Genomic DNA, 72,089 nt, shown 5'->3' with positions numbered 1-72,089 from the left:
AATTGGAACAATGAATATAAAATATGGTACATGCTAGTCATTCACAAGTTTTTTCCTTAAAAGTAGACTGTTTCGTATTTATGTTTATATATCCCACAGTGCCTCAATCATAGTAGATGCTCAATAAATGTGACTCAATAAGCGTGGTGGCTCTTTTTATTATTATTATTATACTTTAAGTTCTAGAGTACATGTGCACAACGTGCAGGTTTGTTACTTATGTATACATGTGCCATGTTGGTGTGCTGCACCCATTAACTCTTCATTTACATTAGGTATATCTCCTAATGCTATCCCTCCCAGTCCCCCTACCCCACGACAGGCCTCAGTGTGTGATGTTCCCCACCCTGTGTCCAAGGCATGGTGGCTCTTGCCTGTAATCCCAGCTCTTTGGGAGGCCAAGGCAGGTGGATTACCTAAGGTCAGGAGTTCAAGAGCAGCCTGGCCAACATGGCGAAACCCCATCTCTACTAAAAATATAAAAATTAGCCAAGCATGGTGGTGGGTGCTGGTAATCCCAGATACTTGGGTGGCTGAGGCAGGAGAATTACTTGATCCCAAGAAGTGGATGTTGCAGTGAGCCAAGATCGCGCCACTGTACACCAGCCTGGGTGACAAAGTGAGACTCTGTCTCAAACAAACAAGTAAATAAATAAATAAATAAATAAATAAATGTTTGTTGAATGAAAGAATGACGGTGATTTCTGGTAAGCCCCATCTATGCAGTGATAGTCTTCCTTTCTTAGTTATGAGTAGATCATTGCTGTGGGGATCTGTTTGACTGTACCAAGGCTTCCACCCTTTCAGATTCCATGGACATCAAAATATTGCGCCCTAGTTTTTACTTAAGACTTTGATACACCTGGGGCCAGTGAAGTAAGACATGGAAGAAAAATGCTGTGCCCCTTGGGACTGGAAAACTCAGCCACAGCCATCAGAAATTTCTGAAAATGCCAAGTAAATGTTGGTAATGAAGAAAACCGAACACACTCACTCAACAGCACTCGGTACAGCATTGTCTAAAAAAGAAAGACGTGAGATGTGCTAGGATCAAATGTATTTACATGGGTCTACCTCTGGACTCATAATTCACCAATCCATACACTCCAAACCCTTTCTGGAGGAACAGTTCTTTAATAGCATTCAAGGAAATTGATGAGCATTTGGAGACTTCATACATTTGCTAAGACTGAGATAGTCTCACAGCTGGTGTCATGAAACAGGAAAAGTCCTTTAGGGGTTAGACAGGTTCACTCTCCAAACTCATGGGATCCAATGGAAGTAAATCTGCTAAAGGCATTTACAGAGCAACCAACATGTTTCCCCAAATTTTCACATGAAGCACGAAGATACAAGAATGGAGTCCTAACACTAGACCTGACTTTTTGAGTGAAAAGCGTGGGATAGGGAATGAGGTGGTGAAAGTTACATGCTAGCATGCATGCTAAGCTGTCCACTATTAGTCCACCAATTTCATGAAGCCTTCTCTGACCTTTGGCTTCTGTTTTTCTTTCTCCAAACAAAAGAACCATAAAATCTTGGGAATCCCTTGAATAGAGAGCCACAGTAGTTCTTAATAAAAATCACAGTAGAAGGATTATGGCAACGTATAGAGTCTGCTGATACTCATACTGTGGACATGAGTTTGATTTTTAAATTTGTAATTAAGGTAATTTAGAATGATGACGAACAGAAGAACTCCCGATAGATGACACAAAGGCCTACTGGCATTATCCTTCATGTAAGGAAGGAAAAGTCTGTTTGACATCGGTAGAACGTTTGATGCCAAACAGGATGTCTCAGCACTATGATTCAGTAATTACTCTCACCATCTTTAAATAGAACCAAAACTTATTCTCAGTTACTGGTTAAGAATCTTCGAAGAATTAAGAAGTTATATGACTAACATGGTTGTCTATGCAATTGCTTCCGGACTCATCTAGGAAAGAACAGAGCATCTAACATGCAAGTCAGAGAACCTACATGACAAGGTGCCCCAAATTTGGGGCCAAGACCTAACGGTTTCTACTCAGTCACTTTTTTTTTTGAGATAGAGTCTCGCTGTGTTGCCCATGCTGAATTGCCGAAGCCCCATCTCAGCTCACTGCTGCCTCTCTGCCTCCCAGGTTCTAGCTATTCTCCTGCCTCAATCGAGTAGCTGGGATTATAGGCACCTACCACCACGCCCAGCTAATGTTTTATATTTTTAGTAGAGACAGGTTTCGGCATGTTGGTCAGGCTGGTCTTGGACTCCTGGCCTCAGGTGATCCACCCACCTTGGCCTCCCCAAAGTGCTAGGATTGCAGGCGTGAGCCACCGCACCTGGCTTCAGTCATGTTTTAAAACTAGCTTAGCTGTGCAATGAATACTCCTATATGTGGTTGTTTTTTTTTTTTAATCAGAGCCTGTGTCTACTGTAGAATCTATTCAACTGAAGGGTCTAACCTCTAATAACAGCATCCTTGTTTGCCTACTCTAAGTTCTTTATAAAATTTCCTCCAGTTTCTCTCCCCAGCTATGACCCCATCTCTCAAAGAGAGACCTGCTGAAAGCCTCAGACTCTAGGGTGCTGCCCCATGTGTTCAGCATTCTAACTCTACCACCAGCTTGTCCCCTCCAGGCCCATCCACAGTCCTGCTGCAGTCTGTGTTCTTCCTGCTACATTTGGGACCATCTCGCTGTGGAAGTAGAGAAATGCACTTCTCGGTTTCAAAAAGCAAAAGCTAGTGTTTCTTCTGTCTCAGAAGCCTGGGCTTACTTTAAACCACAGTGATTAAAGATCCTAGGCAACCAGGGATACCTTGAGTCTAGACATGACATAGGTTCATTGACAAGATTTTCACAGTGGAGCAGAGACAGGAGAAATGATGGGAAATCATTGCAGCCGTATGTGACTCTATGAAGCTGTTTGGCATCCATAGGCTTATGTCTGGAAGTTACTCATCTTTTTGTTTCCTTTTTTTTTTTTTAAATTAGATGGAGTTTCGCTCTTGTTGCCCAGGCTGGAGTGTAGTGGTGCGATCTCAACTCACTGCAACCTCTGCCTCCCGGGTTCAAGTGATTCTTCTTCCTCAGGCTCCCAAGTAATTGGGATTACAGGCGTCTGCCACCACGCCTGGCTAATTTTTGTCTTTTTAGTAGAGATTGGGTTTCATCATGTTGGCCAGGCTGGTCTCGAACTCCTGACCTCAGGTGATCCACCCGCCTCAGCCTCCAAAGTCCTAGGATTACAGGTGTGAGCCACCGTGCCCGGCCCACTGTTTCCTTAAAATGATTATACAAAATATATTCTTTGTGATAGCTGAAATAACACAAAGACTGCTATGTATTTTAGTAATAATACTAAAATGTAAGCAAAATATATTTGACAATACAAAGAATAAATAACACATTTATTCTTAATATTAATTGTGAATGAACAATAGTGATCTTTATTACCAGCAGTACATTATTTAAGTCATAAAAGTCAACATTTACTATTCATGCCCTGCACTCTACCAAGAACATCACACATATTATCTCATTTAATGTTCATAATACGCTCATATGGCTATTATTATTATTACTACTACCCCTCATTTCCAGATGAAGAGATTAAAGTATTCAGAGTTTAAATTAAATGTCAAGGTCTGGCTCCTTTAAAATGCATGAGCCAGGGATCAGACAGAAGCATTATGGTAGCAGAGCCTTTACTCTGAATCTCTGGGCCATTGATAGCCAGGCGGAGCATTTTCAGAGTGATTTCTGTGCTTAAGGATTTTTTGATGCACAAAATACAAAGAGACATGACAAATGAAGTCTGTGTCTTTGTGACTTGTCCTCCTGTAACTTTAACTGAACTGTACCAATACAAGACTTTTAAAATTCTGGGCTTGAGATATAAAAAGCCAGCATTATTATTATTGATTTATTTGTTCTTTGAGATGGAGTCTCGCCCTGTCATCCAGGCTGGAGTGCAGTGGCGAGATCTCAGCTCACTGCAAGCTCTGCCTCCCGGGTTCACGCCATTCTCCTGCCTCAGCCTCCTGAGTAGCTGGGACTACAGGTGCCCGCCACCACGCCTGGATAATTTTCTGTATTTTTAGTAGAGACGGGGTTTCACCATGTTAACCAGGATGGTCTCGATTTCCTGACCTCGTGATCAGCTCACCTCGGCCTCCCAAAGTGCTGGGATTACAGGCGTGAGCCACCGTGCCCGGCCAAAAGCCAGTATTTTTAAGGGGATGATGATTCATTACAAATCTGTACCTCATCAAATCAGGATATTTAAGCATAATGTAACTTGAGTGAGTTTCCATGTGATGCCTCTGCTCCACATGGGGGTCCTCTACCAAATCTGGCTTGTAGGGGCTACAGTGCTCTGAGAAGCAGTATCATTAATTGCATAAAGGAAGGCAGGGAGTCCAAATCTGGACAGAAATGCATTGAAATGATCAAGCCAACGGTAAGTAGTGGCAAAGAAGAAGAACCTGGGCAGTCAGGAACTGTTGGAGACATTGGAGATGTTTATGGAACCTTGATTACGTTCCACCTATGAGGATAAAGGGATTGTTCTGAAGGACAGAAAACTGGTTTTCTATCTTAATTCTGCATATACAAAGACACTTCCTGCAGTGTTTGTTTATTCCTTTGGCTTTGTCCTCAAACTACAGACCAAGATGATTTTTTTCCTTGATATATAATTTTGAATTAATACCACCTGTTGCCATCCTATAACACCACCTGTCCCCATCCTAAATTGGCTCCTATTTCTCCCTATAGTCTCCAGACACCCCCGCCAATCTCCATGTTGCCATGTGGAATGACACAGTAAAGTTGTTTGGAATAGCATGATGTTTAAAACTATAAACCAATGTATCTGGTTTTATTGTTACCAAATCTCACTCTCCTTTTGTGCTACAGTTAGATGTTGGAGGGGAGAAGAGCTGTGCCATCAGGGGAAAGGTGGCTGCTGGGCTGGTTCACATGGCTGCAGCCCCCCCACCCCCCAACGCCCCCAGCTCAAATCAGACACTGAGACTGAAAAGCAGAGATGTTTTGGTTAGAAACAGGACAGGATAGGAAACAAAATAGCCAAAAGGCCCAAGTGGTGGAAATAAGTATTTCCAGTCTATCCTACGTGCCTTCGCATGGCTTCAATTGTTGAAGGCTATGTTCCCATTGGTTGGAAATTCAGGTTGGAAGAGGTCTACACCTCAGTAGAGTAGGCCACTGAAGAGATCATTTAAACAAACTTCTCTCCTTCAAAGTTCCCAGTGTGGGAGACTGCCACTTACTCATTATGCACATAATATTATCTAATATATACGTATTGTATATTATGTAGTATATATACCATGTTTATAATATACACTAATATATCATCTTAATATATGAACAATAACACGGCCCGATCTCAGCTCACTGCTGCCTCTGCATTTAATGTGTTATATATTAAATGTGTTATAAATAACACATTTATAATCAATAATTATATAATTATTAATATAAAATTGTAATTAGCATACATATTACTCGTATGTAAAATATATTCTATTTATGTATATATTAGTATTTATTTATATGTGATAATATATACATAATAATATTTATGTATATATTGTATTAATATGTATCCTTCCATACAGCTATTACATATATACCATCTATCAACATGTGCACACACATAGAGATGGCAACATATGCACACACATAGAGATGGCATAGGAAATATGTCTTTGGACTGAATTTCTGCCCTGTGCCTTGATTTAGTCTCTCTTTCCCTAATCCTGGACTAGTGGAGAATTTTTTTGAGAACGAAAAATAAACTCTTTGTACTTCCTTTAAATTCCAGCAAGAGTTTGATTTATTATGAAGCAGAAAAACCATTTACTTTTTTATTTGAATTTGATACTCCAATGTCTCCAACAGTTCCTGACTGCCCAGGTTCTTCTTCTTTGCCACTACTTACCGTTGGCTTGATCATTTCAATGCATTTCTGTCCAGATTTGGACTCCCTGCCTTCCTTTATGCAATTAATGATACTGCTTCTCAGAGCACTGTAGCCCCTACAAGCCAGATTTGGTAGAGGACCCCCATGTGGAGCAGAGGCATCACATGGAAACTCACTCAAGTTACATTATGCTTCAAATTTTTATTTGAAACAACTGTTTAGCAAAGGCGAAAATCACAACTACATCTATTTTGTACATTTGTTTATGGTTTTGGATGTAAATCAACGTTAATTTTTGGGTAGAATTTGAGCACTGGCTAAATGACGTGCTATATATTTTCCTGCTTATCTGTTTGTGCACATCAGTAAAAGCTTGTCACTTTCCACAATACATAGGGTACTGATATTTTGTTATGTGGATTATACTTACAGTAGCTGTTTGGAAACCTTCTTAGTTAGCATTTGAAAGTATGAGTCCATATTTTTAAAAATTGAATGACTTTTTACCTTAATCACTGATAACTTTTGTATTCTTCTGATATTCAAAAAAATTCACAAAAAGCATCCAAGTAAAAACAAAACAAAACAAGAAATCATTGCATAAGGAGAAAACGTATGCTGAGCACTTTTTACAAAAGTAATAAGCGGTCTCTTTTAAGAGTTTCATTACAGTAAAATACATTTTTTTTTCCCCTGTACCTGCTGAGACACTAGCAGTTTGGGACTCCTGAATTATATTATGTTTGGTAATTTCCTGTTGTATTAGTGAGTTTCCATTTGGTTATACAAATTTCCTGATAAAGCACCATTATTCCTATGGCTATGAGGAAAGTATAATCTGATTATGTAGCCACTTTTATTATAACTGTAGCTAATGTGATAATATACACCATGTTATTATAGAAATGTTTTGTGGTGTTTTCACTTTTGAAAAAAGGCTGACAGGCTCAGAGAAAGAACAGGAGAGACGAGGAAGATTGGAACAGATCAACAAAGTAGGCCCTTGAAAAAGCATGTCGACCCCACAGTTGTGTAATGCAATTTATTCTCCTGGGAAGAATGAAGAAACGGGGGGCTGTTCCTCTTGTCACAAATCAGGAAGACACACTGTGTCTGAAGGCAGAAATCACCTGTCTCTTGTGTCTAGGAGGAAACCTGTCAACAGGGTAGGCAATGAAGATTAGCTCATTAGACCAGATGGGTTCTCTCACTGAGACAGAGTACACCACTAAGTCATTCAAGTCCAACACATCTGACACCAACCAAGTATGATGCTTTACGGTGTAAGTGCAACAGTGAGAAAAACATGCTCCCTGTTTTTTAAGCAGCTTATGTCATTTAATAATGACAAAACAATGTCGTGGGAGGTGTGCAAACTAATAATTATAATGCATTGTAATGAATGCTATAAAAGAAGTTTTGACCAGATGTCTGGAAGGAGGAGTAGGAGCTCCAGATGGGAGAGATGGCCAGGGGTGTGTCGATCAGGGGGAGTGGGCGTTGTGGTAGGAGCATGTGCAGAGACATTGGGGCTGGCAGGCTAAGGCGAGATGTGGGGACATGACGTGCCCTGACAAATACTCTGGATGTTATTCCATGGTGGGGATGGGGAAGGTGGTCCACAAAGGTTTTCAGGAAGAGCAATAACAGTTCAAATTTGTGTTCTGGAGTTTTGGAAAGATGAGCCTGGAAACAATGTGCAGGATGGGAAAGGAGGAGCAACTTCCCATTGAACAACTGGAAAGAGGAAAACCAGAGGAAAAGGGTGACCATCTAAATGAACGCCACATACCAAATTTGAGGAAAAGTGTATTTTTACAAATATATAAATGTATAAAAACATAAATATAAATTTGCAGATTGTTACAAGTACTTAAGGTAAAATCAGTTGAGTGTAGGAGTTGAAGGGAAAGTAGGATTCAAAGGAACTATGAGATTTCTGGCTTGGGTGACTAGGTAACCGGTTGTTTCCAATAATTCATAAGGAAACAGCTTGGCTATAGGTTTGATTTGAGATGCTCAGAGGCTACTAAACATATGCACTTGGAGCTCAGGAAACTTCTGAGTTCAGGGTATTGGTGGTAATTAGGGCTTGGGAAAAGGATGAATTAACCCACAGAGAGTAGAAGAAGGGGAGGAGAGGCCTGAGGATCAAACTCTGGGAAGACAGATCTTTAGGTAGCACACAGGGAAGAACTAGTGCGGGAGACCAAGAAGTGGGCAGAGGGGAAGGAGGAGAAAAAAAAAGGAAAAGATTGGCCACGCGCAGTGGCTCAGGCCTGTAATCCCAGCACTTTGGGAGACTGAGGCAGGCAGATCATGAGATCAAGAGATCGAAACCATCCTAGCCAACATGGTGAAACCCCATTTCTACTAAAAATGCAAAAAATTAGCCGGGAGGGGTGGCAGGCGCCTGCAGTCCCTGCTACTCGGGAGGCTGAGGCAAGAGAATCGCTTGAATCTGGGAGGTAAAGGTTGCAATGAGCCAAGATCATGCCACTGCTCTCCAGCCTGGTGACAGAGCAAGACTCTGTCTGAAAAAAAAAAAAAGAGAGAGAGGAAAAGGTAAAATGGTAGTTTAGAGAAGAGAGTCAGTTTCCAGATGAAAGATTCAACTATGTCAGAGGCCCCCGGGAAATTAAGAAAAATAAAGACTGAGAAGGGTCTCTACATGGAAAATTAGGAGGAATCAGAGATAGTGGAGGCAAAGTACTTTTTTCCAGAAGTGTGGTAGCAAAAGGAAGATATGAGGTAAGGAAGGGGTAAGGAAAGTTTATAGCTGGTGAGACTTGAGCTAGTGTGTACTGTGAGAAAACAAATAAGGTATGATATAAGGATCAGCCTTGGACTAGGGAAGGATAGGTACTGATGTGGAGCTAGAGTGGAAAAAATGTGTGTGGTCAAGTTCACATATGGTATCGTTCTGTGATACAAGTTATTCATCCCAATCCACTTGTATGTGAAATCACGCCTCTTTGTGGCCACAGAATGACTCAACTCAGCCTAGTCGTCTTGTGAAGATGTATTACTGTTCATAACAATTTCTAAGTGAAGGATGTGGAAAAATCACCACAAACATCAGCAATATAACAACAGCAACAACAAAATGGCAAACCCAAACCCCTTAACATATGTTGTATTTTTGATGAGTTAGCAGTATTGTGTCATCTTAGTGTTCAAGAGATAGAAAAAAGGTGATAAGACTTGAATTAACAGGTAACCTCCTTACCTGACACTGTATTCTACCTCACCTTTTTGAGAAAAAAAAGCAAATAAGTATGCTATTATACTATGAAGTGTACAGAAATAAACAATGTAAAATATCCCTCCTTATATTCACTATATATCTACATGTAAAGTGCTAGATATACAGTGAGATTTTATTGAACCTGATGCTCTGAGGCACTGAAAAATATTGAATCATTAAAAATATCAAATTATGTTCAATTTCCTACATGGTAAGGAAAGAAAAGCAAGACATTTAAAGATTTTCAATAGGATTGGGATTTAAAAAAATGTTTTTTGACCTCAGGATAAGCAGAAAACTAAATTTACTACATCTAACATGGGAATTATCCAGACTATAAAAGGAACTCAAAGAATGCAACAGCCAAAAAATCAAATAATTCAATTAGAAAATGGGCAAATGACTTGAGGAGACATCTCTCAAAAGAAGACATACAAATGGCCAAAAGGACCGGGCACGGGGGCTCTGGCTCATGCCTATAATCCCAGCACTTTGGGAGGCCGAGGCAGGTGGATCACCTGAGGTTAGGAGTTTGAGACCAGCCTGACTAACATGGTGAAACCTCGTCTCTACTAAAAATATCAAAATTAGCCAGGTGTGGTGGCATGCGCCTGTTGTCCCAGCTACTCAGAAGGCTGAACTGCTTAAACTCAGGAGGTGGAAGTTGCAGTGAGCCGAGATTGCGCCACTGCACTCCAGCCTGGGTGACAGAGGGAGACTCTGCCTCAAGAAAACAAAAAACAAAGAAACAAAAAACCAAATGGCCAACAGGTATATGAAAAGGTCCTCATCATTGCTAATCATTATGAAAATGCAAATCAGAACCACAATGAAATATCATCTCATCCTACTTAGAATGGCTATTACCAAAAATAAAAAAATTAACGAAGAATGCAGAGAAGGGAAAACTCTCATACACTGTTGGTGGGGATGTAAATTAATACAATCATTATGGAAAACAGTATGAAGTTTCCTCAAAAACTTCAGATAGAACTATCATATGATCCAGCATTCCAACTACTGAGTATATATCCAAAGTAAAGGAAATCAGTATATCAAAGAGATATATACACTTCCATGTTTATTGTAGCACTATACACAATAGCCAAAACATGAAATCAACCTGTGTGCATGAATGGATGAATGGATAAAGAAAATGTGGGATGTAAATGTACACAATGGAATACTATTCAGTCATAAATAAGAACAAAATCCTGTCATTCAATGCAACGTGGATGAGCTTCGAGGACATTACATTAAGTGAAATAAACCAGGCACAGAACAACAAATATTGCATGTTCTTAATCTTACACAGAAGCTAAAAAAGTTTATGTTATAGAAGAAGAGAGTAGAATAGTGCTTACTAGAGGCTGGGAAGTAAGGGATAGCCAGGTGTTGGTTGCTAAATACAAAATTACAGCTGGATAAAAGGAGTAAGTTCTAGTGTTCTATAGTACTATAGCGTGACAGTAATTAACAATTTCTTGTATATTTAAAAATAGCTAGAAGAGCAGATTTTGAATGTTTCCAACACAAAGAAATGATAAATGTTTGAAGTGGTATATGTGCTAATTAGTCTGATTTGATTATTACACATTGTATACATGTATTGAAATAACACTCTGTATCCCATAAAGGTGTACAGTTATTATGTATCAATTAAAAATAATTGACTGGGCACGGTGATTCATTTCTGTAATCCCAGCACTTTGGGAGGCCAAGGCAGGTGGACTGCTTGAGGCCAGGAGTTCGACACCAGCCTGGCCAACATAGTGAAACCCCATCTCTACTAAAGATACAAAAATTAGCTGAACATGGGGACGTGTGCCTGTAATCCCACCTACTTGGGAGGCTGAGGCAGGAGAATTGCTTGAACCCAGGAGGCAGAGATTGCAGTGAGCCGAGATTGCACCACTGCACTTAATGTTAGCTCTTAATGAACCACTAGAAATCATGGAAATATCCTGCTTTATGAGGCAAAAGAGTTTGGGTCAAATATATTAGAATTTGAAAATGTCTCTGCAGAAATGAACTCAACTCAAGCAAGTGCACGTTTGTAGATGGTGTTTCTGATTCTGGTTTCAGCTGTGATGTATGACATTGACCATTGACCTGTATGGACCTCAGAATTCTTAGTTGTAATGCAAAATGTTTGTCGAAGATGATCTTCAAGGGCCTGTTCAGATTTAAAGTGCTGTGTTTCTATATTATATGTAGTTAGCCAAGATTTTCCAATTCGGGGTTATCTCTCCTGGATCATTTCCTTCAGTTGTCAAATATTCTTTAAAAATATCTCCCATTAATTTTTTTCTCTGTTTACCTCCAGCAACCACAACTTTTCTCATAACAAAAAATTTTTGATTGGGTTGTGTATGCTGGTTGTCTTTACTTCCTCACTTTTCATACTAACTTCAAATCCTCTCCAATCGGGCTCCCATCCACACAACTTCACTGAAACCACTCTTGCTAAGACTAAGAGTAACCTTCATTTTGGCAGATCCCTTGGTCAGTTCTCCATCTTTATTTCATTCATTCAATCCGGTTAGCTGTTCTCTCCTATATGAAACAATTATTTCTGTAATCTTTCATGCACCACGCTTGCCTCCTGTTTTCTCCTATCTCACTGGATGGAATTCCCTGCTGGCTATTCTTCCCATTCTCTAAACCAGTGTGTCCAATAGAAATATGACATGAGCCACATATGTGATTTTTAATATCCTAGTATTTAATTTACATGTTAAAAATGTAAAAAGAAATCAATAAAATTGATTTTAATATTACATGTAATTAATTAAATATATACAAATACTATAATTTCAATAAGTGATATAATTGAGATACTTCGCATTCTTCTTTTAAAAATAAATACTTAAGTTTTCGAAATCCTGTGACTTAACCGTACATCTCAGTTGGGATGAGCATATTTCAAATTTCTAAAATAGTCACCATATTGGACTGCCATATTGGACAGTGAGGTTCTGAATGTTGGATGGCCCAGGGTTCAATCCTGGAGCCTCTCCTATTTTCTGTGTATAGCCTTTCTCTCTGGGTAACTTGGCTGAGTATCTATTACCTATATGCTGCTTCAGTCATTCAATAAGTGTTTATTGAGTGCCTAATATGTATCAGGGTACTGTGTTTTGGGTACCAGAGGATACAATAGTAAACAAAATAGCCATAAATCCTCACCCTAAAGGGGACCATTTTCTAGTAAGAGAGAGACAGACAATAAATAAAATAACTGAGTCAATTATACAATACAACAGAAGGTGAAAAGTGCTATGGTAGGAACAGAAAAGTGGGAAGCAATGTCAGAGAGGCAAAGAGGGGGTCTTTTTGTGGACTATTGAAAGGAGTTTGGGTTTTACTGTGTCAAGATGGGGAGTCATTAGATGGCTTTAAGTAGAGGAAATACCTGGTATGATTTTCATGATAAATGAACATCAAGTTGTAAAGATTGTTTTGGCTGCTGTTTTGAGAATATACAATAGAAGTGGTGAGGGTGGGCGGAGGACATTGTAAACAGTAGGAGGTTGTTGCAATACTCCAGGCTGGAGATGATAGGGGCTTTGACCTGTTACTAGGGGAAGTGGTGAGAAGTTGTCAGATTCTGAAAGAAGTAGTTCAGGCCAAATCTATAAATATGGGAATCATCAATACATACCTAATGTGTCAAATAGGATAGCCACCTGCCACATATGGCTATTTAAACTTAAACCAATCAAAATAAAATAACATTAAAATTCAGTTCCTCAGCCACACCAGCCTAACCTGATTTCAAGTGCTCAATATGCACACGTGGCTGGCGGCTGCTGCATTGGACAGTGAAGATTTAGAGTATTTCCATCGTCAGAGAGGAAAGTTCTATTTGGCAGTGCTCATACACATGACATTTAGTGTTCTGGCTTCCTCGCAAGTCAACTGCCTGCTGGATTTGTCCACTTAAAAATTAGGTTAATGTTATATTAATATATGTCCAATAAGCATCTCATATGTAACATGGTCAGTATTTTTGTCCCAGTCTTCAGCTCTATGGTTTCCATTCCCCAGCCTGTGTTCCCTTCATTTTCTCCATCCTGGTAAATGGAATCACCATCTGTGCTGTTGTCCCAAATTAGGGGGTTCCTGATTCCTCTTTGTCTTCCCACCCATCCTCATCACTTTCAATCCATTAGCAGGTTGGTTTGCTTGTAATATATATCCTGACTATGACCATCTCTGAGCATCTCCACTTCTATCACTCTGATAAAAGCTACCAGCATCTCTCACTCGGATATTGGGAGACAGCTTCTAAGTTAGTGGCTTTTAGTCCTGATTGTACATTAGAATCACCTGGGAGTTGAAAACGACACCATGAAAAAGAATGCCTGGGTGCTGTTCCATGAAAACAGGTGGGGCTTGTCTTTGTAAAAGCTCTCCAGGTGATTCAAATGTGCAACCAGGGCTGAGGACCCCTATCCTTCCCTCCACCTTCACACCTTCATTGGCTGCTCTCCACAAAGGAGCTGTGTATCTCCAGCAGCTAGAAAAGAATTTGGCAACAAATAAATATGTCTGGATGCCTTCTTCATTTGCTTCATTTAACTTATAAGAGATCCTTTTAAAGTCTTCAGAGAAAAGATAGTGACCACAACGATGATGAAGACGATTTATGGAGTGCTTACTATGTACTAGGCATTGTGCTTATTGAATCCTGAAAATAGTCCCTTGAGATGGGCACAAAACACCCATTTTACAGATGAGATTTAGCAAGGCAAAGTAACTGGTTTGGGGCCTCTAAGGCAGTTAAGTGTGAGAACCCAGGTCTGCCTAAGGCCAAGTTCTGACTCCCAAAAACCACACAAACAAAACTTGTAGCCCTTAATAAATACGTATGAAGCAAATAGAATAAATAGCAACTGGTGCATTTTAGAGACTTGTCAAACACTGATATTTAGTTTACGGCTAAGAAAAACAAAAAACTCTCATTTTTTAAATCCCAATATTGTCTGCAGGGTCACTCCTGCATCTTTTCTGCTCCTGTGGAGGACTCAAGTGCTGCCCTGCATTCCTCTTTTTGCCAGTTATTTGTGCAACATGCAGTTTTAGCCTGAAGAATTCCATCTCCTAGCAGCTACCAGGGTTACTTGCAGCCTCAATGATCTTCCTTTGAGGAGAGGGAAAAAATCCCCTAACTTTGTAATACAGTCCAGCGATGCATGAGAAGCCTTTGTCAAATCATGGGGGGGGGGGGGGGAAGGAAAATAAAAATGCCGTTCTCCTCTGGAATGTCTCCTAGGACTAGTGAAAAAATGCTAATTCTGACAACAGAAAAATCATTTTAAAATCAAAGCACCTTTGAGTTATATTAGAAATGAGATTAAAATGAGAAGTGGTGAAAGAAAATAATTACATTCTTTCAATCTAGCAGCATCTTATCCCCTCCAGCTCTGTTCTGGTTTATGATGCCCTAGATATTCTCCCAGGAATGATTTCTCCGTGATTCCCTATAGACTTGCTTTGTGTGCAGGTTGCATGAAAAGGTAGAGGGATGCATGGGCTCTCTGGATTCCCCCAGAATAGGCTGATGGGAGGTTGGAACCTTTTTTCTCCCCTCTTTAACAAAACCCATAGCTCACTATTTTTATTTTTAATTACTCCAAGATTAATGCGCGAAAGTGTGCTGATGCTATTAGCCTTCACTATACCGGCTGTATCTGAATACTCCAAGAGATCAAGTTAAAAGTGGGCCAGAGCGCTTATAAAAGATGGATTTTTCCTTAAGGGCGCGCGCGCGCGTACACACACAGACACACACACACACACACACCACACACACCGGAGCCCCTCACCCTGCAGCCTGGAACGCCCCTCTCCACCGCGAATGGGGCTCGTGGAGCCTGCAAAGGAGTCGGCCTTTGGAATGCGCTCTGGGAAAAGGGAGAGCCCTCGGGACGCGCTGTCACCAGGGACGCCTTGCTCCTGGTGCGCCGCTCCCACGTCCCCCGGCCTCCCCCGCCCTGAGTGTGGAAGTGGCGCTCATTCAGCCTTCGGGGGGCATTTCTGCATTCTTTTCCAACAAGATGACGGCCCTTCGCGGCGCCCCTTCCTCCGGCGCCTCTGCCAAGGAGCTGGGGGCGGGAGCCGCGCGCCCAGCCCGCGGCCCAGATGGCGGAGCAGCCCCGAGCGGGGACATTTTCTCAGGCTTTCAAAAAGAGCACTTTCTTTCCTGCCTAATATTTAGCTCCTTCAAATGCAAATGGAGAGGTTGAGCTCCAAGGTTAGCATAACAATTATGGGAAAGCTTTAAATCTGATGCGTTTGTTTACATGATGAAAGGCGAGCAGGATCCGAAAGCTCCAAGGCCCCGGCTTTTCAGCAACTATTTTCTAACTAGTGAACGGCGAGTCAATTTTAGATCACAAAGAAAACCAATTTATATCACGGTGTAGGCTAATTTTGGAGGGAGTTCCACATTATCGATTTTTTTTTTTTTTTCTTAAATGACCGCTGCTGGAAGAGTGATTTTTCCTTTTCCTTGGCGTCCTGAAGTTTGGTGTGAGCTAATTGGTGTTAGTGATAGGCAGTGAGGTCTTCGTTACTGAGGACAATGCGAATCAGGGGATGAGGTGAACGCAGGTAGAGAGTTTTTAAAGATACTTGGTAGGGTTTTAGCATAAAATGCATGAAAGCATCTTAGTTCGCCTGTTAAAGGTTTTATTTTCTATTCGGCTTATCTGTTTTGTTATTTCAAAAAGGGATGTGTGGTTTTAAGTACTGCTGATGGATATCAGACACAGACTTCAGAGGAATGGCATTATCCCACTATAAAACCATTAATTTCCAGGTATCGACAGTGAGAACTGGGCGAAGCACATGAGATGTCTAAGACTTGCCAGGAAAAAGACCATGAAGGACCTGCCTGTGGTCAAGAAAGACATCTCACTTCCTCTTTCCCTCTCTCCCTCCCTTCCTCCCTTCCACTTCCTGTCTAGGAGACTTTTTCCAAACTTTCTTCCCGGGGCCATCCTCTCACCTGTCATACAACGAAAAGTGAATTCTTGTTACCGGAAAGGGGCTCAATCCAGATCCCAAGAGAAGGTTCTTGGATCTCACACAAGAAAGTATTCCAGGCAAGTTTATTAAGAAAGCAAGTTTGTTGAAAGCAAATTTATTAAGAAAGCAAAGGAATAAAGAATGACAACTCCATAGACAGAGCAGCAGCTTCAGCTGCTCCATGGATAATACTTAACGGTTATTTCTTGATTATATGTTAAACAAGGGCTGTATTCTTCATGAATCTTCTCAGAAAGGGGTGGACAATTCCCGGAACTGAGGGTTCCTCCCCCTTTTAGACCATACAGGATAGCTTCCTGACGTTGCCATGGCATCTGTAAACTGTCATGATGTTGTTGGGTGTGTCTTTTAGCGTGTGAATGCATTATAATGAGCGTATAATGAGCAGTGAGGACAACCAGAGGTCACTTTCTTTGCCATCTTGGTTTTGGTGGGATTTGGTAGCTTCTTTACCAGGTGCTGTTTTATCAGCAAGGTCTTTATGACCTGTATCTTGTGCTGACCACCTATCTCATCCTGTGTGGACCTCCCATCTCATTCTGTGTCTAATACCACCTGGGAATACAGCCCAGTAGGATCTCAGTCTTATTTTACCCAGTCCCTATTCAAGATGGAGTTGCTTTGGTTCAAGCACCTCTGACACCCTTACTGAAATTCTGTGAGATCTCAGCCTCACAGAGGAGTCATCACTGGGAGACACAGGAGGGGAACGAAGACCCTTGGAAGCTTATTGTCTATTGGCTTCATTGACAATGTATTGGAAAATAGTTTATAAAACGCTACTATTTACAATGCTGACTACTTTGAAAGTTTACAAGTGCATAGAATTTAACAATGTTTTCCCATTTGAGAGAGTATTTATGACCAACAGAAATATGCCATTTTCAATGTTAATATTCAGCTACAAAACCATTTTTTTTTCTTGCAGTATGGGTACAGTTGAGCTGAAATGCCTGTTCTAACAAAGAGAGCCTGGGTAAGTGTACATGCTCCATTGCCTGACAGCTATAAAGTAGTCATTTTCAACTTCAGTGTGCAGCAGAATCACTTGAAGAACTTCCAGCCTAAAAGAATCAAAGAACTGGATAATTTCGAGAGAACACAAGATGCCAAAATATTCCTAGTGTGGATGGCTCAATCAACACTCAATCAGTGTGAAATTGAGGGACTATTCTTAAATGTAAATATTTTTCTAATACAGGTTTTTAGAGATCGCTGACTTGACCTATTTAGGAACTCAAAGCAAATAGAGTCTTCTGGAGTAACAGATAAGCATTAGAAAACACTAGGTCTACCTGGCCGAATGAATGGATTCACAAAGAGGGGTGGTATATAAATGAAATCTATTTAACTGATCTTGAACTACATCGAGATCCACTGCACTGAAGATTCCCCTTGGCTCTCTTAGTAATCATGCCCCTTTTATCAGTTACTCTATGTTTTGGTCTCTTCTGGAGTGTTCTTTTTCTCTGAAACCCTTGACAAGCTCCTTCTGATTCACGATTAAGGCAACTCTTCAAACCCAACTCCTCAAATAAGCCTTCAGGACAGAGAGGTTGAGATTTTCATGTGAGATCCTAGCCATCCTGAAGTGAAATCTTACAACTCCTTTTCATTCATCTAACCATTTAATATAATAAAACATACTAATCTTCTGCTTCTGCTTGGTGTCTATATGAGTATGCTGATTTTTCCCATTTTATTTTAAATTGTATATCCTGAAAGGGCTAGACATCTTCATTCTGACTTTTCATAATGCCTAGTATAGAGCCACACAGAAATAGATACATGAAAACAAATGATTTTGATGATGATGCCTCATGAAGTAGCCTGGCATTAAGTTACTGTCTGTTTACATGCTACTAAGTTAAATGGATGAAATATATCTTCTGTAAAAGCCTAGCTTACAACAGGGCCCGGTGGCTCATGCCTGTAATCCCAGCACTTTGGGAGGCCCAGGCGGGTGGATTGCCTGAGGTCAGGAGTTCAAGACCGGCCTGACCAACATGGAGAAACCCGTCTCTACTAAAAATACAAAAAATTAGCCGGGCATAGTGGCACATGCTTGTAGTCCCAGCTACTCAGGAGGCGGAGGCAGGAGAATCGCTTGAATCTGGGAAGCGGAGGTTGCGGTGAGCCTAGATCGCACCATTGCACGCCAACCTGGGCAACAAGAGCAAAACTCCATCTCAAAAACAAAACAAAAATACCCCAAAACAACAACAACAACAAAACAAAACAACCAAACAAAAAACCTACCTTAGGCTAGCAACTTGGCCATGTACACATGTCAGGCTAGTTGAGAGACAAGTAGTAAAATTGTACGAGATGTTTTACTCAAGTCATATTTTTATGTGCACTAAGGAAATATACAGCATCAGAAGTCATATGTAAATCATTGTAAAATAAACAAACACCTATAATTTATCTTTCATTTAATGGGTATCATAACATGCTGGAGAATAGTGATCTAGAAGACAAGGGATCCTCACCAATGACAATCTTTGTGATTTTTGTGTTGAGGATGGGAGGCAATGCTGTTGAAATATACAGTGTTCAGCAAGTCCTTTATTTCACCCTTTTCTCATTGACAGCAAGAGGAGTAGACGATCTTTGCATTTCTTTCTGAATTATATATATTGCGTCTGCTTTGGTTTACTTAAACCACATTATACATGCACATACAGTAGGGTCAGCATTGGTTTAAACAGGCAACTCTATTATGATAATATTGTCAACACCCATTAAAATTATTGTGATCTCCTCTCTATGTGTTACCATCTCCTTGGATTTGTGGGAAACGCTCTGTTGATTGTTTTTCAGTGTAAAGGAGTCATTTTCTTTGAGCAACTGCTATTTCTACCTGAACATTTGAGTCATTGAGGAGACATTTAATTTAGGGACGAAGCAGATCTTCTTTACCCTTGCCGTTATCCTGTGTCACAGCTGACTGCTTTAGTGCCAATAAAATGCTAAGGGCTCTGGTTTTACTGGGCAAAGCACTGAGTGTCAAAGTCATTCCTATTAAATATTAACATCATTTACTAAGAATATAATTAGAAATAAAATAAACTAGCATATAAAATTTGTATCTTAATCATCCTCTGCTCTTGTTCAGGTATTGAAAATTGTTTTCTTGGTCCTAAAGGCAGAGCTAAGAGTGAGGGTTTTAAGGGCATTAAACTACCACTGCGGAGAGACAGTGATAGTATTTTTTTCCACAGGTATTTTGAGAGACCTGAGGTTTTTGGAGGTCAAATTACGAGTATGTCAAGGTATGTGTGTGTGAGTATGTGTGTGTATTTTGAGATGAGGGAGGAAATGGAGGGGGGAAATTAGATGGAAGAAACGGGAAAGCGATAGAATAAATAAGGATCTTGGGTGTTTTCTAGTTCTTAAAACCATGGATTGAATTCAATAGGTCAATTTTATGTAAATACAGTGTAGAGGGCAGATATCCAGAAATAACAGATTTTTATTCTCCAGAGGAAAAGGGAGAATTAACAAGAGCAGAAACTTCTGAAACAGGGTATTCCATATCCTTACTGATAAGAACCGTAAGGCTTGAATTTATTTATTTTGTGTAACTGTTTTGTTTACCAATTCTCCTGCCGGTGGACATTGGGGCTGTTTCCGTTTATTCTGCTATTATAAAAAATGCTGCTACAATCATTATTATACTTGTTTCTTGGCACACAGGTGCCACATCATCCCTAGGGCATCTTGCCTTTGTGATGCATTATTAATTTCTATTCTGTCTAGTCTATAATTTTTATTAACAGAATAGTAACCCCTAAACTGATTTCATGTGTTTGCACAGTAGAATTAAATTGGCATGCACTTCTTCAGCTTTGCACGATAATGGCAGAATTATTTTCTAAAAAGAAAACAGTCCTGCCACAGTGTATACGAGTTCCAGTTACTCTATATTCTTCCTAACACATTGTGTTGTCAGAATTTTAAATTTTGTCAACCTGAGGGTGGTAAAATTTTACCTCATTTTGGTTTTTATTTTCCTCTCCTTGATTATCAATGAGGTTGATCATTTTTCATGTTTATTGCTCACTCATGTTTTGTCGTTTCCGTATAATTTGCTATTAGGAATAATCTCATGTTGATCCTCAGATGATTATATATATTACAAATAATCTTTATTACTCTGTGGCTGGGATTTTCATTCTTCTTAAGATATCTTTTGATAAACAGAAGTTCTTAGCTTTAAATGACATCACTTTTTTTTTTATTTTACTTTTTTTTTTTTTTTGGTCTTATTTAAGAAATCCTTCTACCAAAAAGACATCACATTCTTTTTTAAAAAGTGTTAAGCCCTCCATCAGTCTGAAACTGTTTTTTTGCCTATGATGTGAGGCAGAAGTCCAATTGCACTTTTTCTAAAGGGGTAACTGGACATCCATGTTTTATGAAGCATTATTTATTAACTGGCCCCTGCTTTCCTATTGGTGTATGATGTTATTTCAATCATATGTTAGATTTGCATATATACCTGGGTCTATCTTATGGCCCTCAGTTGTGTTCTGTTAGTGTATTTCACTATATATGTCCTGATTCTACACCATCTGAATTAAGAATGGTTTGTTTGTGTTCACATCGGGGAGAGGATGAACACTTACTTGACTCTTCTTCATGAGCGTCTTGACTATTCTTGATCCTTTGCTCTTTCACATACATTTTAGAATCAGCTTCATTGATTCCATGTAAAGTCCTTTCTGAGTTTTGGTTGAAATTGCCATGAATCTGCAGTTCAATTGGAGGAGTTGACATATTCTCTGATATCACAATATTGTATTTTCTAATCCATGAGTATGATATATCTCTCCATTTATTTATCCTTTCTTTAAACAAAAGTTGATAGTTTTCTCTTTGAAGATCTCACATGGGTTTTGTTCTGGATACATAATATTTTGGTGGCATTAGAAATGTGGTATTTTAAATCCATTAAATGCTCTATGTATTGCTCTTCTATGGTAATGCGATTGACTTTTATGTATCAACCGTATCTAGCAACTTTATTGCACTGTCTTACTAAGTTTGATAGTTTATCTACAGATTGACTTGGGTTATTTCTTACAAGATGAAGAGCATCTTGTAAGAAAAATAATATCATGTAAGAAAAATAATAATTTTATTATTTCCTTTACTTATGACTTTAACTTTTCTTTTCTTTTTCTTTTTTTCTGCTTCCCTGCCTCTTTTCTTCCCTATTTCCTTGTTTTCTTCTCCCCCTCTGATGCTTCCTGTTTGTCTCCTACATCCACTTTTTTTTTTTTTTTTTTTTGGTATTAATTAGGACCTTTAGAATAGTTAAGTGGAAATAGGCGGGGCGCGGTGGCTCAAGCCTGTAATCCCAGCACTTTAGGAGGCCGAGGCGGGCAGATCACGAGGTCAGGAAATCGAGACCATCCTAGCTAACACGGTGAAACCCCGTCTCTACTAAAAAATACAAAAAACTAGCCGGGCGTGGTGGCGGGCGCCTGTAGTCCCAGCTACTCGGGAGGCTGAGGCAGGAGAATGGCGGGAACCCGGAAGGCGGAGCTTGCAGTGAGCTGAGATCCGGCCACTGCACTCCAGCCTGGGCGACAGAGCGAGACTCCGTCTCCAAAAACAAAACAAAACAAAAAACAAACAAACAAAACAGTGGAAATCGCATGTCTTTCCAAGATTTTAAAATTAGTTCTTTGGGCCGGGCATGGTGGCTCACGCCTGTAATCCCAGCACTTTGGGAAGCCAAGGCAGACAGATCACCTGAGGTCAGGAGTTTGAGACCAACCTGGCCAATGTGGCAAAACCCCGTTTCTACTAAAAATACAAAAATCAGCCAGGTGTGGTGGCGGGTGCCTGTAATCGGGAGGCTTAGGCAGGAGAATCGCTTGAACCCTGAAGGCGGAGGTTGCAGTGAGCCGAGATTGCGCCACTGCACTTCAGTCTGGGCAGCGAGCAAGACTCCTTCTCAAAAAACAACCAAAAAAAGGAGTTCTTTTAATGTTTTACTATTACGTATGATGTTTTCTGTAAAGTATGTATGCGTGTGTAACTATATGAAGATAAGTTTTGATGAAGAGCTTAGGCTGGTTTTTTTTTTTTTTTTTTTTTTGAGACAGAATCTTGCTGTGCTGCCCAGGCTGGAGTGCAGTGGCATGGTCTTGGCTCACTGAAACTTCCGCCTCCCGGGTTCAAGCGATTCTTGCCTCAGCCTCTCAAGTAGCTGGGATTACAGGCGCGTGCCACCACGCCGGCTCATATTTGTATTATTAGTAGAGACAGGGTTTCACCATGTTGGCCAGGCTGGTCTCGAACTCAAACTTAGGCTGTTTTCAACTCAAGAATGAACACTGATTTTTATCAACGCTTTTTCTCCTATCTCTTTAATCATATTTTTCCTATAATTCGTTAATACGGTAAATTATATTAATAAATTTTCTAAAGTTGAAGGAAATTTACATTTTTCAAGAAATTAAAATTGGAATTTAAAATTTTGTATTGTAGCAGTAAAAAGAGCACACAATAAAATTTACCATCTTAACCATTTCTAAGTGTAGAGTCAGTAGTGTTAAATGTGTCCACTTTGTTGTGCAGCCGATCTCCAGAACGTTTTCATCTTGCAGAACTGAAATTCTATACCTATTAAACAACTCCCCATTTTTCCTGTTCCTTCAGTCCCTGGCAACCACCATTCTACTTTCTCTTTCTTCCTAAAATTAAAATAGGACTATCATATGATCTGGCAATCCCGCTGCAGGATATATTCCAAAGGAAATAAAATCAGTACATTGAAGAGATATTTGCATTCCCATGTTTGCTGCAGCATTATTCACAATCGCCAAGAGATGGAACCAATCTAAGGGCCCTTCAATGGGAGAATAAAGAAAATGTGGTACATACACACAATAGGACACTATTCAGCCTTACAAAAAAACCCCAAATTCTATCATTTGTGAAAACATGGGTGAAACTGGAGGATGTTATGTTACGTGAAATAATCTAGGCAAAGAAAGGCAAAATATCATGTGACCTCACTTATATGTGGAATCTAAAAAAATTAAACTCATAGAATTTGAGAGCAGAATACGGGTTGCCAGGGGCTGGGACTGGGAGTAGGCTGGGAAATGTTGGTCAAAGGGTATAAAGTTTCAGTTAAACAGGAGGAATAAGTTCAAAAGATCTATCATAAAACACGGTGACTACAGTTAGTAACAATGCATTATCAAAAATTGTACTCTTGAAAATTGCTGAGAGTAGAGTTTAAGTGTTCTCACCACAAAAAAACAAGTATATGAGATGATATGTTTATTAATTAGCTTGATTTAATCATTCCATAATGTATACAGATTTCAAAGCATCATGCTGTACACGATAAATATATACAATTTTGAGTTGTCAAAAAACAAACACGGGAAAAAAGAGAAAAGAGAAAATAAAAAGAATGAAATACAGTTATAATACTCTACCCCGTCTCATTCTACTAAAGGATGAAGAGACCAACATCTACCCAAAAGATCAGTAGTCTCCAGGTTCCTCCTATTTTCCAATCCATCCCAAAGCCCACAGATATAATAAAGGTTGCCTCCAATTTTACCTGCGTCTGAATTTGTGGAGGGGAAGTGAGGGGAGAATCATGTTTGTTACTTAATCTACCCCAATGCAGAGATCATGTTGCTACTAATGCCCATACAACTATAACTAGTACTACCAGTAACATTTCATAAAGTACTTTCTCCATAAATTATCTACATTTGAGCTAAAATGTACTTGTGAGTTACTTAATACCATCCCCGTTTATGTATAAAAGTTTATAACTAAACCAACATCACACAGCTGCCTAATAAAATCAGGCTTCAAACCTTAAAACCATTTTTTCTTTAATAGTTTTAAAACTATTCATGTGGTCTATTTCTTCTTGAGTCCATGTTGCAAGGTATGTATAATATATTTTTTAAAGAATTTACCTATAACTTTATTGGTATAATAAACTTGATATATTATTTTACTATTTTTTTAAATGGTTGGAGCACCTGTAGTTATATACCCATTTCATTACAATATTGTTTATTTGTATGATGTCTCTATTAATCAAAGTTGGCAGAGGTTTGTGAATTTAATAGTATTTTCTAAAGGGCCAACTTTGCATTTTTGATCCCCTATTGTACGTTTTAATTCTTTTTTATTGATTTCGGCTTTAATTTTTATTACTTCATTCCACTTACTTTATTTGGTACCTTTTTTTTTTAACTTCAAAGTTTTTGCCTTAGTTCAGTATTTTTCAGTTTTCTTACTCATATTGTAGACATTGAATGCATTAATTTTTTTCTCTAAATATTTTATTACCGTTACTGAGTTACTTACAAGCATATTTTTATTTTTCAAGTGTATGAGCATTTAGTAAGTTTTCTGTGACTATCAATTTTTGTAATTATTATATTTTCATAAAAGAACATTTTATAACTTGCAAATGATCTACATGTGGTTTAAGAAAATCTGTATTTTCCAATTATTAGAAATAATTTAATATAGTTTATAATATTGAGGATACAAATTGTGTTCTATGTTCCTATTTATTTCTTTTTCTTTTCTTTTCTCCTTCCTTCCTTCTATCTTTTCTTTCTTTCTCTCTCTTCTCTCTCTCTTCTCTCTCTCTTTCTTTCTTTCTTTCTTTCTTTCTTTCTTTCTTTCTTTCTTTCTTTCTTTCTTTCTTTCTTTCTTTCTTTCTTTCTTTCTTTCTTTCTTCCTTTCTTCCTTTCTTCCTTTCTTCCTTTCTTTCCTTTCTTTTTCTCTCTTTCTCTCTTTCTCTCTCTTTTTTTGAGATAGAGTCTTGCTCTGTCACCCGGCAGTTGATCTCAGTTCACTGCAACAACCTCTGCTTCCTGGGTTAAAGCAATTCTCATGCCTCAGCCTCCCAAGTAGCTGAGACCACAGGTGCACACCACCATGCCCGGCTAATTTTTGTATTTTCAGTAGAGACAGGGTTTCACCATGTTGGCCAGGCTGGTCTCGAACTCCTGGCCTCAAATGATCCTCCCACCTTGGCCTCCCAAAGTACTGGGACTAGAGGCATGAGTCACTGTGCCTCGCTATCTTTGCTTATTTCTTAACAAGAAAGGTGTTTTAAAATCTTACTATGAAAACAGATTTGTAAGTTTACCTTTGTAGTTCTCTCAAATTTCATCAAATTTCATGAATTTCATGAAATTCAACTTTCATATTGAAATTATATTTTGAGCTTTACAAACTTAAATTATTATATCTTTCTGGTGAATTTAACCTTTTACACTATTGTGTTCTCTTTATCTCTAGAATTATTTTTTGTCTTAAATTATATAATTTCTGACATTAGTTTTATATTTTATGTTGTTTAATGTAAACTGAATCAGAATTTTAATATATATATCTGAATTTTAATATACATATATATCTGAAATTTAACATACATATATTAATATACATATATTCAGATTTACTAAAATTAAAATACATATATTAAAATACATATATTCAGATATATTAAAATTTTTAAAAATTTTTAAAATTTTAAAAATTTAGCCTGAATTTTTAAAAATCTAGCCTGAAACACCTTGACTTTTAACATGTGTTGTCTGTTTAAGCTTATTGCGATTAATCATACATTTGGATTTATTTCAAATGTGTTACTGTAAATCCTCTATTCTATTTTTACTTTAGTATTTGTTTTGACTTTAATGTTGACTCTGAATTTAAAATTTTATAATCTTAAACTAATTCTTCACTTGCCCAACAATGTAGTGATTTTATAATAGTTGAATTCCCATTACTTTTCTCCTTTCCTATTTGACAAACATGGCTCACTGTAGCCTTGACCTCCTGGCCTCAAGCGATCCTCCCACCTCAGCCGGCCACCTGAGTAGCTGGGACTATAGGCGTGCACCACCACACTTGGCTAGAGATATTGTTTTATATATTCAGGGTTGTTTATTAAAGATTAACCCATGTTTACTAGTTTCTTTTCTTGAGTTTCTCACCATTCTTTCTTGTCTCTTAGACTTTACTTTTTTCCTAATTTTTATTTTTACTAAATTAAATCACCTATGCATGTCTTTATTGAGCCTCTGTTAATAGTACAGACTCAAAGTCTTGTTTGTTGCCTTTATTATGCCCATATTCCTACACTGTAATTTTACTGTTTATAAAATTGACATTTTTGCTTAGCACTTTTTGATATAATTTGGCTCTTTTATGGCTTCTGTTATTACTGTTGAAAAGTCAGCTGCCTAATTATTTTTTTAAAAAAATTGTTTTTAACCTCTGGCTTCTTTTAAGGTCTTTTTTTTGTTTTTGTTGCTCTGCAGGTTTTTCAGTGTGTCCAGAGAGATTTCTATTTATTTATTCTACTTAGGGTATATTGGGAATCTGAAAACTTGCATTTTTTCTTATTTCTAAAACAAACCTTAGCAAATTTATTTGAAGATTCTCTCCACCTTTCTTCCATTATTTCTTTTATGCATGTCCATTAATGAATATTAGATAACCTCTATTTATGGCCCACCTTTTTTTAACCCTTAATTTCATATGTATTTTTCTCTTTATCCTTCTGGACTTCATACTGTATAATTTCCCCAGATCTACTTTCCAGTGCATTGATTTTGTCTTCAGCTTTGTCTTTCCAGATGTTTAACTAGTTTATTAAAGTTTTGATTTCAGTTATTATATATTTCATTTCTATATAATCTATGTGGTTATATTTCAAATATACATCATTTAGTCTCCCCTTCTTCTGAAATAATTTAAATGCCCTCATATTTAAACATATTCAATATAATTAATTTACTTTTTATTCTTTATCTGATTATTCCAGTATCTGTAGGTTTATGGACCTGATTTGTTATTTGTTGTCTCTCCCAGCTCTAGTTAATAACAAATACACTATTTTCTTTTTAGTTGTGAGAATTTAACTCTTGATTGTATGGTTCTTGTAGGCCTGGGTTGAAAGTGTTTCCTTTAAATGGAGATTCACCTTTGGCTTTACTCAGTTCTAGGAGCCACTACCAATGAAGGACCATTTAAAAATAATTATCACCTTAGAGTTTTAGGATTAAATAGTATGAATTGTAGTCCCAATGCTCCATGTTTGAAATCTTAATGGAGACTTTCCCCCTCTATCCCAAGTCAAGGAAGAGATAGGCAAAGTTCTATATCTATGTCACATATACCCTCTGTGTGTATGTGAGTGTGTTTCCTTAATTCAGTCTACTTGTTCACAGGGGATGACTGCAGACTTGGTCTTCTGACCTCCATGAAAAAACAGGCCATTACAACTGAAGTTATCTGACATCATGGTTTGGCAGAAGGTCCTAAGGCCGCTGCTAATTCCATTGCTTGGTTAATTATAGACTCAAGATTTCTGGATGTTTTCAGCCTTTGAGAATATCCACCACACACACACACACACACACACACACACACACACACACAGCTCAGTTATATATTTAAATATTTAAAATATGTTAGTTCTATACCTGAAATATTTTCTTACTATATTTTGTTCTACCATACTCTCACACAAAGATTTTTCTTTTTTTTAAGAAAATAGTTACAAAGTTAAAAAATAGTTACAAAGTTAAAAAATGATATAAGGCTTATATTTAGTTATGCTATATGGGTTAGAAAAAGTAATGAGCTTTCAGGTACTGGTTTATATATAATCACACTTATAAAAACAAAAACGTTTTCTAATTTTGTAATCACACTTATAAAAACAAAAATATTTTCTAATTTTTTAAAGCATATTACTATTGTTTTCATTTAGGAGTATAAGAAAGTGCAACAAGTTTGTTTTCAAGTACTATATTAAAGAGACAACCCTTAGGAATGTCAAATGAACCTTTAAAAAAATTAAAGTTTTTCCAATTTGCTGACCACAGGGAGGACAATGCATTTAGCACTCTTACTTGACTAGAGAAAGCCAAGGTATGTTTTAATTCCAAGAATCAAATTTTTATCATGAGTGGTTTTTGACCTCACTTCAGTTACAATGGCTTAGGTTATATTTAATGTGTGGAACAGAGAGAAGGGATGAGAATGACTTTACCTGGTAAACTTAAATGTCTCGTTTCTTTAAAATTGACATTATTTACATGAAGACAGGGTACATTGCACTTGTTTGTAAGGATTTCCGAATGTTTGTGTTTATTTATTCATTGTGGGAAAGAAACATTTCTTTAAAAAAGAAAGCACTTTGGCAATAAAGGAAAAGAAATGAGCTTTCATCCTGGGGAACTGGTGTGTATATCTGATTTCCTTTTAAGCAATTTCAAATTGCTGGATATATTTATAATGGGTGGCAATTTTTAATCATTGGGGGTAATAACCTCATGTTTTTTATTAGTTATTTGGCTTTAATAGGCCATTCAAGTAATGCTTTAGCTAATAGTTTTTTTGTTTTTAGAGGGAAGGAAACAACATTTTCTTATTATTCAGGAAAACCATATTGCTTCTTAATGATGTGTTATCACTCAGTTTCTTGGTTCTCTTATTCTGCGTAGTGTCTGCCATTTGGTATTCAAAAGATTCATTATTATTTTTATAGAATTAATCATAAAGTTCTAGTTCAGATATACAGCAATCATTTGATGCTTTGGTCCTTATAGTCTTCTATTTAGAATGCCCACAGCTTTAGCCTGTACTACTTTAATAGAAAGCATGCCATTTTGGCTATTAGATAAGGTATCTATATTAATTATTTGAAAAAGAAAAATGCAAAAATTGTTGTGAATTACTTTATACTTGAATTTAGTGGCTTGTTTTTTCCTCATGGTTATAGCTTTAACATTGGAAATCTCCTTGTCCATCTTTGAGGGGGTAGGCCAGGGTTTGGGACGGGCAGGATTGAGGATCATTATTTTTGGTAGGGGTTGGAACCTTGCCAATGTGTGTCTGGGGAGTCACCGAGTCTCAGATGTTTTGAATAAAGTGTAACTTGGATTCCACTTTCACTTCATTTGGTAACAACACATATTATTCCAGTGAAATTCTGATAATTTGCAGGGCTGCTAAAATGCACAGGTTTTTATCTGGAGTTTTGATTGCTTCTTTTGTGAATTGTTCCATAGAGCAGTTTTAATAAAGCACATGGTAATACTTTTCTTCAAATAAAAAAGTAGACCAAAAATATTGTGGCTTTTAAAAAACTAACATTTGACCAATTTGGTTCTTTGATTCTTTCATATTTGAAAAAGTACAAATGGTTTGGATACAATGGCAATATGTGGAACAAAGTTATCATCAACCAGAACATAGTGGAATGTTGTTAGTGACCTCTCAGAAATAAAGTCTTACATATTGTGAAAAAACGCACGATGAACTTAGCTAAAGGTAGCCCTTGTGAAAAGAAATAGGGTGCAACTGACAAAGTCATTGTCAAATTTCTTTATTACCATGGGTGGGAGGGCGGCAAGGAGGAGGTAAAAGGAGCAGCCTGGGCATGCCACATCTTAAACTTGACACACTCACTAATGTTAATAATCTTTAAAAATGTCTGAAATCTAAGGATTCAGTCTTTGTTATTTGATTTTTTCCCAAATTTCTTCTTCTTTATTTCATTTGTTTTTAACACTGACTAGTCTTCAGAGCCACCAGGGGGTGGTGTGATGGGTCCCCCACCAAGGTACTTAAGGGTGTATGTCCGCTGCTTGGGTCTTGAAGGCTGGGTCATGAGCCAAGGTCATGGTGCCCAGCTCAGGAGCAGGTGTCCCTGAGAACCCAAACATCCCGGGGCATAGCTGGGAACATACCAAGGAAAACAAGGAAAATGGTCTCATCACACACACACACACAGAGTAGACAAAGGTTCAGAAAATGAACTTAAAAGCCACTTAGAGATGGGAGGCAGTGCAACTCTCTTCTTTTTTTTTTTTTTTTGAGACAGAGTCTCGTTCTGTCTCTCAGGCTGGAATGCAGTGGTGTGATCTTGGCTCACGGCAACCTTCACCTCCCAGGTTCAAGCAATTCTGCTGCCTCAGCCTCTGGAGTAACTAGGATTGCAGGCGTGTGCCACCACGCCCAGCTAATTTTGTATTTTTAGTAGAGGTGAGGTTTCACCATGTTGGCCAGGCTGCTCTCGAACTCCTGACCTCAGGTGATTCACCCACCTCGGCCTCCCAGTGTGCCGGGATTACAGGCATGAGCCACCGTGCCCGGCCACAGTGCAGCTCTCTAGAGGTGTCCCGTTGCCACCTGGCAGTGCCCTATACATAAGACCTAATGAACTCATCTACTCACCAAGGAGTATGTGAGTTTATTACAGTCCCAAGTTTTCTCTTTCTTAAAAATACATATGATACTCCAATACCATTGAATCAGAATTTTTAGGACATCTGCATTTTTAAAAGTTTCTTCAGATAAATATGATAATTGTGACCCACTGGTCCATCGTCTATTAAATATCTCCTAAAATCTCTTCCTTTTCTTTGTAAACAAGTTCATGTCAGAAGAGCGATCAATTCAAGATATTTTCTCTCCCAGTTAGCTATTGATCTAATCTATGCATTGTAGGATTTTGCCACAGATGAGATATGCAACAGTAAATAATCTCCAAAACAAATTAAATTTTTGATTCATTCTGCTGTCTAGGAAGACATAGGTAAGCAAAGACATAGTCCTGATTTTAAAAGCCTGTGAATCAAACACTTTGCCAAGGGTTATAGAGGCATCTATTGACTGTGTCCTTTCTATGCTTTCACATACAAATTTATATTTCCTGTCAATTTTCTAAATAGAAAACAAAAGAGTTGTTTAGTAAACATCCTTGGGGTGTTCATGTAGATCCCTGTTTAGCAGAAAACTTGTGAAGAAAATGCCCATTTTGTGTAAGGCTCTGTATGTAGGAACTCAGTCATGACAGAAATACGTTCTTGGAAAAATATAAACCCATATTCAAATGATTTTCAATTTTCTTTTTTTAGTGTGTTCAGCTGGAACTTGTCAGCATTTCAAGGGAAAGAAGTCACTCACTAATTAATGCTGGAGGTGGTGAGTGAATGTGTGTGTGTGAGTGTACGTGCATGTGTAGGAGGATATAGAAATTAAGGGAGAGTAGGTTTTTACTTTATTTAATTCCCATACTACTTTTCTCAGATTTATATTTCTTTGTGATTAATTTTTCTCAGACACAGTAATAAGATCTGAGTTTTTTCTCCAATCCCATGTTTATTTATTTGATTTACAGACAACACAGCAAGCCCTGCTTTGTTCTTCTGTCATCTTAGTTGTAGGTCTATTGGATCTTTGATCAATTTAGTCTTTTTTTCTTTTGAATTTTCTCCAGATACTATAAATTGTAGCAGGTCCTTTGGAATTTATATAGTTTATCACCTCGGTAGGTTCTAAATTAAGATTCTTTAATAATGCACAGGAAGTGTTTATGACCTTTAGAGTGGATCAATGATTACAGGTTTTAAGAGGTTCAGAAAGTCCAAGGAGACCTTCCCCTCAAACCATTCTGCTTAAAAAAGGAAGGGTCACCAGCCAGACCAGCAACAAAATTCCAAACAAAATAAAACAATCATACAAACAAACAAAAAAACCCTCTGCATTACTGGGAAGGTAAAACAATAAGAACCCTCGTGCATTGCTTGTGAGATGGAAATGTAGGAAAATTTTGGCTAGTGTCTAGTAAAGCTAAACATACATATACCCTATGAGTCAGTAATTTCACTCATCTGTATATGTTCACCATAAATTCCTGCTGAAGTATATCAGAAGATTTCTAATATTTTTCTTTCTTTCTTTCTTTTCTTTCTTTCTTTCTTTCTTTCTTTCTTTCTTTCTTTCTTTCTTTCTTTCTTTCTTCTCTTTCTTTCTTTCTTTCTTTCTCTTTCTTTCTTTCTTTTTTTTCTTTCTTTCTTTCTTTCTTTCTGTCTCTCTCTCTCTCTCTCTTTCTTTCTTTCTTTCTTTCTTTTTTCTTTCTTTTGAGATGGAGTCTTGCTCTGTCACCCAGGCTGGAGTGCAGTGGTGCGATCTCAGCTCACTGCAACCTCTGCCTCCAGGGTTCAAGCAAATCTCCTGCCTTGGCCTCCCGAGTAGCTGGGACTACAGGCATGTACCACCACGCTAGGTTAATTTTTGTATTTTTTGTAGAGACTGGGTTTCACCATGTTGTCCAGGCTGGCTTTGACCTCCTGACTGCAAGTGATCTGCCCACCTCAGCCTCCCAAAGTGTTGGGATTACAGGTGTGAGCCACCATGCCCAGCCTTGACATATTTCAAAGTAGCGTTGCAATGGACCAAAATATATGTGTGCATGCATATGTGTATATATTAAAATGAGCCAGAATGCCCATCAACAATCAAATACATGAGTTAATTATGACATACTCATACATTGGAGTAGTATGTAACTATAAAAATGAATAAATTACAAATACACAAGAAATGTGGATCCACCTTAAGGGCATAATATCGAACAAAAAAAGGCCAGACATGATATATCCTATGCAAATGGAATCACATCAATAAAACAGACATAATGTAATCATATTTTAGGCATGTATAATTGTATGTAAAATCTTAAAGTCAGGAAGCAAATAGGCATTTCAGGGATACTGGTTACAGCTGCAGGACGGGAGGCATTTATATTGAAGAAGTGGCAAGTCTGGGACTCTCTTATATTATGTCTTGCCATGAGTACCAGTTACGTTGCTGTGCATGTCAACAGTTCATTAAGGTGTACATTTGTTTTAGGCTTCTCTTTATGTATTATATTTGATAATTACAAATAAAGTACCTGAACTATGTTTAAAACGAAAATGAAGACACAATCACATGTGTTGATAAAGGAAGTTTCAGGGTTTCACCTAAACTTACAAAAGCAAGGACAGACCCTGCTAATTGAACTTTGCTCTTCACTCCTCCTGGTGCGCCTTGCTATTAGGGCACATGTGGCAAGCTGTGACATGCTGAGGAGCCCCCCTGCAATGGTGTCAGGGGGATGAAATAAGGTTGGAGAGGAAGCCTTACATCGGAATCTCATTACTTGGGTGAGGTTAAGTCAGACACTTCATGTTACTATAGCATAGTTGTGTGTGTGTTCATATGTTAATTCTATTCTAGTATAATGAGGGAAGTGCTGGAATTCAGCACCAGCCAAGTACCTAATGTGCCCTTCAACCCCTGACCATAATGAATATAAAATGCTGGTAGTAATAGATAGATTGAAATGAAAAACCCCTTCATCTTGGCATGTGAGAGATTTGCAATCACATTTGGATTCTCAAAGTGCTGTTTGATTGGAGATTAACATGTGGGTGGCTTGACCTTTCTTGCAAGAGCCGTTGTTTTTACACTAGATGTGTGAAAAACAAATTTCAAATAGCTGCCCTATTGTACTTCTTTTGTGATTCATATTATCACCCTTTTAGATTTCTCAGCAATAATGGCGCTTATTAAACTCACTGGGTCTTTTTTTCCCCCTTAACTCTACTTAAACACCTTTTTTTTTTTTTTTTTTTTTTTTTTTTTTGGTCTTCCATAGGGGTGGAATTTTCTACCAACGGAAAAGTTTTTTCACATTCTTACACTGTCAACATATGGTTTTTTGATTGGCTTGTGCTTTAGTCCCAAGAATGTCTGCTTTAGAAATTAAGGGAAGCCTTGGGATATTTTGTATAGAGATTTTTCACCAATTCCTAGGGGGGAAAACATCGTATATTATTTTTATCAGCTTTAAAATCATTTTCTTTCTTTCTTTGTTTTGAGACAGAGGCTCACTCTGTTGCCCAGGCTGGAATGCAGTGGTGCGATCCCTGCTTACTGCAGCCTCCACCTGCCAGTTAAGCAGGTGGCAAGATTCTCTTGCCTCAGCCTCCCAAGTAGCTGGGATCACAGGCCACACCCGGCTAATTTTTGTCTTTTTAGTAGACTTAGTTTCACCATGTTGGCCAGGCTGGTCTCGAACCCCAGGCCTTAAGTAATACACCCACCTTGGCCTCCCAAAGTGCTGTGATTACAGTAGTGATCCACTGTGCCAGGCCCATATTTTCTACATATAGATCTTTCTTTTGTCTTAGTTTTTTTCCCTTCATAAGTGTTTCCTACATGCTACCTTGTAAACCAATATGTCAATTTTTCTTGTTACAGCTATCAAATTGCAACAAAGTAGATTTAGGTTCTTGTCAAATTCTAAAATATTTTTAATTAAAAAAATTTAGAAGATGATCAAAATTGACCTACACTTTTAAATCTCTGAGTGAAGAAATTATCTGAAACTATAAATTTTGTACTCCCAGTGTGGATCAATTTATTTTAAGCTTTTTGGAGTTGAGGTTGGGGTGTGGTTTGGAGAAGCAAATAATAGTTCCCCAAATTGAGGGCAAGTAATCATACCACTGTTGAGATATCTGACATTCCTCCATATTTTATGTAGGCTGAGATGTAAATTATTTTCCATCATGTATGCTTTGTTTGGTTATAGATACAATCTTTATTTTATTATTATTATTATTATTATTATTATTTTTGAGATGGAGTCTCACTCTGTCACCCCGGCTGGAGTGCAGTGGTACAATCTCGGCTCACTGCAGCCTCTGCCTCCTGGGTTCAAGCGATTCTCCTGCCCCAGCCTTCCAAGTAACTGGGATGACAGTGAGTGCCACCACACCTGGTTAATTTTTGTATTTTTAATAGAGATGGTGTTTCATCATGTTGGCCAGGCTGGTCTCGAACTTCTGACCTCAAGTGATCCATCTACCTTGGCCTCCCAAAGTGCTGGGATTACAGGAGTGAGCCACAGTGCCTGGCCTTGGTTATAGATACAATCTTTATACCCGTAGCTCGTTTGAACTTATTTTAAATATTTGGAAGCTATTAAATAGTTCCTACTCAATGGAGTAATGAATGCCAGCTCAAAAATCAAATACACGTGAGGAATCTTTTACCCAATCAAATCAACTAATAAACAGTAATATATCCCCTCTAGAAAGTTTAGCTATTTTGGTGTTCAGTGGTATCTTGTTCTGTTTCATAGAACATCTTCTTTTGAAGAACGGCATGGGGCAAAAGGGAATGTAAAAAGGCATTAAAATATTTAAATTTAATTCTGGGGTCTAAGTTTCTTAAGTAGCATCTGTAAAGGAAGCCTTTCTGTTTTAATGTTTCCCCTGTATTACTCACATCATTTTAGGGGCACACCACAAAATATGTTATTTCAATAGCTACATATTGAGTTTGTTTGAGGAGAATAGCTTTGAAAATCAATTTATTTTGTCTTATTTTCCTTAAGGCTGACTTATAAAAGCAATATTCCCCTAGTTGATTTCCTTTCTTTTCATAAGCTACCCAGGAAGAGATTTTGTGAGTCATGTTGCACTAAAAAATGGCCCTTGTTCCTTAAGTGTCATATGGACTAGAGCAAATACTGACTTTAAGTGGTCTTAGGAGCAGATTGATGGGACATTTGTACGTTGAAAAGCTATCTCTGGGGATTTGTAGAAACTCTTATTCAGAAAATAGATAGAAGTATGCACGCTCTTCAGGGTCACTGGGGAGTCTAAGCAAAATGCCATCCAACCAGCAGTGACTGCCAAGACTTATCCACACTTCTGCCATCCGGTAGAATATGAAACAAAGCTGGAGTAAGCAACTTCCTGTGGCCCTTCTGCTGCTCTCACAAGTGGCTTTCTTAGATGATAGCCTTTGTCATCTGTAAACGTGACTTACTGTGGAGAGGAGACAAGTGATCCTCAAGTAGCGTCAGGCTGAAGTTCATCCTGGTTCCATCAAGATTTTTCAAAGTCAGAAGTTAAAATGTGGATTGACCTACTTGAAACTTTCTTAGCTGAAATATGGAGGATAAAATGTGGATGACACAAGCAGGCAAGATCTGGGAGGATTCTCATGCACCTCAACATCAATGGAACCACATTTGAAACCCGTATGAAAACCCAAGCCCTAGACTGAGTTACTCACAAACAATGGGAAAAGTGAAGTTTTACAGGGGGTAGGGAGAGTGGTGAGTTATAGGAATATAGATAGTGTAGGGAGAAGAGAAATAGACTCAGAAGAGCATCTATTAACCCTGCTAACATAAACTTTGCTGATAATGAGCTTAAAGATACTTGAGATGATGTCTTCCCTGCCATGATTCAGTCTGGCTTCTCTAGGCAGTGCACATACTTTGGTGTAGGTGACAGGGAGTGTTACACAAGAATACACGACCACTTTGTAGTGCTGGCCAGCCAGATGAAAATGAGCTCTAGGTAATGCAGTATTGCTGTTGGGAATATCCCTGTTTCTGTCCTTGTGTGTGTATCTACATATAGTTAGATATCAACACAGACACACACACACACACACAAATACACACACACAAACAACTTGGTGGCAATACACGGAGATTTTCATGATGCTTAAGAAAAGTGAAATTTCCTTTTCCTGGGGTGCATATATGTCAGTGGCAGGGTGCCTGAGGTGCTGGGCCAGCTCTGCCCCGTGGGTGAACTTGGGTGGTCTGTCTGAGGTGAGAGGCTTAGGTTGTGGGCTGGTGACCTATCTCAGCCTGTGCAGCTGACTAACAAGCAATTGTCTTCTAACCAAGTGTTGAACTGCATCCAGGTCTGTGGAAGGTTAGTCTACTTCCCCTCCAGGATTCAAGGCTCAAACAAGTTTCTCTTTGCTTTCCATGATGCATAAAAAGATTAAAAAAAATTGTGAAAGCTTGCTGGCACCTTCATCTGGAAGGAAGTACAGTAGGTCCTTAGAAAGATACTCACCTCTCTGTGCCCTCTGTGAGGGGTGAGAGCTCTGACTCTGCAGGGGAGCAATTTGTTAAACGAAGGAGGAATTTTGGCAGTGAGAGTGCCAATGACTGGATGGGGTATATATGTCTTGGTCCCTCTGCCAGCAATTCCAGAACTTCCTTCCTCTAGTTCTGTGGCTGCAAAAATGAGAGCTAGAATAACGGGGCAGGGGGTGGGTGTGGGGCTAAGGGATGGGACACTATTCGTCTCCCTGCTTTGAGTATTAGCAGAAGAAAGTTGGGCGCAACCACTAGGGCTCCTTGGATGCTGTTTTTCATTAGAGCTACAGAAGATGTTTTACTTTGCGTCCTCTTTTAACTTGCAATCTTGCATATTCTAGCTCTGAATGTGTAAAATAACTTGGGGTAAATCAGTCTTAAGCAAAATCTCCAAATGAATGACTTGTTTGTGGGACTTGCTGTTCTCTTTTATTTATTTTAATTTTTCAAATGCTCGTTACTGTTTGGTGCCACCCCAGTTTTTAGGATGACTAATGATTTCATGCAGCCAGGGATCCCTCCTCAGAGAGGTCGAAAAACGTCAGATTAAAAGCAACCACAGCTATTTATAGGATGTGAAGATAGCTGAGTTTCTTGATAAAATCCAGAAGCATTTGCATTTTAAAAATGGAGACCTCGTTGCTGAGAAATCCAGAGGAACAGACCTTTAAAGACAGATTGTTGGGTATTTTTATGTCTGGGCAAGGGAGATATTTTGGGGCAAGGAAAGCTTCTTAAATTACACCATTCTGGCGTGCTGCCTTTATCTACTTGTAAGGTTAGTCCTAGTCATGGATGGGATGTATCCAGATGAATGGCATTGTTCGCTAGCAAAATGAGGCCATCAAAAGTGCCTGTGATTTTCCCATGGTCAGATGAAAGTTACTCTTAATCATTTAATTTTGCTTCTCATTTTATCAGCAGCCTCTAGAATGCTTTCCAGGGTTATTAAAATGATGATTAATTAAAACACAGGTAAGAGTTAATGAGATTTGAAAAGTGCTTGGGCATCATTGAGGCAGATAGTTCTAGGTAAGGAGATTCTGAATGAAAGTCATCATCATTCCATCATCATCTTGATCACCACCATCACCATTGATAATAACCGTTAGCATTTAAGTGGTACCTATTTTCCAGAGATTTCAGCATCTGACAGAAAATTCCTTGCTCTCACAACATCCTATTAATGACAGAAGGTGGTTGTGGTTTAAGAAATCATGATGGTTATCACTCACTGGGTCCTGGCTATCTAGTCATGCTGATGCATCTGTTCTCTCTCCTTGACTTTTCTGTCCCTCTAGAGCTGTGTAGCAACAGTACAGTGAATGGGCAGAACCTTGTCACCTAGAGACTGTGAAGAGCAGAGCTCTCTGTTCTTGTCAGTTGCCATTCACACTCATCTTGGGGGAATATTACACCTAATTCGTCTCAGCTCATTCTGTTCATCTGTTGCCTCATTCCTTTTTCTCAGCAATTTGTCTTTTTCCCTTTCTTTCTCCTGTCTTTTCTAGCATTCTACTGCCTCCCCTATCTCCATTCTCTATTCTCTTTCTATTTTCAATGGCCAGTTCATGTCTCTATTGTTCCTTAGTTTGCCCTGTCTTGGAAGCTTATACAAGATAAACTAGAGATGTAGAGATACGTGCGGGGAAACAGCTCTCTTTGACTTTCTTTTCTTTTCTTTTCTTTTTTTTTTTTTTTGAGACGGAGTCTCACTCTGTTGCCCAGACTGCAGTGCAGAGTGGCATGGTCTTGGCTCACTGCAACCTCTGCCTCCTGGGTTCAGGCAATTCTCCTGCCTCAGCCTCCTGAGTAGCTGGGACCACCAGTGCACACTATTACGCCCGGCTAATTTTTGTATTTTTAGTAGAGACGGGATTTCGCCATATTGGTCAGGCTGGTCTTGAACTCCTGACCTCGTGATCCACCCGCCTTGGCCTCCCAAAGTGCAGGCATTATAGGCGTGAGCCACTGCGCCTGGCCTGTTTGACTTTCAAAACTGGGGAATTAAGTACTTTGCTCTGTTTCTAGTGTACATGGTTTTATGTGTTGATACTTCTCTGCCTTTGGTGACTGTTAGCATGTTTTTAGTAACTTGATTAGGTCAAAGTGACTGATTTCTTTTTTAGTTCAGCTCTCTTGTTCTCTATTAAAGTTTCATAGAAATTGGAGTGGGAGAGGAAATTTTGAGGGCTTCCAAGCAGAGTTTTGGCAACATGTACATTCAAGGGAGGAGTAAGAAGGATTGTGGACTCTGTACTGGTCAAGTGTGCATCCAAGTCTGCGGAGTAACAGACAACAGCTCACATGCATTGAGCACATGCTCTCTGCTAAGCATGGTTGTAAGCACTTAATAAATAATAACTAGGCATAGTCAACTCTGTATTATTAAATTACCTGTACTCTATGACTCCTTAGCTCCTGCCTTTTTGTATTTGCTTTTTTTCTTCAGTGTTCTTGGTAACAATTTCTTTTCCCTAATTTAAAATTCATCATGCCTGAAATATAAAGACAAAGACCCATCCATACCTTGGATGGGACTGAGAAGGTCACTCCCTATAATCTGTTACAGTGGGATTGTGTTTCTGTGAAGGGCAAATTGAATTGCAACATTAAAGAATTAAATTAGGCAGTAATAGTGAGTCTTTCTCTATTTGAAGTAGTCTTTCTAGTCTATGATTTTAGTGTTTCTGAAGATGTTACAAAAATAATTGTTCTTGCCTGGCACAGTAGCTGAGTCCCAGCTTCTCGGGAGTCTGAGAGGGGAAGATCACTTGAATTCAGGAGTTAGAGTCTAGTCTGGGCAACACAGTAAGACTGAGCCCTCCATCTCTCTCTCTCTCTCTCTCTCTCTCTCTCTCTCTATATATATATATATATATATGGCATTGTATATATATATACAATGGTGGGTTATAAATAAACAAATGACCCTGCTTTTGGCTAGAGTTTATTCTGGCCACTTTCAAAACAAATAATTTTTCTGTAGGCATATTTGTTACAGACATATTCATTTGTGAGGAAGAAAAACATTTTCTATAGATGGTCAGAAGTTGCAGCATCCTCCTGTTTTGAGAAATGGTAAATCTAAAAACGTAAAACAAAACAAACAGAAATCCACAGCACCTTTACAAATCTAAGATTTTTTTTTTTTTCACATGATAGAAACTTGGTTCTCTTGGCCTCCATTAGGGAGGTGTTTTGATGTTCTCCTTTTTATTTCTTTTTAAAATAACCTTTTATGTCCTAGTGCTTGTGAAAAATACCTTTGATTCTCACTTGACCTCTTCCACTGAATTGGAAAATTTGGTTCCATTCTCTTAGCAGGTAAATAGCCTTAAAACCATTCATGGTTTTGTCAGGGTAGAGAAGAGTTGAAAAGCATTACATATGTTCCAAGTTAAGAGAGGCCAATCTTGCTGTTTTCAAGTGGTTCCTTCCCCTCCCTTCTTCTATTACGGGCTCAACCACAATGGAGCTTTAATCAGCTTCATTGATTTAAAGCTAATTTGCACTTGGCTTCAAGGTTAAGGTCCACAGCATAAGCTGAAGACCTTTAAATCAGAAGTCAGACTGAAAAGCCTTAGGTATATCATATTGTCTGCTGTGCATAAGAATGACAGCTCTTGATGACTGCGAATTAACTATTGGGGAAAAAGGCACAAAGCCAGTTTTTCTTCTGTGTTAATATAACCTCTGCTAGCCGAGTTTCACAGCATTGCTATCAACATTTCTGCTTCATCATGTAAATGGATGGAATTGGCTCAAAATACTTTGGGACTATGATGTTTGTAGCCATCCATTTCTGCTTGGTTTCAGTTGGATTTCAACCTAATTGCCAAACTGATTCCATCTGTAATAACTTTTAACATTTATTTTTCCCAAAGGGAAAAAAATGTCTTGTCTGTATTCTGCAATTAAGAAGGTGATGAAATATTCAGTGTATGTCTCCACTCTGACTAAATTCTTTTGTTAACTTTATCAGATAAACTATAAAATATTAACCAGGCTCACTGTTTGAGCATGTGCAGATGGCATAATATTTACCAGACATATTTTTAATACACATTTAATTTTATAAATTGAATTAACTATTACATGGCTAATTTTTTTCCTCTCTTTTCCAAATTGATGCAACAAGCATCCCTGTTGTTGGCTGTATGTACTACACTAGAACATTTGTGGATAATTACATAAGCTTAGCTGTGGATATAATAAATAACATTTCCTCCAAACTTAACCACATGAAATCAAATCAAGCAGAAATAATGCTATTTTCTAAGCAAAATTATGCTGAGTCGCAATATGTGGGTTCTTTGCTTTTTTTTCTCTGACAGCTCAGTTTTTAAAATTTTCTGGAACGTTTAAATAGGTAAGTTAATTTTACCCACCTCTCTTATCCTCTATACGACTTGTTGTATATATCCATATCTTCTCTGCCATTCCCAAATGTACTAACATAATACCCACATAATGCTTCACCTAAATCAGATTTTCTTAGAATGTGATTTGGACTGAATCAAGGTCAAATTCTAAATCATGGCACAAAGAGCCATGAAAACCTTTTTTTTTTTTTTTTTTAATAATTAACAAAAAGGCTTGGTTATTGGTGAGCTGCTAAAATATCAAAATGGTTCTGAGCAAGGCAGCCGTGTGATAGAGGTTATACTAGAATTTCACGGTAGGGATTGGAGAAAGGAGGGCGGATGGCTAATTCTGAGAGTCAGGGATAGTGGTAAGGAGGACATAACAATTTGGCTAAGATTTAAATGTTTGCCTATTTGGACGAGGGGTGTGCAGTGTAGAAAGGACATTCTAAGCAGAGGGAATGGTGGGAAGGGCCTGTGGGAAGTGGTGAATGTGTGATTACCATGAGAGACCTGTGAAAATACCTGGAGTATGAAGGAGAGAGTGGTAAGAGAGGAAATTAGGAGGGTAGTTGCAGCCTAGAACCTAAAGGTAGAATTAGCAGGACGTGCTGATGTCATGGTTCAATGGACCGTGCAGCCGCAGGAGTATGATGTGCGGGGAACAATGTGATGGTTGACAAAAGGCAAGCAATAGAGGGAACAGAGTCAGGAATGGTGATTGAATTCCTGGAGGTCCCCAGGACTCATTTAGAGAGCTGCATTTTGGAAAAGAATTCAGCTATGAGCGAGATGAAGAGAGCATGAGTATTCAAAATAATTCATTTTGAATATGAAATCTTATTTTGTACCCCAAGTTGATGAACAGGGGACTCAACAGCTCCATGCACGAATCACATTCAAATGTACACAAATGTCGAAGTTGTGGAATCTGATTTAATCATGTTTCACTATGCACTCAAAAGTGGTTTTGAGAGTCCCTCATCCCCTGCCCTCACTAATTGATTATAAACATAATTACTTAAAGTATCATACAGTGCAAAATTATCAACCCTAAAAAGAGCAAGCACTCCCATCCATAATGAGTAATATGTAGTTAAGCCCGAAAAACTCAAGTATTTTCCTAAGTAAAGAGACTAGTGTTGGGTGCTGAGGGATAGAGGTGAATAAAGCCTCTAAGAGCTTTCACTGGCATTGAGGACACAAAGCATGAATACATCACATTTTAAATAACAAAAGCGTTAAATTATTCAAAAGAACACAATTTAGCATGAGAGGGGATAGCTGCAGATGCAAAGAGGGTGCTTACAACACTGAGGCAATATCATTGCATCTACTTATTTTAGAATATATCAGTCCATAGTAATGTTGACAACCCGCTTCAATTTGTACATGCAAGTTAAACATAAAACACATGTTTCATAGATAAGTGGAGACAATAATGATGGGTTATCTCAAGTGAAGGAAGGCAGACGAAGCCAAAGAGACATTTGTGTAATAGAAGTGAAATGCAGACTGAATTGAAGCTAAAATTTGCTCACACAAAGGAGCAGGGGCACGCACAATAACTGAATTCCCCCAAAAGCAAAAGGGTGCGTTTGGACAAACACTGTTTTAACATCTCTGTTTATTTTAACATTAGTTTTTAATTCTCCCCCGACCACATTTAGTTATTATTCAGAGTTTTATTGTCATGGTCAGCACTATCATCCTCAAAGGCAGCCTCAGGCAAAATTGCAGAAGAGAACCAACATTCAACACCCCTAGCCACCCCTTTTAATGTCCTTCTCTGCGTCAGTGATGGTTGCCACCCACTTAGGGCTCAGAGCTCTTACCACCTTCCTGACAATCCCTTATGGGCATCTGCTCTAGGAAAAACAAACAAGCAAGTGTATTCACACAGAGGTGCTAAAATGTGAGAAGTTTAATTTTAACTCTCTCTGTGGGGCATTTACACTATCACTATGGACAGAGACTTTTGCTACAGGGAAGGTGTCTGCTTGTATTTTGAGGATTCAGCTGGTTTAGGGAAGAAACAGTCTGAACAGATGTTGATCTTCTTCACCCTTGAGCATGCATCACAGAATCAGTCACCTACTGCACCTACCGCCTTCGCCACCTCTTATCTGTGTGATGACAGCAGCCTTCGGGTGGGTTTCTTCCATTTTTCAAGACTTTTTCTGTAACAGAACCTAGTAAGCTAAAAAAAAAAAAAAAAAAAGATATAAACATGTATTGGGGTTCAGGATATAGTATCCCTGAATATTTTAGGCTAAAGGAATTTGGGAAAGCCACAAAAGCAGGAAGGTCTGCCTGACCTTCCCCCCAAAGTAGGTCATAAAACCTAGGGAGGATTTTCTGACCTTCCTCTGACGCAGTTCATGAGAACTTCATGTGGGAGGTACCCTCCCTATACCCAGAGGAAAGGGCTATCCTTATTTCTGAAGACAAAGGGTCACAGAGAAGAATCGGAACAAACAGGTCCTGCTAAGTTTTCCCCAGTTTATTGCCATTAGATCATACTACTTTTGTCATATTATATTTCTTCACGACTATCCACCCTTCAAATTTAGCATTAAAACACACAGGTTTAACTATTTCTTTGGGTCTCATTTTCTTTTGAAGGCTCCTGCGTCATGAAAAACTTACATTAAATAAAATGGTATGCTTTCCCCTTGTTAATCTTTCTTTTGTTACAGGGACCTTAGCCATGAACTTGAGATGGGTGAGGAAAATATGTTTTTCCTCCCCTACAGATGTGCCAGAATGATAGTCAAACTACTGACTTTCTCTGCCTTACTCTGTTACTCCAGAATCCCTGAAAGTTTCTAATTGTTCATTAGGACAAATAGGAATGTTTCAACCTCATGACAGTATTTTTTTTACTATTTTTTTTACACTATTTTTAATAGAGCACCTCTTCCCACCTCATCTCTTTACAATAAATCAACGATTTCCCACTAAATCCCAGCAATCCCTATGGTCTCACATTTGCCATCATCTTTTTTTTTTTTTTTTTTTTTTTTTTTTTTTTTTTTTTTTTTTGAGGTGAAGTCTTTCTCTGTCATCCAGTCTGGAGTGCAGTGATGCAATCTCAGCTCACTGCAGCTTCTGCCTCCTGGGTTCAAGCAATTCTCTTGCCTTAGCCTCCCGAGTAGCTGGGACTACAGATACATGCCACCACACCCGGCTAAGTTTTGTATTTTTGTAGAGACGGGGTTTTGCCATGTTGGCCAGGCTGGTCTTGAAGTCCTGATGTCAGGTGATCCGCCCCTCTTGGCCTCCCAAAGTGCTGGGATTACAGGCATGAGCCACTGGGCCCGGCCTCTGTCCTCTTTCCTCTAACCTATGTGTGTTGTTTCAGAATACAGACTCACTTTATCCAATCATCTTTTCTTTCTAACCTTACTTATTCTGACCACTTACTTTACTGGTACCGTTTTGTCACTTTCTTCAAGTTTAATGGCCTGTTTCTTGGTATTTCCTGATGTATTGCCTCGGAGGTATCATTTTAAATATTGCTCTTGGCTTATAGCTCTTGGTGAACAAAGAATAACCACCATCATCACGATAGCTTCTGTTAATCTACAAAATAGATATTTTTTTCATGTGTTATTAATAATCCTACCAGGCAGTTGTTATCACCACTCTGTAAGTGAGAAAACTGAGGCAAGGAGAAACTGAATGAGAAAACTGAATCAAGGTCAAATTCTAAATCATGGCACAAAGAGCCATGAAAACCTTTTTTTTAAAAAAAAAAATTAATAAAAGCCTTGGTTATTGATGAGCTGCTAAAATATCTAAATGGTTCTGAGTAGGGGAGCACTGATTCTTACAAGACTGTCCTTCATTCAGCATCATCAAAGAGCTAAAGATGGAGCTGGTAGGGAGAGAGACACATAAGGACACATTACAATCCAGCGTGATACGGGTTGTACTAGAATTTCACCGTAGGGGTTGAAGAAAGAGGGTTTAAATCATTAGTCATCCTAATGACCAGATTTAGCTATGACAGGACTGGGATTTTAGCCCCACTCTCCTTGTTGAAGTAGTGCCTTTCTATCGTGTTCATAGTATTCAGACTTGGACTGGTCTGTGAGGTAAAAGCCTTGCTTCTGCTGTTAGGGCTTTCTTTGGAGTCCTGAAAGCCTGGTAAATATGACTTTCTTTGGACCTGCCCTTTAAAATTAAAAACAGAAGATTTAGATACTATTCATGTGACAGGCATTTGCAAGCACTGCTTAATTCACCTCCTTCCAGTCTCTGGTCACATGACAGTAATATAATTTCACCCGATTACAGCCACACAAGAAACTGACAAGCTGATGTCCTGGGAATGGAGTCCTACGGTTAAATTTTCTAACCCCCATTTTGTAGATTTATGCTATAATATCATGAAAATTTATCCCATATCACCAAAAATAAAGAAATCGTTTGTGGCAAATACTATACACTTCTACCTATTGATCATATATTGACATGTGTTTAAACTTGTCTGGGTTAAGCCAAGGATAGACTAGGAGATAAAATTAAAAGGAATAAAATACAACACTTTAATTGCATTTGTGGCCAAGGGACCTACATTATACAGCAACCAGCATGTAACAGTGTACTTCATGTTCCATGATTTACCTTGCTGATAATTGCTTTGCACTCCTAATAAATTAACCCACAGAAAATCCATTCATCTGCATCTTCTTTTTATGCAGAGCTAGAGGAAAAAGGACCAGTATAGCAATTTGAGTGGCAATCATGCACTGATTGTAGCAAAGAAAGTAGCATGGTGAGAGTCTTAAGCATTCTGAAAGCATTTCTTTGTAAGAAAAGAGGAAGGAAAAAAGAAGAGAGGGCTTTTGCTAATTAAGTTCTGTTTTTTGTCTTATTTGCTATGGAGAATATATTATGTTCTAGGTCAAAAATTCTTGCTGGATATACTATATTTCTGGCCAGATATTTTATTTTAATATCATTTTCTTTAAATATTTGTAGAAAATTCTCATTGTTATGTTTAAGATTCCTAGAAGGAAAGAATGTATAAATATGTTATTATATTCCTATGAGGTTCCTTCCATAAATATTTTTCCATAGTAAATCTCACATTTAAGCTGCCCAATTTTTGTTAGACTCTGTAATCAAAATCATTTGGAATACCTTAATTTTATTCTAATGCTTTATGTACTTTCAATGTTCTGCCTAGTGCCTTGATGTTACTTAGCTCATTTGATCCTCATGGTCAACATGGTAGAATGGAAAGAATGCTGAATGAGTGAGGAGGCAGGATTTCTGGTTTCCACCCTGACGCTAAATTGGGTATAATATTGGCCTTGGTGTTTTACTTGTCTGAGTCTCAGTTTTCTGTATTTTAACATAAGGAGATTATAAGAGATGATCTCTAAGGTCCTTTCCAAATTTCAGGATATGCAGTCAGAATACTGAGAGTGATTAAGGTTCACAGAGGCCAGTGACTTCCTCAGTTTCATAAGGTGGATAGGTGGTAAGAGAAAAGCAAAAATGAGTTCTGCTTCTAGCAGTATGCAAACTTGACTGACCTTCTTGCAGAAAACAACAAAAATGCTGTTTACGGTTTTTTTTTTTTTTTTTGAGATAGAGTCTCACTCTGTTGCCAGGCTGGAGTGCAGTGGTGCAATCTCAGCTCACTGCAACCTCCGCTTCCTGGGTTCAAGTGATTCTCCTGCCCCAGCCTCCTGAGTAGCTGGGACTGGGACTACAAGTGCGCGTGACCACACCCAGCTAATATTTGTATTTTTAGTGGAGATGGGGTTTCACCATGTTGGCCAGGATAGTCTTGATCTCTTGACCTCGTGATCTGTCCACCTCGGCCTCCCAAAGTGCTGGGATTACAGGCATGAGCCACCGCGTCCGGCAAAAAATGCTGTTTAAGTTTTAAAAGGCTCCCTAGATACATCAACGAACTGGCAAGAAAATAAGAATTTCTTCAGTGCAGTGTTGCCAGAAAACAAACTACAGGCAATCCAGTCGAATTTGAATTTTAGATAAGCAATAAATAATTTGATTATATGAGTATGTCTCAAATATTGCATGAAACATATGTATACAAAATTATTTATCTGAAATTCAAATGTAATTGAGCATCCTGCATTTTTATTTGCTAAATTTGACAACTTACTCAGAGGTTAAGAACTAAGTGAAAGCAGGGATCTGGAGAGGTAAATTACCATGGAAGCTGCTTTCAACCAAGAAGGTATTTGCTGAATCCAGATAACCTTGAGCTTTGGCTTTTGCATTCCCACAGAGGTGGGGAGAGGACAGGAATCTAGTAAGAGATCAGCAGAATAAAACTGAGACCCCAGTAGGCTACATCATCACTGTAAAAGTCGCTAGAATTAAATCTGGTCCCTGTCCTGGATTGTATGTGTGGAAGCAGGTAGCATTGACAGAAGGAGCAATTTCCTGTCTGGAACCTCGGTGTTGGCTGTGGATAAGGGAGAATGTTTACCCTGAGAACTCACATCTGAATTTTATACCTGCATAGTCTCAGGAACCTCAAGCCAATAATTTAATTTAAAGTGTACTTTTGTTACCAGTATGACCAGGCATCTGACAGAAGCGAAGACTGATGCTGAGAAAGATAAACTCATGTATGGGAGAAAAGATTCCTCACCCATTCATTACAAGGTTTGTGACCGAGACCCCTATAACAAAAGACAGATTAGAACAGGAAAGCATACAAATTTATTTATAACTTTTACATGAGGTGGGAGCCTTCAGAAGTGAAGACACAAAGAAACAGGGAAATCTGTTTTTATGAATGACTATTGCAGAAGTATGATTGGAGGACAAAAGGGTATGGTCTAATGGTAACAAACCTGGGGGGACATAGCACGATCTGTTTGTTCGGATGCTTCTTGGCAACTCTGTGTCTTTAATCCTTTCCTCAATATCTTGTGACCTACTCTGGAGGAAGTTTAGAAAATTCTTTTCTGGATGACCTAATGGCAGGAGAAGGTCGGTGAGACCTTCTTGCTTCTGCTGTTTTTTTCAAATGTCAAGGTGCCATGTTTTGAGGTAGCATGCCCTGAACCTCATCATTCAGGTACAAGTATAACAAAATATACAAGGAAATATGGCCCTGTGAATGAGGCTTGGTGTAAACAAAGGTTGGCACAATCTCAAAAACGTCAATTAGAGTTATCTGGCAGGGAGAATAAAATATATGTTATCAATATGCTTAAAGATTAAAAAGGGAATTGAAAATGAGCAAGAGACTTCATGATCAAGTAGATTTAAAAAACCAAATATAGTTTGTTTTTAGGAATAAGAAAAAGGGCAATATTTGAAAATAAACATTCAACAAATGGTACAAACGGATTATACACATTAGGATAGATAGGGATATATTTAGGAGTATTTGTAATACAGAATAAGGAAAAACAGGTGAAAAATGAGAAAGAGAGATTAAAATGAATTAGGGTCCTTAAAGAAAGGAGAGAGAAAATAGAGAAGAGGCAATCATTAAATAAATAATGACTGAAAATTTTTCCAGATATTAAGGTTACCAATCCTCAAAGCCAGAGACCATAATAAATGACACAGGATAGTCACAAAGAAATCTACACATAGAGATATTAGAGTATAGATTCAAGACACCAAAGACAAACAGAAGATCTTAAAAGCAGACAGAGAGAAAAAGATATATACCTATCTTTTTCGTACATATGTATATACACAAACATATACATATATGAAGAATATATATCTCTTTCACATGTACATACATATATACACATATATGTCTACACTTTTATATACTTCTTATATATTATCATATATATATATAAATATATATACATATTTAGAAGTAACTAGGTAAATACTAGTCAAAGGAATTTGAGATAGTTCTATTGATGTCAGAGGAAACACATTAAATCAAATGGCTAACTAGAGATAAGGAGTGATTATAAGATAAAAATTTCTAGCTAACAAGAAGTTGTCTGTGTGTTTGTGTGTGTGTGTGTATTGAACTTATATGTGCTTAGTAACCAAGCCTCAAAACATATAAAGCAAAAATTGACTGACCTGCAAAGAGAAGTTGATACCCAAGTCTATCGTTATAGTAATTGTGTCTTAGTGCTTGTTAGATTAAGACAAAAAAAATCAGTAAAGATAGAGAAGACCTAAAGAGCTTAATTAACCAGAGCTAATTGTGAACCCCATGTTTATCTCAAGTTATTTATGGAAAAAAAAGATCATATACTGGGCCACCACATAAGACTCAACAAACTCAAAGGATTTATCTCATTCAGAGTATTTTTTTTTGAGCCTTAAACAATTGAGTTAGAAACCAACAGCAAACTATCACCAACAAAACCATAGGCATTTGAAGATCAAGAAATATAAATTTAGGCCGGGCAAAGTGGTCCATGCCTGTAATCCCAGCACTTTGGGAGGCTGAGGCAGGTGAATCACTTGACATCAGGAGTTCGAGGCAAGCTGTGAAACCCCATCTCTACTAAAAATACAAAAATTAGCTGGACATGGTGGCACATGCCTGTAATCCCAGCTACCTGGGAGGCTGAGGCAGGAGAATTGCTTGAACCTGGGAGGCAGAGGCTGCAGTGAGCCAAGATTGTGCCACTGCACTCCAGTCTGGGTGACAGAGTGAAACTCCATCTCAAAAACAAACAAAAAAACAAACAACAACACCCCAAAACAAACAAACATAATTTTAAATAAAGTATGGGCCAAATAGGAAATTATAATAAAAATTAGAAAATTTTTAGAATAGAACAAAACCAAAAATACTATACATTAAAAGAGAAAAAAAGATAGAACATTAATGAGCTAAGACTTTTATTTATAACACTAAAAAAACCTAATGGAATGTAACCTAAAAATAGATTAAGTGGAATTTACAATAAAATAAAAAAGTACAATAGAACCCACAAAACCAAACTTTGTTCTTTACAAAGGCAATCCCAATCCACCAGCCAAATTGATCAAGAAAAGGGAGCACAAAAATAATAATTTTGAAATAAAAGAGGATATTACTGCAGAGTCTTCATAATCAAAGAATAATAAACAAAATTATGCTAACACTGAAGTCTTATTAGACCTGGAAACAGTCTTCAGAATATAATTTACCATAATTAATGCAGTAAAGAATAGATCATCACATAATCCTATAATCATTAAAGAAATTGATTCAGCAGTTAAAAACTTCCCCTTTTCACAAAGAAACAAACAAAACTGAAACAAAACATTATTTCCAGTTGAATTAGCCAATGTGGATTATGTAACATTCATGGAATAAATTATTCAAATTTCATACAAATGAATGTAAGGACTAGAAAGTCTGATCTTGCACATAGAGAGAGAAGAGCATTTCTTAAACAAAACATTAATAAAATGAATCACACACTATATAAAAAAGAATACTGGACTAAACTGGCATTATGCCAGAAATGCAAGGCTTGCTTTACATGGAAAGAAATTAAATTATAATTTATTATTAATAAAGGGCGAAAAGTACACCACTTCAGTAGACAAAGGAAAAAGCTTTTGATAAAATTCGTGATCTATAATCTATTCATTATAAAAACTTTTAGCAGACTAAAAGTAGATAATATTTATCTTCAAGTAACATGCAGCATTTTAGTGGAATAATTCACAGTTAATTTAAAATTAACTCAAGATCAAGAACATGAAAATTTTCGTACCATTACTACTTCTTATGTACATTACACTAGAGATTCTAACCAGCTTATTAAGACAAAAATAGGGCTGGGCGCAGTGGCTCAACCCTGTAATCCCAGCACTTTGGGAGGCCGAGATGGGCGGATCGTGAGGTCAGGAGATCGAGACCATCCTGGCTCACACAGTGAAACCCCGTCTCTACTAAAATATACAAAAGAAAAAAAAAAAAAACTAGCCGGGAGAGGTGGCCAGGCGAGGTGGCGGGCGCCTGTGGTCCCAGCTACTCGGGAGGCTGAGGCAAGAGAATGGCGTAAACCCGGGAGGCGGAGCTTGCAGTGAGCTGAGATCCGGCCACTGCACTCCAGCCTGGGTGACAGAGCGAGACTCCGTCTCAAACAAAAAAAAAAAAAAAAAAAAGAAGACAAAAATAAGTAAATAAGTAAATTGTGACGATATATGGATTGTAAAAAAAGAGATGGTTATTATTTGCATATAATTGTGCAGAAAACACAAAACAATATGCAGATTATTTATTGAATTAACAAGATAATTTAGCAAGGTGGCTAGATATAAAATCAATGTACGAAAATCAATACATTTCTATTAACTTAAAAATAAGTAGGCAAGAGAGTGTGATTTATAAAAGCAAAAGTATGTACAGCGTTTTCAGAACAAAATCTGTAAAAGATATGCATGACTTTTACATGGAAAATAATAAAGCTCTGTGAGAACACATTGGAAAAGCCCTATATAAATGGAGGACTCTATGGTATTCATGGACAAGAAAATTCAATATCCTAAAGATGCAAATTTTAATAAAAATTACCTAGATTAAAATTCCATTAAAACTCATAACATAATATTTTTGGTGATGCTTTAAAACTGATCCTAAAATTTATTTGAAAAAGTCAGAAGCCATGTAGAACTCAGACATGGGTCAAGAACCAAAAACTTAGGTAAAGAAATTTTCCTGCCAGATACCAAGACTTAATGTGAGTTTAGAGTAATTAAGACAATATGATATCACCAAATGGGCTAACAAAGACAATAATTAAATTGAACAGAGGGCCCCAAATAGATCCTCACATGACTGGAAATTTGATTTATGACCCAGATGGCATTGCAAGGCACTAAGAAAAATATAAATTTTTCAACAAATGACACTGGACCCACCCATATACTGTAACAGTTAAATTAGACCTCATATTTTATACAACACAGATACCTGTTCTAGGATGATTGAAGACTGAGGCGTGAAAGGCAAAACTGAAGCTTTTAGAAAATGATGTATGAGATGATCCATATAACCTTAATGTAAGGATAGATGTCTTTCAAAAGAACCACCAACTTGAAAAATTGACTTCAATAATGTTTAGAACTTTTGTTCATAAAAAGACCTCACAGAGAATGTGAAAATATATGCCTCTGACTGAGAGAAGGTATTTGTAGCACACATAGTGAAACATTGATTAGTATTCAGGACACGTAAGGAATGCACGCAAATCAGACTGAGAAAGAAAACCCAGTGCGGAAATGGACGATAAGACTAGAACAGGTACTTCACACAAGAAGAAACTTGAACGGTTTCTAAATAAATGAAAGGAAGCTCAATTTCAATAGTTTTCAAAGAAATCCAAGTTAAAACCATAATGAAACAGCATTTCATACTCATCAGCAGATAGGTGAAAATTAGGAGGTTGACTGAAACAATTGTTGGTAAGTTTATGGAGCAACCGTAACTTTTGCACACTGCAGGTGTATACATTGTACAAGCACTGTGGAATATCACTAGACATTATCTAGGAAAGTTGACCATATGCTTATCCTGTGAGCCAGCAAGTCTCCTTGCAGGGATATACTCTAGAGAAATTTTTGTATAAGAAAGATAGGAAACTCTTTAGGCTAAAATCTTTAGGCTGGTAACTTTTATAGTAGCAAAAAACTGGAAGCAATGAAAATGCCCATTAAAATGAGCATGGATAAAAAATATGGCATAGTCATACAAAAAATGATGTATCCACATACATGCAGAAATTCAAGGAAATGAACTGCAGCCACAAGTAACAACAAGCAAGTACATGCATGAATTTCAGAAATCTAATGTTAAGGAAAAAGCGAGTCACATAATACTACTGATGAATATAGGAATGTTTATGTGCTAAATTATAAGCGACTAAGCAATACATTGTTTCTGAATGCAAACTGTGTAGTAAAATTACAAAGAAACAAAGGGAATGAGAAACATGAGATTTAGGAAAGTAGTTCCTCATGGAAGGAGGGAAGCAGGGACTCCACTGATCACATTAATGCTCTATTTAACAGTATGGTCCAGAGATAAGCATTGATTTTGCTGCGGTTCTTAAACTACAGATATTTACAGATGTTTCTTTGCATCTATTCAATATTTAATAAATGCATGTTAAAAATGGACCAAAAATCAGGTTTTGGGTCCCTGATGCAATGCTCATTCTAGTGAACCACATACCTGGCCACTGGCTTTTCTCTATTTCGTGTGTTCTAGAGCAATTAATTACATGCACATATACCTGCATTATTTTCATTGTATGCTAATTGTCTTTCAGTTTTCTATCATCCAGCTATTTACCATGCCTTCTGCAGACAAATGTTTTATTGCTTTTTAAACGCACTTGTACTGTATTCTTTGAGAATGAAAAACATTAATTAAAACTGTAGGTATGAAAGAACAACCTGTACTCAAATGGAAAGAGAAACTTCTGATAATTCTGAAAGACCTGGCAGCTGGGACAGTACAGTGTAGTGGTTAGAGGTGTAGGTTTAAAAGTCAGCACATGTCACTTTTAATCCTGACTCCACTATTTATTCAATGACCTTGATTTTAGATTTCTGAGTCTTGGATTCTTCATAATCTTCCACTGTTGTGAGGATTTTGCGGGCTGGTATAGGGAAAACATTTATTTGTCTGCCTAGTAGAACTCAGTATCAGGTGACTGATATCTGTCAACATTATTATTAAGTATCATTAAAGAGTAAGAAAGATTAAAGTTAGCACCTAGAGCTACAGGAAGTAAAAATATACCTTGAAATTAGCTGTTAGTGCAAGTGTAAAACTTCCAGCTTTCCTTTGCTTTGGAGGTAATTTTGATATTTTCTGGGTTAAAAAATCCAGTGAATAGAACTCATTTCCCCTCGTTGCCATGTATTTCTCATTTGATCTGACTTTTCATAGTCTCATTTTTCTTATCTGAAATATGATGACGATGTTTATACTGGGTCTTTGTGAACTTCCAAAGGAGTGATATATAGAAAAAAACTTATTTAATAAATATATTACCATGAGTGTTATACCCTGAGAAACTAATTTGAGTATATTATTTGTAGTTTTCCAGAAACAAAAAGGCAAGTGCTCCAGTTTTTAGTGTGTGTGTGATTATGTTTTCATGACCCCTGGTCATTATTGTTGAAACTGCATAAAAGTGGTCGTGTAAAATGTCACATAGCAACATGTCCCATCTGCTTAGCAACAGAAAGAGGACAGGTAATAAAATATATATATCAAAACAGAGACTCTGTAAGAAACTAGAGTCAAAGAAGCATCAAACCCTAAACTTACTCATATTTTTTTCCTTAATAACAAAACACTAAAAACCACTCCCCAAATTGTTGTCTGAAATTCTACCAAGTTCTCTAACAATATTCAATTCAACTTATTTTTGTTATGAACCTCACAGTGTATTTCATTTAAATGGCACAAATTCAAATAGTCACAGTAATCTAGATGACTTTCTTAGACTCTACATGATCCACGTGAGGTAAGAGGAATAAAATACCCCACAGGAGAAAAATTCTCCTGTGTGGCAAATTAACTGCCTAGAACATCAATGTATAATTTAGTACTCTGTAAGAAGTGATTTTTTAAATGGTATCTGGAAGAGTTAATTTACCTCATAGCAGCAAGTAGTTTACTACAAAAGAATTGCTTACTCATCTTAGATACTTTGGAGTAAATTCATTATAGGATTACTCATTTTGGGGCTAAAGGAACATGTTTGCCATAATAATGGATAATTATACTGTACAATTTCTGCATTATTTATTCTGTTTACCAGCTGATGGACCACTGTTCTTGACAGGGTTTCCATCTGTTTTGAGGAATTAAGGAGTTCTGAAAGCATTTAAAGGTATTCTTCAGTTAGTGCTTTATTTCCTCAACTCCAAAACACCATTTATTATACCAAGGCAGAAAAAAATGCTAATTAAACTCTGACACAATGTATTCTTATTACTGAAGAATATTTATTTCATACTTGTTGGCAGAGTTCTTTAGACTGATTCAGATATAGAAGTTTTAATCACATATTACTCTTATACATTCAAAAAAGGGAAAACAGAGGTAAAGTATATTAAAGGTATTCCCAAACTGTCTTCAAATTCAGTTTGACTCTTCTGAATTATTTTTCGACTCAGAGTCACTTATATCCATGTTTTTCCACGAAGTGTCTTCTTCTGTGCATGAAGTGGACTAGTGAGTCAGGATATTTCCAGGACTATTGCACGATTGTCATTGGCATTAAATTCTAAGTAATTGACAACTTTTCGCTAGTTTTATGTCTACACAGTCTTCCCAGAAAATGTCAATGGAAGGATTTCAAGCAACGATTAGAGCTCATATTTTTTTTTTTCTAATGGTCCTTAAATGTTTTGTTGGCTGAAAACTAAGAAGTTGCAGTTTGCCGGGTAAGCCACCAAGAAAAGCAACCAACTTTGCTCATGAGTAAGAAGATAACTAAGTCAAGAGTGCTGCCTGGTTACGGTGACTTTAAGGTACCTTTGACTCTAAGATGCACTTCTATTTTGAAGACTTTAAGAATGAAAAAGGTGCGTATTTGTAGTGAGAAACATGGCATGGAGTTTTAAAACATTTTTACTTGAATTAATTACAGATATATCTGCTTATATGAATCTATCAATGTATTGCTCAAATTAGCATTATTTGCAATCTTGTTATTCTCTTTAGAGTAGGCAAGAGGATTAGCACTTGTGTATTTTTCTATTTTTTCCCTTTATATGTTGATATCACAGTTTGGGTTCTAATTTTGAACCTTCCAAGAAATATGATCTACAATTACAAATACCATTTACTGAATATTTTCCAGTTCTTTGTGGAGCTAGTTCACTACAAATTCATTTGGACTTTCCCCATCGGGGCCACTGATGCTGCTTGAGAACATCATTTTTTTCCTGTCATACATGGGGTTCATATCTTACTCTTTGCTTCTCTAAATCTTTTCTACACAAGGACCAATTGATTCCCCCACCTCTATCAAGTTTCCCACAAATAACGCAGCTCAAGGTGATCCTCATTTACCACTATCCTCTGTCATCCCAGATACTACTGTCTTTTAAACATTTTATGCGTGAGAAAATTGCAGCCTAGTTATAAAGTTGTAAAGAGCCTTGTGTGCCATGCTAAAGAACATATGACTCCTAAAATAACCGTGAACATTTTTTTTTTTTTGAGACATAGTCTCGCTCTTGTCACCCAGGCCACGTGCAGTGGCGTGATCTTGGCTCACTGCAACCTCCACCTCCTGGGTTCAAGTGATTCTCCTGCCTCAGCCTCCCAAACAGCTGGGATTATAAGCGTCTGCCACAATGCCAGGCTAATTTTTGTATTTTTAGTAGAGATGGGGTTTCACCACGTTGGCCAGGCTGGTCTCGAACTCCTGACCTCAGGTGATCCGCCCACCTCAGTCTCCCAAAGTGCTGGGATTACAGGCGTGAACCACTGTTCCTGGCCTAGGAGTTTTAATTCCTTAGACGCCATTTTCCTATCTATTAAGTGGGAAGAGTACATAGTTAGCAAGAGTTTTTGTAGATAAAGTTATATATGTAGAGCATCTAACTGAGGGCTTGACACATAATAGTTGCTTAATAAATCACACTAGTTATTATCATATAGGCAATGATAGGACATTAGATGATTTTTCTTCTGAAAACAATGCAAAGACACACACATCTAGATAAGGTCCACAGAGCATGCAGTATCCCCAAATTCCAAGTGCATGATGATAAATAAATCCAGGTCAAACTGGTAGGACCACTAACAAATTTTGAGGTTTTCTTCTTGAAGTTTGTCTTCTTGGGTGAAATAAACATCCATTTGCTTATTTGCCTTGTGAATCCTTTTTTAGTCTGGCTGGATAGGGTTGTGGCTCCATTAGTAATTCAGTAGGATACTCCTGTTTTTAAAAGTGATGAAATCACTTTTAATTGCTAGTGCTTCAGAAATACCAACCTTCTGTTAGATATGGGAAGGGTGAAGCCTTTACATACATCATCCCTAATCTTCATATGAGTCCTCTCTGGAGGGCAGTATCCTTATCCTACTGGTGAGGCAACTGAAGTTGAAAGATGAAAAGGGCTCCATTCTTGGAGGGTGACAGAGCAGGGCTCTGCCTAGAATCTGCTGACTGTGAGGCTGGCCCTCTCTCTGCACTTTACCAGGTCATACTGGGTCCTTTTTTCTAAGAGTTTACTTTAGGTCATCCTCCATAGTCTGTTTCACACTATCAGCTTGGCTATTTGTTTGGGGTTGATAAATCATGACTGGAGTATTTGAATAATATCCCTGCCCATATGTTTTTTAAATTCACATGAAATAAGCACTGGTGCATTGTCAAAAACTCTATTGTCTGGCGTATTTTTCAAGTAATAGGCATGGAGCTATTGATTTTACAGCAGAACTTTGAATCGAAACCAGAAATCTGCTGCCATCAAATTATTATTATCTTGGAACTGTCCTGCAAAATCAATAGAAATGTAGATACAAAATACAAAAATGTAACCTGCCATTTCATTTAGAAACTGATATAGTTTGGATTTGTGTCCCTACCCAAATCTCACGTCAAATTGTAATCCCCAGTGTTAGAGGAGGGGTCTGGTAGGAGGTGATTGGATTATGGCGGTGGATTTCCTCCTTGCTGTTCTCAAGATAGTCAGTGACTCTCACAAGACCTCATTGTGTAAAAGTGTGTGGCACCTTCCCCTTCACACTCTTTCTCCTTCTTTGGTCATGTAAAACGTGGCTTCTTCTGCTTCACTTTCTGCTATGATTGTAAGTTTCCTGAGGCCTCCTCAGCCATGCTTCCTGTACAGCCTGTGGAACTGTGAGTCAATTAATCCTCTTTTCTTCATAAATTACCCAGTCTCAGGTAGTTCTTTACAGCAGTGCAAGAACAAACTAATGCAGAAACTTATCGAAACATGTTATCTGTCATTTAATAGTTATTTTTTCTAAACATGATTTTTAATGGCTATGTAATATTTTATTTTATTAATATCCTTAAACAAGCCTCTATTTTATAGTTATGAATCCATTTATTAAATATTGTTATATGCTTTTTACATATCTGTAATGTTTCTTTAGGCTATATTTCTGAAAGTAGAATCTAGGTCAGAAACAGACCTTGTTTAAGGCCTTTAGTGTATTATATTGCCTTCAACAGAAATTTCAAACTATTTCCAGGAGAGAACTGCTTCCCAATATCCTTAACAATGGTAAATTTTATTATTTCTATGAATTGTCAATTATATAAATGAAAATGGAAGCTTATCATGTAACTTGCATTTCATTCATTATAAGTGAAGGTGATTTTTTTCATATATGATCTGTGTGTATTTCTTCTGCACATTTTGTATTTATTACTTTTGCCAGTTTTAAAATTTGACTGTTTATCATTTTATTATTGATTTGTGAAAGTGTTTCATAAATTAAGGATTTGCAATGTGTACTGTAAATACTTTTCTAGTTTATTTGTTTTTAAATTATATTTTTGTTGTTCTTGAAGTTGCTTTCTCTCCCTTCTTTAAGTTTCAATACAGAGAATTAAGACAAGATTTTAGACAATTTTCTCATAGAAATAACTGTCTTTGATTAGGTTCCATTAAGTAACATAGATTAAACATGCTACTGTAAACTTCAAAAACAGAATTGGGTCAATGTCACTAAACTAAGGCCTTCTAGCCAGAATACTTTTTTCTTTAATGCATCACTTATATGTATCATTATCAAAGTACTGTGAGAGCGGTTTTCTGAAATGACATTGTAATTCACTAAAGTAATCATGTTGAGGCATATACATTATGTTTCTAGGTTGTGACTGCTGAGGTTTTCTTATGGAATTTTATCTATTGATCATGCTCTTTCCTGCCTGCCTCTCTCATTCAGTTTAAAAAACTCAATCTGGGATTATACAGTTAATAGCTTGTGTTTAATCATATTCTACACTGCACCTAATATAGTATCTTACCATAATGAACTCTGAACTCTATTTGTGAATGCCTAATTCAAAGATAACTAGGTGGAAAAAGAGAGAAATCTTTTTTTTTTCAGTTTTGAATAAAAGCAAGAATAAAAACCTGGCAGTATGTCTAGAATGTATTAAAGGATTAGATATCTAAACAAGTCTCAAATTGGAATTATCATATAGATCAAGACAATGAAACATGAGGAAAGTAAGTGACTAGTTCAAACTGCATGTAATTCAGTCTGATTTCCTGAACAAGTGTATGGGCTGGGTGGAGACCAGAGTTGACCAATAACATGACTTAGACTGTGTGTGTTGGTTTGGGGAGGGGGTGTCAAAAGAAATGTGCTTTGCAGACTTTCGACTACAGCAAACAAGACTGATGAAGGGCCCTAGCTGCTAGGCTCTAAAATCCATTGCCATGTCTGGGCTGAGGCCACGCTTCCCACCTGTTTCCCCGAAAGTGAGTATGGCAGAGATAACCAAGGCATACCTGTTCTTGTGAGACATGAAACTCCACTGATGACCAACTTTCGTTCAGGAACTCTCCTATAACCTTCCATAGACCACATGATGGCCTGGGGGTGATTTCTTTCCTCTCTTCTCTCAGGGTCAGAACTGCATCTTGGTCTAATGGGTCTTTTTGTCTTTCCGATTCTTCCCCCATTTTCTTCTCACAGCCATTTTCTCTAATAAAGTCCTTGCATGTTTAATCTTGTCTTTGACATCTCCTTCTTAGGGGACCTAGATTAATCTACAGAGAAATTGTTGGCCAATTTTCTTATTCCTTAGAGACTCTGTTTTGTTTGTTTGTTTGTTTCAAAAAATTTCTAAATCTTCTTAAAGACTTCTTTCTTCAGTAAATGGGAACAATAAATGGCAAAACGTACATAAAAATTTGCATGCAATTTTAGTTGGTGCATGAGAATTTTGGAAATAACTCAAGGATCCTCTGAAAATCCACTGGACACCAGGTCAAGTATCCCCAGAATTCTTTCTGAAGACATTGATAGTTGGTATTGATGAAGACTAATTATATGCTTTAAGGACTTTTATCTTCCCCTGGTAATGCAGGCTACATACCCATTCATACTCTGTGGTGATATTCAAATTACTTAACAACCAATCAGAACAATCACTAGCCTCTACAACACAAACTAGTTCTCACCCTGTTCTTTTCCATTATCTGTCTTTCATGAAATCGACGATAATTCTTAATGTATATATTCTTCTTGATATTTATTATGAACTGCTCAATAACTTTTATTAAATGTCAACAAAGTATGTGGCCTCGGGCAGGGGGAGACATCAGGAAAACCGACACAAAAACTAAGAGACAGGAAAACTAGCAGTAAAGAGCCCCCCTTTTAGTTCAGAGTTAAATGCAAGCATGGCTTGCGTGGTTTACGTTTGAGCAATTGTTTGTACCCCACTATTCTTTAAATAGCCAACAAAAGGTTTTCGAGGCAGCCATTTTTAATTGGTCCAATCCTCATTCATATCTTTTGAAAAACCCTAACAATTTGTGTTGAACTGCATGTCTACCTTCTTGTGTTCCAACTCTTTGGTTCACTTTGTCTGTTGTCTTTCCCATATGGTTCAAAAAAGCACTGTGCATAATGCCTTTCTCTAGCATGCCCTTTTGATTCCTAACATTCTTCTGAGGGCCTTAACTCTATAACCATTACCTGAACATGGTGCTTTCATCTAGGATTAAGTTTTGCACTTCTATTGATCTTCCTCTATGGGGTTGAATGTAGTAAATGAACCTCCTAGCTCCCAACAAATTTGCATGTAATTGCCTGTCCAGTCCTGAACACTGAATACTGGGCTGGAAGAATACACTAGCATTAACAGAGCCAAAAATGTTTTTCTTTCAAAGCCTCTGCTCCTTTGTAAAAGTGGCATATATGGGAAGAATCAGAAGGCTTTCTCAAGGTTTGGGAAAATGGCGAGGTGGGGGGGATGTCCGGAAATTATTACCATGCTATCAAAATTATTATAACCTGAAATGGACCTTTTGAATAAGTCTAGAGCTGGTGTTAACCTCTTTTTGACCACTGAAATATACTGACCTACATTTACATACCCCCAAAGAGAATTGAAATACTTTAATCATGCCTTCTTTTCACTTGAATTTCTTTAGACAGATTTTACTAGGTAGTGATAAAAATTTTGTCCTGTACTGTGTCTTTGATGGATTTAATGATCAATCATATTTGAAGGGTTATTGTTGAATTCTTTTGAATAAAAAAGTAGTTTTACTTGAAGCTAGATAACTTTCATACTTAACGCATTATGTAAACCCTCAAACTTTTCCTCTGATCTGTCACAATGGACAAGGTATGAAATTTTTAAGGGAGATGTAAAATTTACCACAGAGAAATGTCTGATTGTTAGACTTTTATCACAGTTAATTACAAACATTCAGTACTGCACTGTCTCAAGTCTTGATTTTTAATTTTTAAAAAAGTGATGGCTCCATCAATATTTGTGTGGGACGTTCTTCATTTGCTGTCTCCCCAATGCAACCATATTATAAAGCACCCACTCCATTTACTTTAAAACATTAAGTGATGGATTTAATAAAAATTAAATGAAACAAAGTTTAATTTGCTCTGTAATAATTGGAGACCCAATACCGTGTCTCATATCAAGGGGCTTGGGAATTAGTTTTTTCTTTTTTTCTTTTTTCTTTTTTTTTTTTTTTTGAGACAGAGTTTTGCTCTTGTTGCCCAGGTTGGAGTGCAATGGCGTTATCTCGGCTCACCGCAACCTCTACCTCCCGGGTTCAAACGATTCTCCTGGCTCAGCCTCCCGAGTAGCTGGGATTACAGGCATGTGCCACCACGCCCGGCTAATTTTGTATTTTTAGTAGAGACGGGGTTTCTCTATGTTTGTCAGGCTGGTCTCGAACTCCTGACCTCAGGTGATCCACCCACCTCGGGCTCCCAAAGTGCTGGGATTACAGGCGTGAGCTACCACGCCCAGTTGGGAATTATTTCTTATAAGTAAATCCCTTGTTCCTCTTTGGAGAACGTAGAAGCTCTGCATTCTGATGATATGTGACTGGGAGAGGGGTCAAAGTTCCTCTCCTCATTTGTCCTATTCAGTCTGATGAGCTGATGAAGTCAGCAAGTTAAAGACATGCTTTGGAATGATCAAGAGGAATTATTTAGGAGGAGGTGTGGTTTGTGAGGAAATGTTGAAAGCATTTTTAAATTGCACTAATAACTGATGAAGTTCAAGCATTATTAGCACTGACAGGAATCCAGCTGAGTCTTTAGTAACATCATAACTTTTTATACCATCCCTGTGAAAGTGACAATGTTAATGTTAATTTGAGTTAAATTCTTAAGCATCCTGCTTTTGATTAGTTCAAAATGCCAAATACTAACGCTGTTTCATAAAATTCTGTGAGATATAAAAATAGATATATTTCAATATGTCCATTAGTGTTGGCATTGGCAGCACATATACTAAAATTGGATACAGAGAAGATTAGCATGGTCCCTGCACAGGAATGACATTCACAGTCATAAAAAGCATTCCATATTTTAAAAGAAATAAATATAGCAATTACATTTAAGAAAGATGAGAAGGAAGATTTCAGAAAATAGAACAAGTTCTATTGTTTTAGACCAGATAATTATGCCAAGAATTATTTCTGTCATTACCATTCTATTATTCATGTTAAGGGATATCATCTGACTAATAATAATATCCCCAGACACTGTGTAAAGCCCTATATGTGTTAACTCATTTGATTCAACACAAATAGTGAGAATATGAGATGTGGACAACTTTAAGATGAGGAACTGGGTTTTAGGGAGGATGGGGGACCTGTCCAGAGTCACTTTATTTGTAAAGGATATTTTCTGCCTTTGAACCCTGATTGTTGGATACAATCATTCTAACTCAAGAAATGCTCAAACTGGTGTTGTATGTGCATCATACTGCATTGAAAACCACTTAGGTGATAAGGTGAGAAGGGTCTCAGTTTAAGAATCAGAAGATCTGTGTTCTAATTCTGACACTAATCTCACTTTGTCCATGAGACAGTTTTTTTTTTTTTAAACTAACAAAATTCAATTAAACTTGTATCATACAGGCTAAAGGAAGTCAAGCATTTAAGCTATGGCCTATATCTCTCCACATCTTATGTGATATATACACTCCTTCCCTCTTCATAGTGCTTTTGTCTGAATTGCTCATTCTGCAGTAAATTTACATGAAGAAATGTAAAATAAAATATGAATAAAACAGTTAACACTAAAAAACATGTTTTAAATTAATATGAAGTCATATAAACATAAAATAATATTTGAAAGAATAACATTATTAAATTCTCTATCATTTTGAAAGCATAGGACAAACATAGCTAAGAGGAAGACAATGCCCAGTTCTTTGAAATGAGTTGCACACACTGGATTTAGATCCATCACACCCTAAGATACAGAAGTAACTTGTAGAATTACTGCCAGAAATATTTTGAGAATTTATGGAGAAACGAAATACTGTTGAATGGAAAATGTTGCCTCAATCATCATAAAGGAGACAAAATATATGTTTTAAAGCTGCAAAATTGCACAGTGATAACCCTGCAGCCCTCTTTAGTAGGTTATGAAAGGAACAGTTTGCCGAGGAATGGTCACGAGGAGCCAGCATGGGTTCACTGAGAATGAGCAATGCCAGGGTCGCTAATTTCACATTTTAATAAATTAGACTTACATGTTTGGGGAATTTTGTAGACATAGTATATAAATATATTTCTGGACTTGAGTCTAAATAGCAACATATTGCTTAAAAATCCCAGAAATTTTGTATTCACTTTAAAGAAATTTCCCTTTAACTTTTGGGATGCCGATTTACTAGATCTTGGTTGGGACCGGGAATGTGTTGTGTTTTGTTTTGTTTTGTTTTGTTTTGTTTTGTTTGAGACGGAGTCTCGCTCTGTCGCCCAGCCTGGAGTGCAGTGGCCGGATCTCAGCTCACTGCCAGCTCCGCCTCCCGGGTTCACGCCATTCTCCTGCCTCAGCCTCCCGAGTAGCTGGGACTACAGGCGCCGCCACCACGCCCGGTTAATTTTTTGTATTTTTAGTGGAGACGGGGTTTCACCGTGTTAGCCAGGATGGTCTCTATCTTCTGACCTCGTGATCCACCCGCCTTGGCCTCCCAAAGTGCTGGGATTACAGGCCTGAGCCACCATGCCCGGCAGGGAATGTGTATTTCACAAAGTTCCCTAGGGAGTTCTGATCATCTTCTGTGTTTGGAAATCTCTATGTTGGGCAATCCATTTTTTTTAATTGGGCAATCCATTTTTTTTTCTAGCAAATATGAATACATTTCTTTTGAACTCCACTCTCTACTTATAGATTTAGCATCTGTTTTTGAACCTCATAAGGTCTTGGACAATTTGAGAAAGATGAGAAGAAAACAAGGATGCTTACTTGGGAGCATCTTACTGTAGCCATTCCAAGGTTAAATGCGCAGATACGAAGCTGGCTTCCTAGGTCCAAAGCCTGACTCCCTAGCTGTGTGTTACTTTATGTGTTTGTGCCTTTGTTTCCTTTAACATGTAAAATAATAATAGTGCTTCCTCATTGGTAATTAATTGAGATACAAATAGAGTACTTACAAAGGTGTCAGTGTATAGGATATTCTCAATTAGAGTTAGCTATTATTATTATTACCATTGTGATAAATACCTATTATTTTTCAGGTGGGATTGACAAGATGAATAGACATAATCCTCGATTTAACAACTTCACAGTTTATCATGGGAGTCAAGTGTGCAAATAAACAATTGCCATGCAACTTTCAAGGTACAAGTTTAAAGGTACGTATGAATTTTATTGGGCAGACATCAGTGAGAGCTTCACAGCCATGTTGTCACCTGAGCTGGATATTTAGGTGAATTATCTGGACACGTAAGTAAGGGAAAAGTCATTCCAGATGACAGGAACACTATGACAAAGGTGCTGGGGACTAGAAAAGCCTGGCTTTCCAGAGAGTGAGTATTGCTTTAGTGGGCAATGGGAGAAGAGAGTAAAGAGAGGTATATTAGGATTTGCTTTAGGGGACTCAGTGCTGGCTAGATCCTGAAGGGCCCTGAATACCATGCCAAGGAACTTGGCTTTTTTCCATCCTTAATGAGAGCCATGAAAAGATTTTAAGCCAGAAAATGATCCTATTAGATTTTCATATAGGATTGTAGGAGGTTGTTAGTAGAGTTGAAACTAGAGGCAGGCACACCAGTTAAGAGGCTGTTACTACAATTCAGGCAAGGCTTGGTAAGGGTCAAAACCAGAATGGTGACAATGGGAGGGAGAGCAATACGTGATAGCTGCTGGTAGGAAGATCCCAGACATCTTGCAGGAGGAATGCTGGTTACTGGCAGATGATGAAGGAATGGGAAGCAAAAAGATTCCCCTGATGTCACTCAGCAAATAAATGGTTGAATCTTCCTTCAAATTGAGCTAGGAAATATAGCATAAAGAGCATATTTTGGAGGCAATATGAGTTGTGTTTTATTCTTGCTAAGTTCTGTGTGTGTGTGTGTGTTGGGGGAGTGTTGATATATTCAGATAAAGTTATCCAGAAGATGACTGGATATCTAGGTCATAATCTTTGGGAAGAAAGCAGGGTTTGGAGCATTGATTTTGGAGTTGTGTCCTAAAGCCACACTTATGAGTTAGGTTTCCATTTTACTACATGTACTGCACGTGACGGTGACTTAATGAAGATAAAAATGCATTTCTATCTCACCTAAAATAATTTTGGAGATATATAATTCAGAGAGAGAATCATAACTCTATGACAGTTTTGTCTCTTTCCAGCTCACTTCTCAGCTACCTAGGTCAAAAGCTGCTACCAGAGTTCTAACATTCATATCTTTGCATGTTGTTATGGGTTGCAATTTGGAGAAGAAAAGAAGGCTGTGATCTTCCTTTCAAAAGAAACTCCTTGGGAGTACCACACTTCTGTTTATTTCTCATTGACTAGAACATAGTCAAGTCATGGGATTCTGGGTAATGTAGTAATTTAACTGGATGGATATATGCCCAGCTTCTTGGAGTTCTGTTATAAATGTAGATTAGCGCCCATCCTGTTGGCCACATGCCATGAAGTCGCAGGTACACCGCGACCCCTGGTGTGGGCTGTGGTGCTTGCTGCTCCGGAGCTGCCTGTGCTGGACATGAAGCTGCCCTTCCTGTGCTGGGAGCCGCTGAGTAGCCAGGACGTGGGCCTCAATGTCCCTGCTTCTGTTCATTGTTCCCTTATGGACATCAAAGTGCTTGCCTTTTTTGGGTAGCATTACAATGAAGTTTTAGGTAGTACAAAGTCTTCAAAAAAGAGCAGCAAGGCTAGAAAAGGCTTCTCTTATTTGTTAACTGCAACAGCTACTGTTGCATATGGTGCCAACAATATCTTTCCCCAGTTTGTTCCCAGCACGAGGGCTTCTGCTGATGTGTTGGTCATGTCGAAATCAAATCCAAGTTATCCGATATTCCAGAAGGCAAGAATATGCCTTTCAAAGGAAGAGGCAAACTCCTGTTTGTGGGTCACAGAACCAAGAAGGAAACTGACTAGGAAGCTGCAGTTGGAAGGCCCCATTTGCAGGATCCACAGCATGATTTAGAACAAGTAAAGAAACCCCACTTTCTTTATCCAGTTTATCACCATCAATGATAGACTGGATAAAGAAAATGTGGCACATATACACCATGGAATACTATGCAGCCATAAAAAAGGATGAGTTCATGTTCTTTGCAGGGACATGAATGAAGCTGGAAACCATCATTAACACAAGAACACAAAACCAAACAACTCCAACAAGTGGGAGTTGAACAATGAGAACACATGGACACAGGGAGGGGAACGTTGCACACTGGGGCCTGTCAGGGGGTGGGGGTCTAAGGGAGGGATAGCATTAGGTGAAATACCTAATGTAGATGACGGGTTGATGGGTGCAGCAAACCACCATGGGACATGCGTACCTATGTAACAAACCTACATGTTCTGCACATGTATCCCATAACTTAAAGTAGGTTATCCTGATAAGTGTTTGCATTCGCCTTGGTTATATACTCCCTGCATTTGCAGGACATTCTGGTAGTTATTACGGCCCTTGCCATGGGTCACACTATGATGCCTTTCGCATGATTAGGAAGGGGCCTGCACCTCCCAACCTTGAAGTTCCTTCTTACGAGTTCACCAGTGTTGATATAGTCATTGTTGGTTAGAGACTTGGCCTCAAGTCTTGGGCTTTTTTGTCACCTCAGAAGAGTTATTTGAGTGCAAGCCTTCTGCACTTCAAGTTAGTTGATGTGAAATATGTAAGAATTGATGATAATGTATTTGCAAACGTTAATGTGAAGTAAGTTGAATTTAATGTTGAAGACCCACGTATTCACTTAATAAAGCCATGGTTAAACATTATTAAGCTCAGTCATACACTTGAAAAGTGCAATATCTTTTAGCTAGTTTTAATTAAAATTTTAATGTTTTACCTAATTTTAATTAAAAATTACAGACTGGTGTACAAACAAAATATAGGAGAACAGTGAATATTTGGAGGCCACTCTCAATCTCTGGTACTCTAGGGAGTGGATGCATTCAACCAGGAAAGGATACCAAGTGAGGAAGGTGAGCAGCAAGGATGGAACCTGGAAGACCTTTCGAGCATTCCATCCTTTTGTAATGACCTCTGGACCTCTGGTAGGCTCTGCCGGGTTGCTTCTCCCCATCATGTTACATCTGGATGCTCCTTCCTTGTTTCTTTTCAGCCCCTGCTCTGTGCATCTGCCAATGCCTGGTTTCAGAACCCAAATTATGTCTACACACTATCAAAGAATGACTGGAAGAATAAAAATAAGTTTATTAAAACATCTACATATTTTTCTATATGTTACTCAAATTAAGTTTATATGTTTGTAAGTAAAAAATGAAATTTTAACTTTAAGTATAGGTATTCTGAGTACTTCAGATGACAATGATCACAACTTACTTTCCTAACTTGATGTTCACAAATTTTGAAGATTTTCTCTGAAGCATGCTATAAACCTCCACTCAACTTTTATGTTAATGAATCTTGTTAGGGTGTTGCTGTAAAAACACCAACAGTGGAAAAAACAATACCCTCCCATTTGTTTTCTTTAAAGTAAACCAACAAAACCCCTACATCTTCCTTCCCTTCCTTCCTTCCTTCCTTCCTTCCTTCCTTCCTTCCTTCCTTCCTTCCTTCCTTCCTTCCTGTCTGTCTGTCTTGTCTTGTCTTTTTTTTTGAGACAGAGTCTCGCTCTGTTGCCCAGGCTAGAGTGCAGTGATATGATCTCGGCTCACTGCAACTTCTTCCCCCCAGGTTTAAGTGATTCTCCTGCCTCAGCTTCCTGAGTAGCTGGGACCACAGGCGCTCGCCACCACACCCGGCTATTTTTTTGTATTTTTAGTAGAGACGGGGTTTCACCGTATTAGCCGGGATGGTCTTGATCTCCTGACCTTGTGATCTGCCCGCCTCAGCCTCCCAAAGTACTGGGATTACAGGCGTGAGACACCATACCCAGCCCAAAGCCCCTACATTTTAAAAGTTAAACACATTCTCACTCATGACACAATTGTCAGATTATTTCATATTAAAAATTATTTTATTTCATTTTTTAAATTTTTGGGTGGTTTTGTTTTGCAGAGAGTTAGTTTTCTTTTATTTGATCTAGAATTACTAACCCAGAAAAGGTACCATGGAAAGGCTAATATGGAGAATCTTTTTATTAGTTTCACATTGGAATTTTTATTGCCACATCTGTTATAAGTTGGCCATAGATGGTAACAGAGGTTTTTATAAAACTCCTATTTCACTGATCATATGCACTGGGCTTAGAAAAGACCTGTTATAACCTACTTCATATGTATAGCACAGTCATATCAAAGCTCGCCAACAGGAATTTCAAAATAAGCTGACTCCAAGGCAATCAATTAATATCCTTTAAACAGTGTACCACAGAATTTCCAGTAACCAGATTTATTATAACATCATGTGCATTACAATGAAATCTCATAAGATAACTGTCAATTACATTTTCCTTCATTTCATTAACAGAGAGGCCAGATATTTTTGTACAGCTGAGAATTCATGGCACTTAGTACACAATTGTATTGTAAATTGCTTCATTTTAAAAAGTGCCTGTTTGTGTCACGGCGTGATTGACATTTTGGCGGAACTGTGTAGAACTCTGAAAATAATGTTTGTTACTTAACTGATGGATTTACAGGAAAGGCTCAAAAATGCAAAAAACATTTTTTTGGTAGAAACAATGATAATTGCTTTTGGGACCATATGGCTTCATGGTTAGAGCTGGGTGATGTGTCTTTCTGAGCTATCTCTCTATATTTGTATGAATAAGTACAAAATACGTGTCTATGCATTCATTCACTGCACAAATATTGTATGAACGCCTATTATGTAGGTATTCACCTAGTATGGTGAATTCAATAGACCTGGTTCATGCCATCAGTGAACAAATAGTTCTATAGAGGAAACAGAAATAAACATGAACATACCTTTATATTATATATGAACATATACATAAAATAGATGTTTCAGACATCATTTTATGTCTCCAAAATGAAGTGGTGCTAAACTAAGATTTTACAAGTAGGTGGCAAAAACCATGTAGAAAACTTTTAACTCCCTCCCTAAAAATAAAGGATTTAAAAGGGTCCAGAAAGGGGATCATGTAGAGAGAGAGAATTTTTAGGGAGACCTGCATGGGTTCTGTGAGTTCTTCTTTCCCACCTCATCACAATAAAAGATATTAATTGAGTTCAGTTCCTCAACTTATTAAGAAAGGACTCATTGAGATAATCCTGAGGGTTGATGCATGTTCCTCAAAGTGAGAAGACCCAGGAGACAGTCCAACTCCTGCCTAAGACATGTAACAGGCATGGGATCCACTGGCTGACTTCCATTGGAAAAGCTGAGCAAGAAGTGACTGCAGTGTTATAAAGCCTGGATTAGCAGGTGCGGCTGAGACAAGTGAATGTTTCCTGTGCATTAAATGTGAGACAAGTAAGAGAAAGAACATCAGCTTGAGATGATCTCAGATTCTAAGGTCAAATCATCTTTGAAGAAGGAAACAGACTTCACCAAATAGATCCAATCTCTCTAATTCCTTGAGTGCAGGAGCAGAGGCAGTAGTAACCAAGGATCATTGCATTGCCTGCCTTAAGGGAACGGCAGGTGAAAGTTCTCCCAGTGATGGGAGTCTCCAAGAACCCACAAAAGCAACCCTGAGAGAGGATACTTCTCACCACCCTCCTGACTTTCAGTGTGGGATGCCAACTCACAACAATTATCAGTTGAATGAAAACTTCTATTTCCCCTGGCCCATGTTCCATGAAGGAGTCAGAAGCCACTTCAAGATGGGGCAGAAAGAGTATAAATGAAAGGTTACTTAAACTTCTGCCCTTGAATTTCCTCATGGTTAAAGATAGGGTTAATAGTACCATATCGCAGAGTTGTTGAGAGGATTACATGGGGTAAATAAGACCCTTAGAACAGTGATTGACACATAATAAATACTATGCAAGAGTTAGGTATCATTTGAAAAGAAGCAGCAGTAGCTGACACAGTGTCAAAAGAATAAAGGGAGGATGGTTTCAGGAAGACTCTCAGCATTAAAAGAAAAAATCAAACAGGGAAGGAAACCTAATACTCAGGTCTTCATAAAGTTAGCGTTTATTTATTTTACACAATGATTTCATCTCTCCACATCATGTTTCCTTCGGAAACTTTTACTGCGGATCTGGCTGACCTAAGTATTGCCAGCTTGATTTGGCTTAAAAAAATGCCTCCCATCCCCCCGCCGCCTTATTGTGCGCATTAACCTGCATGGAATAAGGTCAAACATTTTTAAAGAGAAAGAGGTTGACAGTTACCTTTGTTAAATGATAGCATGGTAGCGATGTTTCCTTAAACAAATTTCTAATGTTGATCACTGCATTTGTTTATTGTTGTTAGCACCTTATAGATACCATCAGTCGAACAGACACTTTCCATCACTCTTTTTTAGACAGATGACCCATCACCTTCAATAGCTTTCGCATGGAGCAGTAGTTCCTGACATAGAGGTGGGGAACCGCACTCTATCTGTCGGAAAAAAAGATGCATGTAGTTTGATAAACTGCTCAGTGATTCTGCTCTAGGTCATCCCTTCCTTGCCATCTCATACATCAATACTCTTCCTATCCCACCTTCCTTTCCACACACACCTTGAGAACCTGATGGCAAGGGTCCAAGATGGTGTAACTAATGAATTAATTCATGGCTTTTTTGTTCAGAAAATGAAGTTGATTACTAAATTCATTTTCTGAAAAAAAATGTATTGGGATATAATTCATGCATGATACAATTTGCTCATGTAAACTGGACAATTCTATGGTTTTTAGTGTAGTTACAGATATGTGTATCCATCCCCACAGTCAATTTTATAATGTTTCCATCATTGCAAAGAGAAACCGTCTACCCTTTAGCTATCACCCCCTTGTCTCTTATCCCCCACTCTGAGACCCATAGTTCTAAATAACCACTAATAGATTTTCCTAATCTGGACATTTCCTATGAATTCATCATATAATTCATGTTCTGTGTATATGTGTGTGTGTGTGTGTGTGTGTGTGTGTGTGTCTGTGTATGTGACTGGCTTCTTTTCCTTAGCATAATGTTTTCAAGTTTCATCCATGTTGTAGC

The 72,089-nt window shown here is 38.0% G+C and overlaps 1 non-coding gene and 1 pseudogene across 1 annotated transcript; both read left to right on the top strand.

Annotated features, from left to right (window-relative positions):
- Window positions 1–43,342: 43,342 nt before the first annotated feature.
- LOC126953325 (cytochrome b-c1 complex subunit Rieske, mitochondrial-like) lies at window positions 43,343–67,587 on the top strand (annotated as a pseudogene).
- Window positions 62,797–62,899, top strand: LOC126953992 (U6 spliceosomal RNA). The gene has a single exon (XR_007725460.1). It is a non-coding gene; the product is annotated as a U6 spliceosomal RNA (small nuclear RNA).
- Window positions 67,588–72,089: the final 4,502 nt, after the last annotated feature.

This window comes from Macaca thibetana, chromosome 4 (genome assembly GCF_024542745.1).
Source record: "Macaca thibetana thibetana isolate TM-01 chromosome 4, ASM2454274v1, whole genome shotgun sequence".
NCBI classification, from domain to species: Eukaryota; Metazoa; Chordata; class Mammalia; order Primates; family Cercopithecidae; genus Macaca; species Macaca thibetana.
The sequence above is the reverse complement of the archived record's forward strand: the minus strand, read 5'-3'. Positions and strand labels throughout refer to the sequence as shown.